The sequence below is a fragment of the Erpetoichthys calabaricus genome, chromosome 9 (genome assembly GCF_900747795.2).
Source record: "Erpetoichthys calabaricus chromosome 9, fErpCal1.3, whole genome shotgun sequence".
Classification (NCBI taxonomy): domain Eukaryota; kingdom Metazoa; phylum Chordata; class Cladistia; order Polypteriformes; family Polypteridae; genus Erpetoichthys; species Erpetoichthys calabaricus.
Genome location: NC_041402.2, coordinates 103,466,357 through 103,538,445, shown reverse-complemented (window position 1 = coordinate 103,538,445; position 72,089 = coordinate 103,466,357).

Here is a 72,089-nt window from a genome sequence, read left to right as displayed (position 1 = left end):
TCTCTTAAGCCAGAAATCATACTAAGCTTGTTGTTTAAATGGTTGTCTCAGTCCTTTATCACATGAGAATTTTATTAGCTATTCTATTTCTTTTGTGGAAAAATTGTTAGGAAAGTTTAAATCTTTAGGAGTAGGAAATAGTTGACTAATGTAGAAATATTAGAACATTTTTTTCTCATGTTGTAGTTTATGATGTAGTAAGGTAAAGAAATACAAGAGAGATCCTAAAAGTAAAGACAACTTATCCTTTAATACCGGTAACTGTGAGCAGATGAACATATAGTAACAGTTGTATCTCTACATTGTTTCCCTGCAGGTCTATGCACTTCTTATATTGTTCCACTAATTGATTCTTTCAGAGAAGAAGCCTTTTAACTGCTCCCAAATTCAGGATAGCACCACTTCTTTAACCTCATCATCAGAGGTGAACTTGCGACCACATAGAGCCTCTTTAAGTGGTCTGAAAATTTGAAAGTCGCATGGTGCTGGACCAGGGGCCTCATATATAAATGGTGCATATGCACAAAAATGTTACGTAGTCCCATTTCCATGCTCAAATCGCGGTGCATAAAACCTAAACTTGGCATAAAGCCACGCACATTTTCATGCTAGATCAGACCCTGGCGTATGCAATTTCTGCTCAGTTTTGCAAAGTGGCGTCAAGGCAGTGCTTTTGTTCCAGTGTGGTTTCCCTTTCTTTTTTAGATCCACATCCCTGATGTGGCTTTATCATATACATTGAAATTAACCGCATATTGTTTATTAGTTTAAGGCGTCTGATTGTAATTAACCTGTAACAATATAACGGTCCACGGAATGGCCAAACTATTCCAAATACCATAGCTGGTTTAGCGTTGTTACTCTCACTGCACCTTCTTCTTCTTCTTTCAGCTGCTTCTGTTAGAGGTTGCCACAGCGGATCATCTTTTTCCATACTACTCTCACTGCATCACTTGTAGTATTTATATCACTGTATCTGAGTGTGGAATCATAGCTCTACTGCAGCTGATCAGAAAGAGAATTATCAGTATACAGCATCAAGCACCCGCTGCCTCAGCCATGCTACCTATTTGAACTGCTTCCATACGGCATAACGCTTCAGAGCCTTTCCTGTACTGACCTCACGGTTCAGAAACAGTTTCATCCCAAGAACTATAAATGCAATCAATCAGTCCATCAAGTGCTCCTTGTAGAACTGTTTGTACTTATAAGTACAATTACCTCACTGTAAACTGGTGATACAGTTATAATATTGAACAACCTGCGCCACTTTATAAAATGTGTATTTACATATGATTACGATATCATTTTTAAGATGAAATGCAGCAAAATATGTTTATTACATTATACAGATAAAATCTTAACATCATTTAAATAATCTGTATTTTTAATAATTAAACATGTGAGGACACGGTGTCACAGCGCTAGCACTATGGATTGTTCCTGCCTCGCACTGTATTCTTGCTGTGGCTAGATAGATGGATAGAATAATTAAACATGTACTACGAAGATATTTCAATGTTCCTTAAAAGTTTTGAAGAATCAGAGTTCTAAGCTAACAGATGACTTAACGTCTATTACCGAGCTGATATTGTGGCGATTGGGTACTTGGAGAAAGAAAAGGAAGGACAGGAATTGGGGGTTAGCACGTTTGAAAGAGACAGTACTGCTGCAGTAAATTATTTCATTGAAGGTCGCACACAGTGCAGCAAGCATCTTGCGTGAGGCAGGAACAATCTCTGGATGGGGCACCAGTTCGCCACTATCACTGTGCCACCGTGTTCCCATGTTTAATACATCCTTTAATTGATATGATATGAATACTGAAATGATATGAAGTATACATCTCAGCATTTAAATTATTCAGAGAGCTGTAATATCACAAATGTAATGGATTCTATGTCCTGTCGGAGGAAGAAAAAGCCCGTTTAAGAAGCACATAATGATTCATACACATAGAGCACATAGAACACATACTAAACAAAACATTTAACGTGCTACTTTAGTTACGATGGGATTTGAGAAACTAGCAAATAAAACGATTTTAATATGAAGTTTATGATGTTCCACTTTAATAACAAAATAAACTACATGATTAAAGTGGAAATTTCGAGATTAAAGTTGACATTTCAAGCTTTTTTCCCAATGTGTCCCTATTTTTTTTTCTTTTCTCTGTACCCTAATAAGCTTTCATATGACACTCAGATGGTGGGCTATGACTCGCCTTTTCACGGTGAATTTGATATCTGACAACTTTCATGGTAACTTTGTGAACTTTAGCTTTTGAGTTTCTCTGACACTCTATGTCACTCGATCAATTTCCTTTTGTTGTTTATACCACTGTTTAAACCAACAAATTGTACGTTTTTCCTTGCCTCCACTTGGTATTCGCTGAAATTCTTCTATTTTCCCCTGTGCTTTTACCATTGCATTTTCACAGAATGCTGAGCTTAAGGGCTATTTATATTGATTTGCATATTCAAAGAGCCATAATTCTGGGAGGAGTTGGGGAGTGGCAGCAGGCATATATGCACGTGCGTTACTTTTCATACTGACCGGGATTTATGTAGCGCAAGAACGTGGAAGTTGCCGTATGCACAGATTTATGCATCTGGATTCTTTTGTACGTACAAACATTTCCGCTTTGTCTGTTTTAGTATTTTAGTGTGAATTCTACGCACAGCATTATGCATGAGGCCCCAGGGCTGTAAGGAGGATGTGGAAAACGTTTAAACTACAGCTGACACATGGAGACGTGCACTGTCATGGAACAGTAAGAGTGTTTTTGACAGCATTCCTCTTCTTTTATTCTGAAATGCAGGTGTTTTTCTAAGCATAGCACAGTACTTTGTATTGGTATTTTGCTGAAAACACACCATAATAGAACCCTTCATATCCCAAAACAAGTTCATCATGATTTTCTTGGAGGACAGCTGTCATTTGAATGTCTTCTGTACTGGACAAGATGAGTGTTTTCACTACATTTATTGTTTCTTGCTTTCCACTTCACAGTAATGAATCCATGTCTCATCTTTAGTGACAGTTTACTCCAAAGCACTCGGATTGTCTTTATAACATTTCAGGAATTGGCATGCAACATCCACATGCTGCTACTCGCATAGTTCAGTAAGCTGTTTGGGTACACATGTTGCACAGATGTTACGGTACCCCAAATCATAATGCATTATTGAATGTGAAGTCCCATAGCTGAAATCCAAATGTGTAGCAACAGTGGGCTATATAATCTATTGGTCTTCTCTGATGAAGGGATTCGCCAAGCTGATGTGGATTTGTATGAATGATGCTGATAGACTAACTGATTAGCTTTATTGGTTATACTTGTTCTTCCTGTTTTAAGCCTTTCTATTTATTCATAATGTTTTCAATGATTAATTCTACACTGAGCCTATATCCATCAGTAGAATTTCAACTGGTTTCACTACTTCTACCCAAAGAAATCTCACTACGGTGCATTGTTCAACAATGGTGCAATCTGGCAGTGGAATTTCCATGTTCATTTGACATTGGATTAAACTAGACCAACAGCATTGTGAACAGGTATTATGTCAGCTTCTACCTGTTCCAGTTACTGTATCATTTTCAAATTGCCTTTACTTTTTGATTTACCTTTGTATATCTCTACCTTTTCAATTTCACTTCCTGCTAAGAAAATTTGCACTTTAAAGCTTTAATTTTATTGCACACATAGAACAGAATTGAGGAGGTCTAAAATGACAGCTTAAAATACCAATTTGCCCAGCCACATCTCATCAATGAAATGGGTAAATTAAAATTCATAGTGAGTGAAAAACATCTGGACATCACAGCTCAAGCATCCTTGATAACCACCTGACTTCAGGAAAAAATATTGCTTATGTTTATTTCCCACCTACTAACAAATGAAATAAAAAAGTGAGATTTAACTCCTTGAGGTTTTTATTCTTTTTTTGATAGGCTACAATGAGCATCAGGAGAATCTTTTTTATTTAGCAAACAACACCACATTGTTTTTCTATCATAGAATGGGAAAATATGTAGATGTTTGCATAGATCAGGACAGGGCTATATCATTCACTTGCACAAGTCATCTATTTTTAGAAATATTTGATTTGTTGTTGTTTGAGTAAGCAATTTGTCACAGAACAAAATGTTTGAGTAAGCAATTTGTCACAGAATAAAATCTCTTCAAAAACTGTCAAGTTGTATTGCAAAATACTTTGAAGATTTCAGTTTTATCTGAAGCCATGCAATTTAATCTCTATGACTCTGTACCATTGAACAGTGAAATTACAAAAAGTGTGACAATGCCTGACAACCTACACAAGCTCTTACATGTGGTAGTAACTTTGTAGTTATAAAAGTAATTTAAAAGAATAAAATATCAACAAAAGTGACTCCAAAGATGTATTACCTAGTCCAGTAAAATTCAATTATATCATTGTCAGAACTGTTTTGTAGTACTATAAGGAAAAGGCACTGTACATTCTTTGCAACATCTGAAGTCAGGGAAGTCTTCCTTTACTAGAAAAGTGTTTAGTAAAGTTTTTTATTGTGACCCAATTTTGCCTGTTGTGTGTCTTCACATCTCATAATTGCAGTGAATGAGCGACCTATCATCACCTCATTCCCTTTTCGAAACTTGCCGGTGGTCATTGTCCTCCCCCTTGGAAAATCTCCACCAATTGTCAACCTTATCCATTGTAGAACAGCTGTCGATTGAACTGTTCACAGATTTTTCTCTTTGTAATTCACAACTCAGCGCAACCCAGTTATAGACATGATGTGACCCAAAGTTTAGGAAACACTATAAATCTTTACTGGGTTTTTCTCATGCTTTGCAGCAAATGCCATATGTGCTTTTATATGGCTCTTTTTAAGCAATGGCTTCTATCTTGCTACCCTCCTACAGAGTCCTGTTTTATGAAGAGCTCTTGAAATTCTGAACTCATGAACTTTCATTCCAGTTTCAGCTAAAGAGCACTGCAGACTTCTTAGAGTGACAGTTAGATTTTTAGTAACCTCTCTCACCAGTCGACATTTTGCTCTGATGCCTGCTCTAGTAAGAGTATGGGTGCTGTGATGAACCTTCCACTTTCTGAAAATGGATCCAACAATGCTTAATGGGACATTAAAACTCTTCAGTATTTTATTGAAGCCAATTCCTCCTTTGTGCATTTCAATGATTTTGTTTCTCACATCAGCAGAATGCTTCGTTGTCTTTATTTTTTCAGCGATTGTCCAAAAAAGACTATGGCCCTCACAAAGGGTGCTTTTTTTTAACCAGAGAAATATAAAGAACTCACAAATAGTACCTAATTATGTTTAGTTATGGTAAAATGACTGTCACCTTTGTGACTTTTGTAAATTATTTGTTTTTTCTCCAAAGCACAGAGGTTTAAATACTTATGCAATCATTTACTTTGGAGTTTTTCTTCTTCAGTTAAATATCTACAGAATATGGTTTATTTTGACTTTGGAAATGTATAGTTACAGCATACAAGTTCACATTAAAAATACTGAATGGATCAATATATGCATTTAAATATTTTGTCATGCAGAAAATTGTGATGACTTTCAAGGGGATGGAATACTGTTGCATGCCAGTGTAATAAAAATACTCTAAATGCCACAAAATGAACTCTCAATAACAAAAAAAACCAACATGCAGCCCAAAGGATATTGTTAATCTATATAAATAAAAGTCAATTTATGTGTGTGTGTGTGCGTATGTATGTATGTTCCAGCATCATTTCTGATAGGCTAGAATGTTTTTCTGAAACTTGGTACACATGTTTCTCATTGGTCGACTAAAAATATTGTAGGGTGAAATCAACCCTAATCTATCCCCTTCTGGGTAGGGTGGGGGGTGATCTTGTGGTCTTGTATGCAAGTTATCATCCAGTTGACACTCGGAATGCCTACCACAGGGCAAACTGTAGGTGACTGCCAGCATTCTTTATGTTTGAGCACCACCACACCCCTTTTGCTTTTGAAAATAAATAGAGTTGTCAAGGTCTGAGCATCAACTGATGATAACATACATACAAGACTGCAAGACAAGCACATTAGTGAGTCTTCATTGTTTGTTAATTTATTTTTCTTTTTAAAGTTTAGTTTTTTTTTTAATTATATTTTTCTCAATTGCAAGGTATTTCAGCTAGTTTATGATATCTTCCACATCACCATGGCAATCACCGATAGCTTTAATTTGCAAACCAAATGGTACATATCAATGTTGATTGTGTGGCATTATTATGGTATAAATGCTAAAACCCTTGTGCATGATATTCTGGAATATTTCAGTGATGTTGTTTAGTACTTTGGATTTTCACTCCAGATATTGGAAATTATGTGTAAAGGTTGGCTGTATTAAGAACATGGCAGTGATATGCCAAAGGATTGCTCCAGTTCAGAGTAATATACCTTTTGAACTGAAGAATGCTGGAGCTTTCTTTCAACTACTGACAGAATAGAAGCCTGGAGAGTTACTGGACAATTTTCTAATATTTACATGGGTGAAATCATTGTATTTTTTACCAAAATTAAGATATCACATACAACTCTCCTTTCTTAGACATCTAGTCCAGACTGAATGTGTGAAGATGGATCATTCAAAACATTTTGCAGTCATTCTCCTTCTGACTTGAAAACCTTGCAATGGTTTTTAGGGATGGCTGGCTGGCTTGTTAAATTTTTCCAAGGATTGCTGCCTCTCTTTGCAATTCCATTAGAAAGGATGTTGCATGACAGTGGACTCATGAGTACCAAGATGCTTTCTTGGAGTTCAGAAGATCATTGATGGAATCTAGTATCTTGTAACAATCTGACATCACACTTTCCTTTTAGGTTCACACAGACACCAGTTAACATGGTGAAAGGGACTGTTTTGACACAAGAAAAGGAAGAGGAACAGTGCATCACTGCATATGCAGTCTAGGGTTCCAAGTTTTTGATATTTGTCGGGGCTGTAGAAAAGTGGCAACGTTATCTGGAGTGCAGATTATTCAAGGTACATGTTGACCACCATGTGTTGTCTTGGGCCTTTAACTATCCAAAACCAGCTTCTCGTCTGACCAGGTGGATTACTTCTACAACAATTTACCTTTAAGGTATACTACCAGAAAGGATGTAGAAATATGGTTCTGGATGCACTAACAAGGGAAATCCAATATGGTGGTTGTGCCAATCTAGCTCTTAATATATAGCATTGCTCAGTCAGTGCCGGGAATGCTCTGTGGGGCATAGCCAGATGCCAGGTGTAAATTTTGTAATGTTATAACGCTACCCCATAAGAATCTTTTCAGGAAAGAGTTGAAAGGTGTGATTCCTTGGGTAGATTAAATTCCAATTTACGATGTTATATATATATATATATATATATTACAAGCTCTTTTAGAAAGATCATTTATATGTCCATTATTAATCCTCATAATATTTAACCACACCAGGTAAGGAATGAAATACTCCAGGCTGGATTTTTGCCTACTCACTGAACTGCACACACTTTATAATCTTGGCATTTGTAGAGTAGCAAAATTAATATTATGTGTATTAGTCCTGTTTAATATTACTTTAATCATTCTGTATATATATATATATATATACTGTCACACACATGCGAATGGGAGGCAGCTAAAGGGCTTGAGTAAAGGCAGTTCTGAGGCATGCTGGGATGTGGCAGAGTGCACTGACTCTTTTTCTCCCTTCCCTATAGACCATTCACGGGAGATTCCACCTGGCTCTCTTGACGTCACTTCCGGGACAGAGCCAATGGAAGAAGACCTTGCCGGCTCCGGCCCCTGTGATGTCACGTCTGGGCTCGAACCAATGGCTGAAGAACATGAGCCCGATCCTTATGATCTCACTTCCTGTCTCCCCCATTAAAAGCCTGCACCTTTTCCCTATTCCCTCAGTCTTGTTTTGGACTCGGTTGTATGCACATCAGTGCTGTATATTTTAAGAAAGCCAGGATACCAAATTATACGGGTGAATGCCCCAAACCTTTATGTGACTCTGTCTCGAGTTTGTGACATTGGCGTGGTCAGCAGGATAGAGAAGTCCCAGAAGAGAAGGGGACAGGACCTGCAATGCACCCAGGTGGGAGCGTACTGGGGCCGAGTGTTCAGGCGGGGAGGGCGAGACCCGGTGCGAGCTCCGCTTCCGGCACACTTAACTAGGCAACCTGGAGAGGCCTGGGAGCATGCAGGAGGGGCTCACAGAATTGGGCTACCCCGGCGGGGGAAGGCAAATGGGGCTTATTATGTTCTCTCGGAGGAGAGTGTCCACCCCCCTGTGAGACCAGACCCCTGATTTCCACCTAGGGGTGCCCCAGACTAGCAGGTGAGTAAGGTAAAAACCTGGAGGTTGAACCCAGAGTGGCCGATCCTCAAACAAGCCTGGTCCTTATGGGAAAGGGTAGGGCAGTGGCAACGGCCAAATGAAAATAAGCCCTCCCAGGTAATAGAGCAGGTAGTCTGCTATCTGCTCCTAAAAGAGCTTCCCCATGGCTTCACCCAGCCGGTCTGGGGTAAGCAGTTTAAGAACTTGGCAGAGCTCATAGAGCTTCTGGAGACACAAAGGATGGGCTCACAATCTTTGGGAGCAGAACCGTCCCTTTGTCGGACTCAGCCGGAGTACGTCCCAAGACCTAGCCCCCCCCCCTGTATCAGTGTCCCCAGAGTCGCGGGCGCGCAAGCCGCTTGGATGCACGGAGGAATGCGGGTGGAGCTTGAGGAAGGATTGGTGTGCTCTGGCTAATCCGTTGGCGGTCCCACATACTGGCGTGGTGATCGTCAACGGACACAAGACCACAGCCTTATTCGATTCCAGTAGCAACATTTCTATTGTTGCCTGCCGGTTTGTGCTGCCTCGACAGTGGTTGAAGATTAAGACCAGCATAGCCTGTGTCCACGGAGAAATCCGTTGGTACAGCTCCGCCGCTTGTGTCATCAGTTACGGGGGATCGGTACAAAAACTAACCGTGGCCATCTTTTAAAAACCCCCGCACCTGGTGATACTAGGGCAGGACTGGTCTAATATTAAAAGCGGTGAGACACATACCACTCCTGGGGTTAACTTGGGCCTAGTTATGGACGGGGATGAGCTGTCTCAAGCTGCCTCCATGCCGTGGAATCAGCCGGCAGAGAGAGACGAAGCGGCCGCCCTGAGTGACGTGACGACTCCCGGACCGTCGCGTGCCAAGACTTCAACCACCAGTGCTGCGGTGGAACGGGAGGAAACCACGCCCCTTGAGGTCGGCGCCGACCCTCTCTCCCTTTTGCGGTTTCAAATTAGAAAGACGCTGGCTTCATTTAAAAGGGAGCAGTGGAGTGACGTTTCCCTGAAGTATGCTAAAAATGTAGTGGTCCCAGTCAATGTCCAGCGCACTAACCAGTCAATGCCACAGGGTCCTCACTTTGTGTTGGAAAATGACCTTCTTTATTGCATAGCTGAGCATGATGGGCAGGAGAGAAGGCTACTGCTAATCCCGCAGACCTTCCGGCGGCAGGTTTGTGAGTTAGCACACGCCCACCTCCTAGGTGGCCATTTGGGCACCGAGAAAACCCTGGAGCGGATCAAGCTCTGTTGCTACTGGCCGGGAATCAATGAGGAGGTTCGTCGCTTTTGCACTTCCTGCCCGGAGTGTCAATTGCGACAAATTCCTAGAAAGGACCATGCTCCTCTCGTTCCTATTCCCCTGATTGACATTCCTTTCCATAGAATTGGGGTTGATTTAGTTGGACCTCTAGAGTCCTCAACCCGAGGACACAAGTACATCCTAGTCCTCGTGGATTATGCTACCAAATACCCCAAAGCTGTTCCGTTGTGTTCAGCCACTTCTAAAGCCATCGCACAGGAATTACTAGGTGTCTTTGCGCGCATGGGTATCCCCAAGGAAGTCTTGATGGACAAGGGGAGAGGTTTCACCTCGAAGACGTTCAAGGAGACTGCCAAGTTACTGAAAATAAAGCATTTGAGGAGTATCATCCTCAAACCGACGGTTTGGTAGAGAGATTCAATCAAGCTCTCAAATAAATGCTGCATAAGGTGGTCAGCGAGGATGGAAGGAACTGGGATCAGTTCATCCCCCTCGTCCTTTTTTCCTATCAGGAAGTCTCACAAGCCTCCACGGGGTTTTCCTCTTTTGAATTATTGTATGGGCGACAGCCCCGGGGCATATTAGATATCCTAAAAGAAGGATGGGAAGAACAGGCTCTTCCCTCTACAAACATACTGGAGTATATCGCGCAATTACGGGATAGATTTGGAAAAATTCGGCCCCTCCTTAAAAGTCACATGAAAGAGGCTCAAGCAGCACAGGTCCGATATTACAACCGCGGCACGTCTCTCCGGGAGTTCCGCCTGGGGGATCGTGTCATGGTCCTAGTGCGTACCTCCCACTCGAAGTTGCTTGCCCATTGGCAAGGCCCCTACGAAGTTAAGGAGAGGAAAGGACTCGTCAACTATTTGGTGAGTCAACCCAATCGTCGGCAAAGGGAGTGGGTTTATCATGTGAACCTGCTGAATCCCTCCTCCGGCCAGTCCCGCTCACGCTTTGCTCACACGGCTAACCTTAACTTCGGTGCGAATTTAAGTCCCAGACAGCTGGAGCTGGAAACAGTTATCCGGTCTGTCCGGGAGGTAGTCAGTGAGAACCCTGGAAGGACCTCTCTGGTTGAGCACAACATTGTGACAGAGCCCGGGGTTATTGTCCGAGAACGTCCGTATCGTCTTCCCGAGGCAAAAAGGGCTGAAGTGGAGCTTGAGATCAAGCACATGCTGAAACTAGGTGTGATTGAGGAAAGTCATAGTCCCTGGTCCAGTCCCATTGTGTTGGTCGGTAAGCCTGACGGGAGTTGGAGGTTCTGCAATGACTTCCGTCGGCTTAATCATGTCTCCCAATTCGATGCCTACCCAATGCCACGAGTGGACGACCTCCTCGAGAGGCTTGAGCAGGCTCAATATTTGACCACACTGGACATGACAAAGGGGTGCTGGCAGGTTCCTTTAATGGACTCTGCGAAGGTTAAAACCGCGTTTAGCACCCCTAGCGGACACTGGCAGTATTGTGTCCTTCCATTTGGGTTACATGGGGCTCCAGCAACCTTCCAGCATCTGGTGAACAAAGTGCTCCGGCCTCATAACTCATACAGTGCTGCCTACCTCGATGACGTGGTCATCTATTCCAGCACATGGAGGGAACACCTACAGCATGTTCGAGCGGTATTGTGGACACTTGGTGAGGCCGGGCTCTGGATTAATCCCAAGAAATGCTTCTTTGGATTGAGCGAGGCCAAATATTTAGGCTACCTGGTGGGTCGGGATACCATAAGGCCACAGTGCTCCAAAGTAAATGCCATTTTGAAATGGCCCCGTCCGCAAACCAAGTGGCAGGTCCAAGCCTTTCTCGGGTTAGCGGGGTACTACCGCCGGTTTGTGCCCCGGTTCTCGGAGAGAGCGGTGCCCTTGACTGATTTGACAAAGAAGAGGGCCCCAAACATTGTGGTATGGACTGAAAAGACAGGTGCTGCATTTAGTGACTTGAAGCAGGCCCTTACGTCCGCACCTATTTTGATGGCACCTAACTTTTCTTTACCTTTCATCCTCCAGACGTACGCTTTGGACACAGGCCTGGGGGCCGTGCTGAGCCAAAGTGTCGATGGTGTGGAACACCCCATCATGTTCCTGAGCCGGAAACTGTTGGACCGGGAGATAAGGTAAGCAGCGGTGGAAAGGAAGGCTTTGGCAATTAAATGGGCGATTACTCAACTTAGGTACTACCTGTTGGGCAGGGAATTCACCCTTGTCACGGACCATGCACCTCTACAGCGGATGGCCCTGCACAAGGAGTCGAATCCGCGGGTCACACAGTGGTTTCTTGATCTACAGCCGTACAAGTTTTCGCTCGTTCATCGCCGGGGCGCTCTCCATGCCAACACTGATGCTCTTTCTCGGGTTCACGACCTCTCGATTAGGGTCGCCCGACCCGACGGGTCTGGGCTAAGGGTGGGGCCTTGTCACACACATTCGCATGGGAGGCAGCTAAAAGGCTTGAATAAAGGCAGTTCTGAGGCATGCCGGGATGTGGCAGAGTGCACTGACTCTTTTTCTCTCTTTTTTTCTCCTAGACCATTCACAGGAGATTCCACCTGGCTCTCTTGACGTCACTTCTGGGACCAAGCCGATGGAAGGAGACCTTGCCGGCTCCAGCCCCTGTGATGTCCCATCCGGGCTCGAACCAATGGCTGAAGAACATGAGCCCGATCCTTATGATCTCACTTCCTGTCTCCCCCTTTTAAAAGCCTATACCTTTTCCCTATTCCCTCAGTCTTGTTTTGGACTCGGTTGTATGCACATCAGTGCTGTATATTTTAAGAAAGCAACTTTGCAGCCAGGATACCAAATTATATGGGTGGCTGCCCCAAACCTTTATATGACTCTGTCTCGAGTTTGTGACAATATATATATATAGTCAGTAAACGGACGCTTGAGGGCACTGTTGCCCTGTGAAACCCAACAGACAGATGCAGACACAGGTTTAAAAGCACCCAAAAGTATTTTAATGTTCTTCTTTAAAGTGCCCAAAAGCACCTCCACCACCATAAACAAGTAAACACTATAATAATCACACAATACTATAATTCTCCTCCTCTACCCCCAACTCCGGCTCCCTTGCTGGGTTTCCATCAGTTCTTTATATAGTTCTTGGCCCAGAAGTTCTTCTATTCTCCCTCCCACGTGACTTACTAGCACTTCCGGGTCAGCTGGAGAATTCAAGTTTTCAATCGGTCCGGAAGTTTTTCGGGGTTTCTGTTGTCGCAGTCCATTAGTACATCCAGGCTAAGTGAGAATTTATTTTCCCACCAACTTCCCACAACATCCCCTGGCGGCACCCACGGTACCCCACAGGGCTGTGCTGCCAAACTCCAAGTCCCATAGTGCCCTGCGGGCATCTGGGGCACCGCTGCAGTCCAGGGAAGTTGCCATCTATCATCTTGGGGGAAGCAGTGTTGGCAAGTCGCTGCCTTCCCCTATCCTTTTATTCCAGGGGCATCCCAGAATGTGCCTCCTGCTTGTGTTGCTTGTGTTGCTGATGTTCCACCGCAACAGAGGACAATCTGGCAACCTGCTCTTGCAGCGAAACGACTCGGTCAACAAACAACCCCAAATAATAGTTCGAAAGGGCTCATCCCAATGGTCACTTGCAGGGCCTCTCAAACAGCAAACAGGAGGAAAGGTACCACAGTGTCCCAGGTACTTGGATCGTCATGTGCTACCCACTGAATCATCTGTTTTAGGGTTTTATTAAATCGTTCAGTCATGCCATTCATCTGCAGATGATATACTATGGAGTGTAACTGCTTAATTCTGGAACCTTTGCATATCTGCACTTGACTCCCACTGCTACCATGTCCTATGCAGAATCACACTCACCTCCCAATGCTATTTCGTCTTCGTCTGGGTCTGTATTAAGTGTCCTGTCTGTGGAGACTGTTGGTGCATTCAACGGCGTAGAAAACTGCCAGGAGTCCTGGGTCTCCACTTGAGGATTCATCCCTTGACTGACATCGTCTCTGGCGAGCCCCACTCTATCCACTATGGGGATAGGTGCTCTACAGGTGTCCAAGACCCATGGGAAAAGGGCATTCCTTTTTCCTATTAGGAGTGGCCAGGGTGAGGTGTCGGTTATGGCAGTCCAAATCTTAAAGTTCTTCCCTTTGAATTTCAGACAGAGTAATATAGTCTCGTATGTTTTAATGTCCTCATGGATGCACAGGATGTTTATTTTGTCTGTAGCCTTATAAGGGGTCTGCCAGAGCAAGTCACAGTGAACTACACAGAGGTCGCTATCAGAGTCTAACAGTACCAAGCATTCCCATCCGTCCAACGTAATGGAGACCTTAAAATTGTGCTTCTTGAACATCTCAGGGGAAACTTGTGAGCCACATATCTGGGCCAGACCGATATTTGACCAGCCATTGTTTGTGAAGGTTGGAGGCGACACTCCTGAGTCAGATGTCCCAGTTAATAACAGTGAAAGCAGCTGTGTTTAGTCCGCAATATGGGGTTCGCACTCTGGTGTATTCTACCCGTGGCACTGGCGACCTTGAAGGTCTGTGCTGGCTGGATCGACATCGGGGTCAAGCCTGGGTAGCTCCGTTGTTTCCAGGTGGGTTGTGCAAACTTGAGTCTAGCAGCGAGTGGATGTCATTCCGTAGCATTTATTCACAAATGTTCTCGTTTATCCCCAACAGAACTGCATCAATAGCGAGCTTCTCCACAATGTGCTCGAAAGGGTCTCTGCGGATCCAGCTTTGAAACAGGTCCACTAAGTCCTGTATCTGTCCTCATACACGGCGATCTGGATCTATATGCCACAGCCAAAACTGGCGGCCCTTGTCCACCAGGCACACAGCTGTGTGGAGGAGGGTCTGTTGCTTCATGTAGTCATAATCATCAAGCCTTTCGGGAGGGAGTTTCCATACGGCTTGGAGGGCTTCTCCTGTTAAAGATTGGGCCAAAATGGCTGCCCAGGCTCCCCTGTTCCAGTGCATCAATGTTGCCATGCATTCAAAGCAGAATAGGAAACACTCTGAGGAAGCCATCTTCGGCAGCACATCTCATGGCCTCGCCAAGACAGGGGCGGCTGTCGGAGCCTCATTTTGCTCTGGGTTTTGTTGTACTTCTTGGGGATTCATTGGTGCAAGGACCCCATTCCTGGTAGCATGTGACATGTGAGTACCTGTCTTGCACCCCAAAACAGTCTGAGTGTCAGTACTTCAGCAAAACCACCTTTTATTCACCTTTAAACTGGAGCAGCATGGTTATTTGCTGTAGCGGGATCTACCACTCTCCTATACACAGACACAGTAATTAGGCAGGGTTGTGGCCTGGTTAGTGGCCAAATAATAGTGTTCCCTACATTTATAATGTCCTTTGCATCATCCATCGATGGCAAGCGCTTATAGCGCGACCGCAATCGACTCGGATCTGCTTTAAACTGCGAGCTGCTTCCTTGTTGGGAGCCCGCGGTTGCCCTAGCAATTGATATGCTGTCTTCCACAGATGCGGCGAACACACTTTGGGACGCTCTTTGACTCCCATTGGGGGGAGTCCCAAAAGAGTTTAAAAACCTTACATTATGTCTTTTACATATTTTTATACATAAATTTTAATTCAAGTTGGGAGGGAGCGAACATTATACAGTGATGCCCTGTTTTCCAAATGATCATCCTGCCCAATTAAGGGGCCAGCTGTTACAATTTTTTACACTCAGTACTCATTTCCAACCTGTGGCTACTGGTAGCTTTCCTAACACATTTTAATGTCCAAGAAAAGAAAACTTGATAAAAGGGATTTGATGCAGGACATACTACTGTGATGAGCAGAGAGGTACATATCTGTGTTCTTTGTAAAGTAAAAGTTGTTGTTTGTTGATACACTCACCGGCCACTTTATTAGGTACACCTGTTCATCTGCTTGTTAATGTCAATCTAATCTGCCAATCACATGGCAGCAACTCAATGCATTTGGGCATGTATACAGTATATTGTCAAGATGAAGTTCAAACCTTGTATCAGAATGGGGAAGAAAGGTGATTTAAGTGACTTTGGACATGGAGTGGTTGTTGGTGCCAGATGGGATGGTCTGAGTATTTCAGAAATTGCTCATCAACTAGGATTTTCACACACAACCATTTCTAGGGTTTACAGAGAATCCATCCATCCATCCATTTTCCAACCCGCTGAATCCTAACTACAGGGTCACGGGGGTCTGCTGGAGCCAATCCCAGCCAACACAGGGCACAAGGCAGGAAACAATCCTGGGCAGGGTGCCAACCCACCGCAGGACACACACAAACACACCCACACACTAGGGCCAATTTAGAATCACCAATCAATTACAGAGAATGGTCCAAAAAAGGTAAAATATCCAGTGAGCGGCAGCTCTAAGCGAAAATGCGTTGTTGATGCCAGAGGTCAGAGGAAAATGACCAGACTGGTTCAAGCTGATAGAAAGGCAATAGTAACAAAAAATAAACCACTCGTTTCAACCAAATTATGCAGAAAAGCATCTCTGAACACACAATATGTGGAACCTTGAAGCAGAAGGGCTACAGAAGCAGGAGACCACACCGGCTGCCACTCCTATCAGGTAAGAACAGGCAACTGAGGCTACAATTCACACAGGCTCACCAAAATTGGACAATAGAAGATTGGAAAAGCATTGCCTGGTTTGATGAGTCTCATTTTCTGCTGTAACATTCAGATGGTAGGGTCAGAATTTAGTCATTCCTTGTATCAATGGTTTAAGATGGTGGTGGTGATGTAATGGTGTGGGGGATTTTTTTTTGGCACATTTTGGGCTTCTCAGTACCAACTGAGTATTGTTTAAATGTCATAGCCTACCTGAGTATTGTTGCTGACCATGTCCATCCATTTTTGACTGCAGTGTACCCATATTCTGATGGCTACTTCCAGCAGTATAATGCACCATGTCACAAAGCTCAAATCATGTCAAACTGGTTTCACTGCACTCAAATGGCCCCCACAGTCACTAGATTTCAACACAATACAGCACCTTTTGGATGTTGTGGAATGGGAGATTCATATCATAGATGTACAGCCAACAAATCAGCAGCAACTCTATGATGCTATCATGTCAATATGGACCTAAATCCCTTGTGAAATTTATGGCGTAAAGAATTACAGCAGTTCTGAAGGCAAAAAGTGGTCTAGTAAGATGCATTTAAGGAAGTGGCCGGTGAATGTATATTCCAATGTTGGGCATATAAATTGTTATTTTGGGCTTTCAGTAAAATTGAGTTTTACACCACTGTTCTAAGGGTATGGGCATGTGAGGAAATTGTGATTGCTTATCATGGTAGAACATATACATAAATTTAAAGACTTAGGGTGAGTGTCAGGAAGCAAAATGCATCACAAGCTTATTGTTTATTGGAAATGCTTGACTGGTATCCCTATTCAAAATGTGTTTCTGTTTTTTATTTCTGCTTTAAACCGATGTTGCCAAATTGAGTACTGGGATTTCTGCAATCTTGTATTGGAATAAGAGGATCTATCCAGGAGTGGACAATGTTGGCCCTGGAGGGCCACAGTGGCTGCAGGTTTTTGTTCCAACCCAGTTTCTTAATGAGAAGTCAATCATGGCTGAAGAAGCACTTATTTCTGAAGTGATATTTTGATATTTTAGTGGCCTTGCTTATTATGGTTCTCCGTCCTTAACTGCTTATTTCAGTCTTAAACAGCTGCATTCACTGTTTTAATGACTCCTTATTAGCAATAAAATGCAAATGACAAAGGAGCCAGCAGTTCCTGTTTACATCTATGTGTATTCATCATGCATTATTTGGTTTAATAAAACAGAGAAAAAAAGAGAACAGGTACCATGTGACAGACTGAAAATGATCAGTTTTAGGCTTCAAATCATTTGGATAATATCCTTGGAAAAGAAAAAAAAATCCACAATATAAGAATCTAACATTGCAGACTAAAAGCCATAAAATAAATAAGGTCTGAGATTGGCAAGGATTGCTTTCTAATTAGAATGAAAACCTGCAGCCCTCCAGGACCACCATTGCCCACACCAATCTAAAACATCTTCTTATACAATACCATGGCTGTTCATTTGTCTGTCCAGGATTTTAAACCACCTGTAGCTCGCAAACCATTTCAACTATTGACCTGAAACTTGGTACACATATATTACGTGACGTCTACTATCTGCTTTCGGGGTGATGATTGACCTCAGAGTTTATTCATCTTTTCTTTTAATTTTATTTTATTGTAGAATCAACTCTTGGCAACGGTCAGCAGGGCGGCCTTGTGGCGCATACATACGGGCGGCGTTTTCATCCTTACCACTGTCATTTCCCCTACCTCTTCATATCTTAAATCATTCTTAAATCTTTAATCTGCCTCAAGTGCCAGCTTAAGTGAAAAATTAAGGAAAAGGTACTAAGTAATTGCAACACAAACACTGATTTAATCAGTTTTAATGTGAAAAGATGCCGACAAAAGAAGAGAAGACGCAGGCTGCTAGGGCGGAGAAAAGAAGAGCTGCTCAGGAAGCAGCAAGCGCATCAACTTCTGAGCAAACGAATGCTAAATGTTCAGAGAAAGAGTATGAAAACTATGAATGCTCAACTCAAGTGTATTCACTGCACATTATCTTGCAGTGCGCTGTTACTGTCTAGTTAAAGTAGAAATACAATGTCAAAAATATCGTATCTTAAATAAAACATAAACACTGTTATTCTTTAAAAAATCAGCTAAAATTATTCTCTCCCATAGGTCCCAGGTTTATTTCTAACATTTCTCATTCAATAACTGTCTTAAGCACATTACCATTACAGAACTATAAACAGCACTATTTCTATTTTTTAGCATTAACTGTGGAGATTATGGTTGCACAATAAAAATATTAGTTACTCTCAAATATTAATAATTGTTTATTTATATGAACATAAAAACACTTTAATTAGAACAGGCCATCAACCTATTGATAGCTTCTCAACACTTATTTAGCTACTTTGCCCAAAATATCATGAAGGTGAAATATGAAAATCCCAAAGAACTAATATCACGCATAACCAGAATGTATAAACTCCAAGAAAACATTTTTGCTTTTCTTAAGTAGTTTTTAAAATATTTTATCATTATTCTGGCAATGTCATTTTGTTTATTTTGTTGGTATGTCAGCCACTATTTTGTGTTGGTCGTTGCATGACTGCAGCTGTAATATTTGTAGCTGCTATGCATATTGCCAATTAAGTGATGTATTATGTACTTGTAGTTCATCCTTTTAAGACTGTCACAGTAATCATATCACTACTTTGGCTTTCCGTGTGATAAAAATTTTCAAATATGTGTGCGAAGTTTACCATTGACCAATTCCCATCTGTGCCCCATACTTGAAGACTAATTTTAAAATAAATATGGCATCCACTGCACTAATTCTCTTCAAAATTTTAAACACTTTGATTATGTGTCCACTTAACATGTGCTTACTTAAAGTGAAATGATTCCATTTCACTAGTCTTTCCTCCTAGCCCATTCCCAATAGTTCTGGAGTAAGGCTAGTCATCCTACTCCGACATTGCCTCACTAGTCTGTTGCATAGCTTTGTGTTAACATACTTGATTTTGTATCTAGCTGGGAGAGTATGCTCCCTATGAAAATGTGCATCAGAGATAACAAATCTCTCTCTGTCTCTCTCTTTTTCAGGATGAAAGCAAATTCCTTACCCGGCCGGGAGGATGGAATGAGTGGGGGCAATACCTAGCTGGGGCGCCTTATGATTCTTGTCCTGTTTGAAATACCCAAAGATGTCAGGAACCAGCATGAGAGCAATTGATCCCTCACCAATCAAGGTGGCAGTGTCCCTCAGGTAGGGTCCCAGTCTGGATACCCGCTGGGCTGCATGAGAGTTGGAGACCAGAAGTGCAGTCCTGTAGGGATCCTGGGGGAATTGTACAGGGCACTGCTGGGGGAGGATTTCCCTGGCTTTCTTGTAGCTAGGAAGTGCTTCCAACAGGCCATGTAACATCACCAGAAGTACTCCCGGGTTCACTTAAAAAGGAGCCCGCTTCCATAGCTCTTGAAGTCAAAGTCGTGAGGAAGAGGGCAACATTCAGCTGGACGAGGAAAAAAGGAAAGAATTGGAAGTTTATTGTGGTCATCTGTTGTATAATTGTGGCTTATTACAGGGAAGAGTGGGAAGAGGTGTTTTGGAAGACTGAAAACCTTTATTTTATTCATTTAACAATATATGGAGGATAGATAGCCATTGTATCAACCCAGAGTTTGGGATCAGTAGGGGCAGGAGGAGTCAAGACTCTTTGGAGGTACTGTCATACTGCCGAAAAGCCCAGGTCCCCGAAAAGAGTCAAAGAGACCCTTGCAGACTTATTCCGTGAAAGCAGAACATCTCTGGCAGGCTGTCCTTTATTTTTTTCAGCTCCCCAGGACGGCAGGTGTGAGACAGCGAGAGACCAGAATGGCACAGACATCACTAGCGAATGCAAGAACCTGAAGGCTTGACTACTTAACTCAGATACCCTGCAGTATAAGTCAGGGGTAAGCAACTTTTCTTATTCTATAATTAAAGAGTCATGGAATTCATGTCCTAGCCTCATCAATAAAATGCTGGAGACAGAGCCGACACTCCCAGCAAGGGGGCTTCCAGACTCAATTTCCCAGGTAGCCAAGCGAAACTTGACGGAGTATGCACAAAAACAGCATGTGGCCAATGACTCAACCCCAAAGAGTGAGAGGAACCAGAGTCGGCTTGCCAGAGGAAGAGTGAAAAGAGAAAGAGAGAGAGAAAGAAAGAGAAAAGAATAAGAAGAGGCATTGCTCTGTGCTGTTTATTTGTGCTTTTGTACTGTGCTGCATTAGAGGAAAAAATCTGGGAAGAGTTTCCCACATAAAAAAAGCATGTGTTGTGCTGGGACTTGTGCCTTACATCTGTTTTATGTTGGGTTTGGGTAGCTGGTGCACCCGTCATGTCCACAAGAGGCATAGTTGGCAGGATTTCTGGCCGTTTGCAAGGCAGGGACCTGTTTTAAAAAGTTCTTGTGTCAAACCCTGACATAGCAGCACAACCGCACACACATGGCAGCACAGCAGCACGCACTGAGACCAGTGCGTGGCCAATGACTCAACCTCGAAGAGAGAGAGGATCCAGTTTGCTGAGCCCAGATGAAGGCCGTCTCGATCTCCAGCACCAGTAAGGAAAATTCAGTCTATTTTTAACTATTTAGAAACCGCACTGAAGGAGATAAAGGAGATGGCCAGAGCACCATGTGGACAAACACCTCTGGAGAATAGAAATTGGACTCCCGGTATATGCTGATTTGGTCATACAGGTAAGTAAGTCCTGTATGGTGCACAAAAAGAAAACACAGTGCAAACCATATCCTGATAAATCTGAGGAAAATCCAACCACACGTTTCAACAGTGGGGCTGGTTATAAATAAAAAATGTTGTCAGTCAGAACTGGTAGTCTGGGAGGTATATGACCAGAGTGAAGGGATCACTATAAAAATATATATATATATATATATATATATATATATATATATATATATATATATATATATATATATATATATATATATATATATATACACACACATATATAAAACACTGGTAAGTCTAAGATGAAGTAAGACAAATGACACTAACCCTAAAAAAGAAGTATTTAGCCTATTTTACTATTGGCTTACATTCCAGACAATAATATTTCGAAGGAAGCTCCTGGCAAAGCATTATGTGGGTTTCTAACCAATCACTTCTGCCCACTTCTAGAATGTGGGAGTTATTTTCCTAGGCACAGGTAAGAGATGTCTTCAATCCATCCATCCATCCATAGGTAAGCTTAAATTTTCAGGGCAGTTTCCAGAGCTTTTATACTTTTCACATAATCTCTTGTTCCAAAATAATAACATGCAATTTCCAAACATGGGATTCAATCTTTGTTAACGTAGTTCAATTTTAAATAGCACACTGTAATGGCAGACCAGCTTTCTTTTAATAGCCTACCTGAGCTGCACCATTTGTCTCTCCCTTTTTTTTTTTTTTTGCCTTCTTCCTGTCACCTTGCTTATGTTGCTTACATACATCAGCTGTGCTTTTTCATGGCCTGTTACCAGCCTAAAGTAAAATCTATATAATAAAAGCCCAGCGCGGTGTCCGGGTCCGGGTTCCTTTTGGTTGTATAGCCGCCCCATAGAAAAGCCCCAGTCCTTCCCCTCTCAGAATTTCTGCTTACCCCCCTCCGTTCTTTCCCCTTTGCTTTTATTTTTCCTGTTCCCGAAAATCTTTTGAAAAGAAAAGTAAAGAAATAGACAGAGCGTCACATTAACGTCTTCTCCCCTCTGCCTATTAAATAATAAATGAAATCGATTATAAATTATTAACACAAAGTAAATGAAATAAAAAAATCACGAAAGAAACAGAAACCACAACCTACCCTTACAGCGTCCACCGCGCTTCTGGCGTTAGAGCCAAAAACGTGGTGTATTCAGGTTATGAGGTGTGATGCTAATTAACGCCCGTACTACAACAGATTATATTGTTGATATACTATTAACTATTTACAGGGATCAACTCTTTTGGGGAAGTTCATAACAAAAAAAAAAATAAAATTATAAATAACATTTACACTTTGCTACATGTGCACTTGAGTATTTCGAGCCCCGCGTCTGAGTCGGATGGTTCCCCTGGTCACCAATTCGTGTCTTTCAAGCCGCGATTTTCTATTTTCTCCCTTCCAGCCCACTATGCCTTTCCGTCTTAAGCTACCCATGTGCACTTGTACGGAGGAGACCTTATCGAACAATGCCGAAACTAAAGGCAACTGAACCTGCTCCTGCGAGTGAGGACACATTACAGCGTGATCACGAAGCAAAGAGGCAAAGGCGTGCCAGTCGCTCGCAAGAAACGGACACTCAGCATTCACACAGATTAGCTCAACGACGCGTCTCTGCCGCACAACGAAAGGCAACTGAAACCCCTACAGAGAGAGAAGACAGATTACGCCGTGATCGCAAAAGAAAGAGGCAAAAGCGTGCCAATGAGACACCCGACGAGAGGTCCTTACGATTGCAAAACAACCGTAATAGACAAACTCCTACAGAGAGAGAGGACACATCACGCCGTGATCGCAAAAGAAAGAGGCAAAAGCATGCCAAGGAGACACCCGACGACAGGTCCTTACGATTGCAAAACAACCGTAATATACAGAAACGTACGGTCTCCCAAGAAACTCCGAGTGAATGCTCTCACCGTTCTCGCTCGCAACAAACTGACACTCACCACTCACAGACATTACCGCAACAACGCGTCTCCACTCCTCTTCCTTACAACCATTTACACAATGTATACGATTCTGATTAGTCTGTGTCCCACACTTCGTGAATCATGGGTTTTGTTTTGAAATTTTGTTTCCCATGCAAAAATCAAATGCAAGGACCCAGTTCACGACTGGCAGCCGCGTATAAACAGGGAGTCCTTCAACTGTGGTCATCCAACGCGCAGCGTAGCGCGCGACAAGTCGTTATTAATGTAATAAAACTCACAGATCACACTTCAGACCTTTGGCAGCAATTTATGGCAATGTCTACAAAGCAGGAGGTACTCGACAGTACAGAATGCTCATCAAGGATGCTTATGAAAATTTGTAGTGTAATGCCACTCTAATTCTTGTTTTAATCTTTTAATAGGTACAAGTATGTCCATCCATCCATCCATCTCTTCCGCTTATCCGAGATCGGGTCACAGGGACAGCAACTTGAGCAGAAATGCCAAGACTTCCCTCTCCCCGGCCACTTCTACTAGCTCTTCTGGGGGAATCCCAAGGCGTTCCCAAGATAGCCAAGAGACATAGTCCCTCCAGTGTGTCCTGGGTCTTCCCCGGGGCCTCCTCCCGGTTAGACGTACCCGGAACACCTCACCAGGGAGGCATCCAGGAGGCATCCTGATCAGATGCCTGAGCCACCTCATCTGACTCCTCTCAATGCGGAGGAGCAGTGGCTCTACTCTGAGCTCCTCCCGGATGACTGAGTTTCTCACCCTATATTTAAAGGAAAGCCCAGACACCCTGTGGAGGAAACTCATTTCAGCCGCTTGTATTCGCGATCTCGTTCTTTCGGTCACTACCCACAGCTCATGACCATAGGTGAGGGTAGGAACGTAGATTGACTGGTCAATTTAGAGCTTTTCCTTATGGCTCAGTTCCTTTTTCACCACAACAGACCGATGCAGAGCCTGCATCACTGCGGATGCTGCACCGATCCACCTGTCGATCTCACGCTCCATTCTTCCCTCACTTGTGAACAAGTCCCCAAGATACTTGAACTCCTCCACTTGCAACAGGATCTTGCTCCCAACCCTGAGAGGGCACCCCACCCTTTTCTGGCTGAGGACCATGGTCTCGGATTTGGAGGTGCTGATTTCCATCCCAGCCGCTTCAAACTCGGCTGCGAACCGATCCAGAGAGAGCTGAAGATCACGGCCTGATGAAGCAAACAGGACAATATCATCTGCAAAAAGCAGTGACCCAATCCTGAGCACACCAAACTGGACCCCCTCAACACCTTGGCTGCGCCTAGAAATTCTGTCCATAAAAGTTATGAACAGAATTGGTGACAAAGGTCAACCCTGGCGGAGTCCAACTCTCACCGGAAACAGGTTTTGACTTACTGGCAGCAATGCAGACCAAGCTCTGACACCAGTTGTACAGGGACCGAACAGCCCTTATCAGGGGGTCCGGTACCCCATATTCTCAGAGCACCCCCCACAGGATTCCTGGAGGGACAAGGTCGAACGCCTTTTCCAAGTCCACAAAACACATGTAGACTGGTTGGGCAAACTCCCATGCACCTTCCAGGACCCTGCCAAGGGTGTAGAGCTGGTCCACTGTTCCGCGACTAGGACAAAAAGCACACTGTTCCTCCTGAATCTGAGGTTCGACTATCTGACGGACCCTCCTCTCCAGGACCCCCGAATAGACTTTTCCAGGGAGGCTGAGAAGTGTAATCCCTCTGTAGTTGGAACACACCCTCTGGTCCCCTTTCTTAAAGAGGGGGGACCACCACCCCAGTCTACCAATCCAGAGGCACTGTCCCTGATGTCCATGCGATGTTGCAGAGGTGTGTCAATCAAGACAGTCCTACAACATCCAGAGCCTTGAGGAACTCCTGGCATATCTCATCCACCCCCGGGGCTCTGCCACCAAGGAGTTTTTTGACCACCTCGGTGACCTCAGTCCCAGAGATGGGAGAGCCCGTCTCCGAGTCCCCAGGCTCTGCTTCCTCATTGGAAGGCATGTTAGTGGGATTGAGGAGGTCTTCGAAGTACTCCCCCCACTGATCCACAACATCCCGAGTTGAGGTCAGCAGCGCACCATCCCCACCATACATAGTGTTGACACTGCACCGCTTTCCCCTCCTGAGACGCCAGATGGTGGACCAGAATCTCCTCAAACCTGTCCAAAAGTCGTTCTCCATGGCTTCCCCAAACTCCTCCCACGCTCGAGTTTTTGCCTCAGCAACCACTGAAGCCACATTCCACTTGGCCTGCCGGTACCTATTAGCTGCCTCCGGTGTCCCACAGGACATAAAGATCCTGTAGGACTCCTTCTTCAGCTTGATGGCATCCCTCACAGCCGGCGTCCACCAACGGGTTCGGGGATTGCCGCCACGACAGCTCCGGTCAGCCGCTTCAACAATAATAATAATAATAATAATGCATTTTATTTATAGGAGCACTTTACATTAGCAGTAAATCTCAAAGTGCAACATAAAAAGATTAAACAAAGGTAAGGCAAGATGAAAACAGCTCTGCCCCTCTCTTCACCCGAGTGTCCAAGACATGTGGCTGCAAGTCCGACGACATGACCACGAAGTGAGGCCTAGGGTATCTTGGTGCCAGGTGCACATATGGACACACCTATGCTTGAACATGGTGTTCGTTATGGACAACAAGAGGGGCTCCGCCCCCTGCTCGCTTCGCTCACCTACCCACGGCGTTGGGTATCCTGAAATACATTAGTCGAGCTCGTTCGTCTTGGAGCCGTGCCGCAGCATTTCAGATGCGCGTTGTAGGCACCTGCGTTCATTGATTTTATCCAGGCGGGTTCGTGTTTGTATATCCGTCAGTCGAGTTCGTTCATTTTGAACCCGTGCCTGCTTTGCTTCCGCAGTTTCAGACGCGCGTTGTAGGCGCCTGTGTTCATTGATCTTATCCAGGTGGGCTCGTGTTTGTATCGTTGAGCTGTATTGTGTTTGAATATGGTGTAAAGCGTTCAACGGTTTGTACAATCCCAAGCAGCACATTATACCTAACTTCACTCCGCAGTAGTGCCACTCACAATATGGCAGTGACGCCTGCGCCTTCACTCCGTACCATCTTTGTGGACCTGTGGGGCCTCCGTAGCCTCTTCCGTTTGAATCTGGGCTGCAGCGCAGAATCCTCTTTTTTGCGTGGCTGTGTCGGTAGTCGTTAGCTATTGGGCGCGTTGTTGCTTCATTTCTCATTCACGTGAGTTGAGCTCTTTCGTTTTTGGGCCGTGGCTCCTTCGTGCGTGGTGGATATGACTTCACTTGCGGTTTATGAGACGTGTGCTGTACGCGCCTGCGCAGTACGTCTCATGGTCCCATCGCCGTGTACCTGCGTCCATGCCATCCGGTTTACCATTCTCGGTTAGTAATATGGATCTGTGACGAGCACAGAAGTCCAATAACAAAACACCACTCGGGTTCAGATCAGGTACAAGTATGAGTTAATAAATATTTACAAAGTGAAAACATCTACAACTACAATTAGTAACACAATTGGATGTATAGTTCCCTTTAACAAACAGTAAGCAGATGGTGACCATTGGGAGAAAAAATCCTAAATGTGGAGAATCCATAATTTCTTCTGCAAGTGCAATATCTTTTTATTTATCAGTTTTGATTCATTCTATCAAGTGTCACACTAGGAGTGAGCTGAGTGAACCAAGTGGAGGTGATTACCCGCCGGGCCAGGGGGTGGTGGGGTGCTCTAAACCTATTTCTGTTATCTCTGCAGACCAAATATGGGAAAACCTGCCTGATTTAATGTCACTTCCTGTTCCGGCACCCAGACTGACAGCACTTCCTGTTCTGGTGCCCAGACTGACGTCACTTCCTGTTCCGGTCAAATGACATCACTTCCGGTTTGCAGCCTATAAAATTTCCATCATGCCAAACTAGTTCAGTTCAATCTGGGAACTCAACCCAAGAACATCCTCTTGTTTCTTTAAACCTTTTGCAGCCAGGGACAATATATGGGTGGCTGCCCCAAACCTTTTTCAGTGTGTTGAGACTCATTCTTTCACACAGGTCTCTAGTATTTTGTAGTACTACACTGAACATATGTTCTTTTTCTTTAGCACGCATAAAAAAAGTTTTTTATTTCGGTAATTCTATATCAAAAGGAAATCGTAAATGGAAGAATGAAATAGCTTCTGCTTCCCAATATATATCCTCCTAAGTTGTCAAAGCACAAGTTTTTCCATAGTAGTCATCTCTTCCATTAGTTTAATATTTGAGACAGTATAACATTTTTAGTGGGTACCACCATTCCAAGTTATATTTTATATAGTCACAGCACATGCAGTTGTAGTATTTGTCTGAAACACTTCAGTGAAGTTTACAGCTATTTGGCACCAATAACAGTCTTCAGCTGATGCAGGTAAACACAGATGAGGCAATGTGCCTACCCTTGACATACAGTATAACCCTTCTTGACAGTTATAAAAAATGGCAGATTCCACAGTATTATTTTACATAAAATTTTCTATCTACTGTTGGTGCCCACCGTCCTCCTTCTAATATGACAGGGAGAACTTGAAATGGACACCAAATATTGTCTTCTTCTGTTTTAGTCGTCATGTGGAATACAGCATTGCAATGCGATTCTTCACATTTAAATGATTTTGGCTTAATTCTCTTTTCAAGTATTTAGGATCTTTTAGTCCTCAATCTCTCTTAAAGTTCAAATATTGCCATATTGCTATGATCTGTTTAAATAAACAAGTTATTTCTATATGTATGGCCCACTGTACATTAAAATCAGTCCATAGTGATTCATTTAACTATTAAGGGTTTTCCAAAGAAAAAGTAATACCAAATGTTTGTCTTACAAATGTGAACCTCGATGAGCCAGTTTGCAAATTATGTGCTTGTGTTACAACAAAAGATGACATTTTGTTATATATTTCTTCTATATTAGCAGTATTTATAGACCCTAAACAACCTACTCCTAGACCAGTTCCTATGGTTCCCCAAAGGTATCGTTTTGGCTTTCGTTATACTTCTGCCTTATGAAGAGGCCATAAGGATTTTAGGTTTTTACAATTAAAAACTTATCTTTGTTGTGTGGTTCCATATTTTCTCCTCTTGGAAAATCAAATAGATTTACATTAGATCCACTTACATTAATATTGGGGGCTCTGATCAGTATTTTGTTTTCTATTCTGGATTTTTTTACAACCTATAATTTGCCTATGTAGGGTTGCATTAAATAGATAACTTTTCCCTCTTTTAGTTTTATGAATTTCCCATAGCATTTCTGAAACCATTACATTGGTTTCTATATTGTTTTTAATCAAACTAGGGGGCTTCGCCCCCTGCTCGCTTCTCTTGCCAACCCCCATGTTTAGTTTTCCGGACACACTTTTAAGATTTTTTTTCTTTGAATTGTTGCTATTTCATTAGTTTCACTTTTATTTCAGAACTTCTGTAAAAACAATATTTGGAATCTTTCGAGTCCAAATATGTTAAATCTTTTAAATGAGGTCAGTGAAACATGTGTTTAATGACTTTGTCAGGTTAGAGGTAATGAAAACTGGAATTCAAAAGACCCCAAAAAAACATAGGCGCGAAACACATGCAGAGCAAGATACAGAATATGAAAGCAGAAAAAAACGACAGTGTCAAAAAAAAAAAGTAAACATCGCATTAGCACAAAAAAAGAGAAATTATTACTCGGAGAAATAACTTAAAGGCAAATAGAGATCGAATATATGGACATAGGTGATATGTCAGAAGTATGTAAATATTGTAAGGCTTTGAAGTTTAAATCAGAGAATTTCGAAAACGTGTTTTACCTCACATGCATTTATTGGTTACTTTGCAAAAAAAATTATTAACTGATGATGATGTAGATCGCTTTGTCTGTGCTGAAATTTCAAACAGAGAAACCTATCCTGAATTATCTCTAACCTGCTCTGCTGGTGTTTGTCCGTTTTGTTTGATAACCTCTTTATGACTTTACACTTTGTTTTCTACTCTGTCTTTTATCTCTGACCTCGCTTTGTCCAGCTTTTTTTTCAATAACACCTGGTCAGTGATGATTATTTTCCTCTTTTTGAGTATTAATTTCCGTTTGTTTGCGCTACTGCGATCTTTACTTTCTTTTTTTAAACTTTCTAATTTTCCTACTTTCACATTCTTTAACTTTCTCCACATTTGAATCACACCTACATTTTTTTTTTGAGCCTTTCGAATGCTCTGCTTTCATAATCTGCTCTGCATGTGTATAGCGGCAACGTTTGTGAACGTCTTTATGAAGTTCTACTTTGTCTGTTACTCTGTCTTTTAATTCTGAGCCTGATTGGACGTGCTTTGTTTCATTTCCACTTGTTACGGGCTGATAATCCCTTGCCTTATTTTCTGAATTTGCACCTAGATTATTTTTTCTTTTTACTTTCCAGCGCTCTTGAGTCTCTTTTCTCCACGCTGATTTCTTCTTCGCTTATTTGTCGACGTTTCACTTATAACGTATGCCCTTACATGCTTTATATGCGCTGAGACCCTGCATCTGTGTGTGCTCAAATCCTTCACAAGACTGAATGTTCTGGTGCCCCATTGTCCTATTTGATAGATTATAAGTAGGGCATGCCTTGCAAGAATCTCATGTTCTACATCATCACGAGACGGTCCTGGGTCAATCTCTTGGCACAATGTCTCATGTTTACGGTCCCCGCGAGATGCACCGTGGCAAATCTCTTTGGTCTCGCGGGTCTTTTAAATGTCTTCCGAGAAGATCACGTATTGTAGCCTTGCTTTTGCTTTCCAGGACAGGATTTCTTTTTATAATAGAGAGAAATATCACCACTTCATTGTCAGGTGTGAACACTACAGTCATTTTCTACCTCAATTGTTAAACAAGATGTTCTGTTACAGGTTTGTTTACAGTTCATTACACCCATCCAAACAGATGCATTATTATGAACAGTCACAATTATTTCAGTGTTCTCTAAAGTCATAAAAGGCAAAGGCAACAGTTTATGGGATTCAAACGTCGAAGGAAATGGAACCATAGGATTTTTGTCTCTTAGTTGTAAGGTACAGTTCTTGGTAACAGTGAAATTCAATGTCACATGTTCTGTTCCTGGATTATCAACAAACCAAAATACTTTGCTTCTCTGGGTGCTTCAGCTCCAACCAGGCTGTAAACTACAGTCACTCAACATATGAGGATAATCTGTGTAGGGTAAAACAGAGTGGCATCAGAAAGCCTGTTATTAGAACTATTTTGTTATCTCCTGACCCTGAAGCTATTTTTATTCCAGGCCTAGACTTTCTCCCTGGGGTTGACACCCACAGTTTCCCTCCCATTTTCTCCCTTAAACTGTTGAATGCTTACTACAACAGGTGTAACTCCTGCTATCTGAAATGTACACAAAAGTTCTCTGTCAGCTATTTTAAATTTCTGATCAGTTTGATTCTCTATTAATATTTGTCTATCTAATGACCTATTAACAGATGTATTCTTCAGAAGCATTATAACAATTATTCTGACCTCCCATTCCCTTGACCACTGAAATTTTATTCACAAATGTATCATTTCTGATGAATCTGCCTTTATGTCAGTTGGTTTAGGTGCCCTGATCACTACTCCTGTAGAAGTTAATTCATTCTTTGTCAGTGGGCTAATAGCACTCTGTTGGAGGGCACCCACTGGTGGATCTCCTCATAAGTTTTGATGTCTTGAAAAAGGTGTGGACCTTTTAAACAAGGATTGTTTTAAAACTTTGCTCCAGAACTTGAAGTGGTTGTGCCATGATAAATTTATAATTTGATCTTTCTAAATTGCATTCATCCTCTCAATAAGTTCTGCTGCTTGTGGATACTATGGAATGTGCAAAGTCCACTGAATTCCTTCTCCTTGAGCTCTCTCTTGTACATATCTCCCAGTGAAGTGGCTTTGTTCGTCTCCTTGAATTTATTCAGGAACTTCATATGCCTGGATTAAATGATTTAGTCCATTAAGTGTGGCCTTTTGCCCAGCTTTTGTTGATGGTTGTGCTTGTAGTAGTCCAGAATAAATATTTATTGTAGTCTAAACACCAAATCTGCCCTGGTCCTGTTCCTCTCTTATGTGTTCCAATTGCCTTTTTATAAGGGCCATTGTTTCACTTCTGTACTTCTGTACAATCTTTTTAGCTACTGGAATACATCTCTGACAACACAATTGATATATTTTTTTCTGTTCCCACATGTCTACATGTTTCATGAGCCCACTGTACCAGTGACACCAATTAATGCTCAATTAAATTTATCTCAGCATGGTAACACAGCTCATCTTATTTAAATGTCTCTTCCAGTTTGATTTTAGAAACAGCATGTATCAAATTGGTTTATTGGTTGTAAAGTGTTTCAAGAGATACTAGTGGGGCATGTGCATCTACATGTTCAATGAGAGTCTTTCTTCTTGTGCCCTTTCTCCAGAGCTGCTCCTAAAGCTCTGTTTCACCCTTTTTTACTCTTCCATGAATATTCCAAGCAGCACTTTTCCAAACAGTTATAAAAGCACTGAGTCCTTGGAAAGCTGCCCAACTATCTATATACACAACAATAAGGGATGTTTGATTTAATAGCCACAGCAATTAGTTTAGCCCATTGGACTGATTTTCCTTCCCCTCGTTGCTGAAGGATGGCTACAGTGTGGGGCTAGTAAGCTACTGCTCTCCAAAGCCCTTTCCCTCCTTCAATGGAGGCTGACCCATCTGTGAACCAGCTGTTCTCTTTTTGTGCTTGAGTCAAGTGATTACATTTTGCTGCCACTTTAAAAGATGAAATTTCTGCAGGTGGAACAGCGGTTATTTCTTCTGGGTCCTCATATATTACAACTCCTGCCATGCACCCCTGCAATGTGTTCTAAGTGTGTTCTTGCTTGATGATACAATTGCCATTTCTATAAAGTCTGTTTTTTGGCAAAGTCTGCTCTCACTCCCAGACCATTGTCCCTAACCCACCTAGCTATAGGAGAGTGTGCAGCTTTACCATCACAGGACCCGTCTGTCTTTATCTGTGTGTAAAAGTGTCCAATATGCTACAAGGAGTTGCTTTTCAAGTGGTGTATATTTAGTATGTGATTTGGTTAACAGTCATACTGATATGCTTTTGTCACAAGCTCTATGTAGCAATGTTATTCTGCTCTGTGGCTTCCAATTAAAATGGCAGATTAGGTTTTAAAGGACCCAGACCTTGGTGTTGTGCTAAAACGTCTTTAGCTGCCTCAAAAGCAGCCTCTTGTTCTTCTATCCTTTCAAACTCTACCTTTGTCTTCACAACATCATGTATAGGCCTTAAAATCAATCCTAAAAGTGGGACAAAGCTTCTCCAGCAACCCATTAGACCAACAAATGACTGGTCTTGTTTTTTATTACTTGATTCTGGTAATTTCTGTAGAGCAATAACTTTTTGTAGAACTTGTTTCCCAGGTCTAATCCATAAGTAGTATAATGCATGCGGCTTCTGTCAAAATGATTGATGAGTTAAACCCCGCCCCTTTTGGATTGACGTCATAAACTCCCGCCCCCTTCCACTTTTCCCGGCCGGAAGTCCGTCACTTCCGTGACCCTCGCCCATCCTGTTTTTTACCCCAGGAAACGGCCAAGATCCGTTTGGCGGATGTCCGGTCCTTCCTGGAACCCTCCCATCCTGTTTTTAAACCAGGAAACACCTGTCCCTTCCTTGAACCCTCCCACCCTGTTTTTACCCCAGGAAACATCTGTCCCTTCCTTGAACCCTCCCATCTTGTTTTTACCCCAGGAAATGGCCAAGATTTTATTTGATGGATGGGTGCCCCTCCTTGAACCCACCCCCACCTCTCCCGAGGACAAGTTCAGGCATGTTAAGGAAGAATCCTCGACATGTAGGGGCAAGTCTGTAGCAGACCCTGTCGTCCACACCTCTTGGTGGTCGCAGGCCTTCTGACTTAGAGTTTCCTGCCCACGGTCGGTTAACCCTGAGGACGCCCCCTTCCGCTTCCCCGCCCCTAGAGGAAGAGACCACCCACACACACACACACAGGATGGCCATCATAGTCATTTTGACTCTAACTCCAGCCTCAGGCCAGTCCTTGATCATTTCTCCCCGAGGAGAGACAACCACACAAATGTTTCAGCCTGTCCATTCTGCCTTATAGCCATTCCTGACTCTAGTGCTTTGGGTAAGAAAATCTCTGTGTCTATTATTTAAAATGTCTATCTAATCTTTTATCAATCGCCTCCACACACACACACACACACACACACACCCCAACATGTTAAGGAAGGGCCCCTACCATCCAAGCCTCTTGGGGGCCATTCCTGTCTCTAGTGCTTTGGGTAAGAAACTCTATTTATTTAAAATATCTATCTAATCCTTTATCTAAGTCAAAAATGATTTCTTCACCTCACAGACAGTCTCTAAGCTGAAAAAGCCTTTACTTCACCCCTGCCGGGTGCTGTCCGGCTGTCTGTCTCGGAGCAGGCTGCCTGTAGTTTCCAAATACAAGCTGCAGGGTGAAGCTAGTTCGAAACACAGAGCCTCTTGGAGCAGACCGCTGCGCGTGCACGCAGAGAGCAGGCAAACTTTCTGACCGCGCAGCCCCAAGAAACTGACATCCCCCAGGATGCGTCCTTCGTGCAGAGTGCTTTAGCCCCTACCCCCAAGGCTACGAGCCTCAGGCGCTGCGTTCTCAGCGCATACGTATCAGGAGCTAAACCCCACGAGATGTAAAAGTTTTTTAATGATAACGAGATCGATATAAGATCTGTAAAATAATAGGCAACAGGATCCTTTTAAAGAACGTTTGAGACGTATAAATTCAAACCCGGAGTTATATATTTAAAAAAAAAAAAAAATCCCAGCCAAGTGAAACAGTCTTAAGCCTTTGGGAGCTCACAAGCTCCTGTTAGGTACCCTGATCTTTAAGCCCGTATCAGATCGTTCGGGGCAGTGTGAAAATGTTCTCATTTTGTGATATTAAAAGATTTCGAATGCTTACAAAGATCACTTTTAAAATACGGATGTAAACCCGAACAATACACGAATGTCCACGGTCATCAGTTCTGACAACCTGAAGCTAAGGGGGTGGGGGTTTAGCTATTAGGCAGGCTCAATCCTTATGCAGACACAAAAGATGTTCACACATAATTACTTTTAACATAAGGTTCAGTTTGAAACACACTTAAAGTGAGGCCAGACATTTGCTAAAATAAATCTACGAATAACAGAGGTTCCTTTTTAAAAAATATAGGACTTTTCGGGGTCCGGCCAAAGGTTTAAATGTAAGTAATTGTTTCAGACTATTCTGCACAGACAGTCAATATAACGGTAAGACCTACTCATGCTTATTATAAGTGTTAAACGAGTATGTTTTAAAACGGAGGGATGAATCCTTATATTTTATACTTAATATTTCCAAGTTGACTCTCCGGTAATTCCCTTTTAAAACTATTTGTTTACAGTGTGCAGGAATTATCAGCATGTTAATTACACACAGCGCATGTGTAGGAGCGTGCTCGTGTGTGTATAAATTGTAGCATTTTATATTTCTATCTCTCTATCTACGTGTACGACGACGATTAATGTTCATAGGACTGAAGCAAGCAATATTAGTTTTTTCTCTTACTGAAACGGGCTTTACAATCAGTTAAGTTTTGTCTCGGCGTCTGAAATTCAAACAGGTTCTCTCCTCTGAGAATATTCAGGCCTGGTTTAAAAGAGCAGGCCGGGTGTGTAATAGCTCGGACATAAGGCGTCAGTATTCTGAACTATGTACTCGGTTATTTTTTGTACGGAGCCGCCTGTTTTAAAAGTCTGATAACGAAACATTTATGCTTCATAAAAATTCTCATTTGGACAGCCGCCTGGAGACAGATTGACTGAACCCTGAACACGGACCCAAGAATTTATATCTTAATACACAGGGGCTCTGAGATCAGGCTGTCTGTTTTTATTTAAGTCTTTAGATTTTAAAAAGTTTGCTTGCGAGTGTATTCATATTTATACCCGTGATCCTATTAAACTAGTAATGAAAGGAATGGAGGCGTTTAATTGGGGTCCGAGAAAACCCTACTTTCTGATTTAACGGTAATTTTCTATCGCAGAGTTTTTAAACGGTGCAACGAGCCTTCTTCAGCAGAGGGTTGAGTGCGTGTGTTACTGGGGAATGTTTTACCAGGCACAGAGTATCCAATATATTAACACGGTACTAGTCAGGATTTCACTTTGTTTTTTAAATCTGGTACCTCCTTTTTCCATCTTGTGCATTGTTCAGTAAACCTTATTTTGGTGGATCAGAACATTTTTTGATGGATCAGAACATTTTTTGGTGGATCAGAACATTTTGCTTACACCCCAATCATTATTCTCTTTAGGTTTTTAACTATTATACCTACATTTTATAAGTTTCAGCAGTCCTTGTTTCTGTGACAGTAACTTAATCATATGGTGTAAAAATCCAGACTACTCACTTTTTAAAAGCTCTGAATTTACCAATTCAATCAATATGTCAGCTTTGGATCCATTTCACCAAGGCAATTGGGGGATTCCACTTTGTAGATTTTAGTTTGAAGGGACAGCATTTCTCAACCTTTAAAACTGTGTTATGAAAACTTGGGCCGCAAATATGTAATCGTGTCCACCTAACGTTTTCTTTTTTTTTTTTGAAAGGAGCTCCTAATACCAATTTGTTCTTTTTAAGTAATGATATAACATAGAGGCACGTTAATATACCTACTTAACTTTTAGCGACATTTATCTAACTCTATATTTATTTTTCTAGCATCAGAATGTAGTTTCAGTTAATTTGTTATGGTTTCAATAGATGTATTTTTCATATTTTCGATTCTTGTTTTCTTTTTGTTACGTCGAGCCCCCCTAGGGGGGACAGCCCCACAGTTTGGGAACCACTGTGAAGGGAATGATTTGTAAAACACTCTGCTTCACTTCAAGTTAAAGTAGATTTGCTTGGTTATTCAGCTGTCCATTTTTGTTATAAATTGTATTTAGTCTCTCTTTATTTACTAAATGTTTTATATGTTGAATAGAAAACAGTTATCTTGTTCAGGTTTTAACTTAAAACAGCATTTTCATCATCAGGCTATGAACACTTTGATACTCAGGGGGGCTTTGTATAAAACAAAGTTTTAGAAATTCTGTTACTGCTTGGTAATAGCCTTCCATTTTACCGCAGTTATAAGCCCCTGAAAAATAAGAATGGTTATAGTACGTTATATAAGCCTATACACTACAGGGCTGATTAGGTTTATTTTGGACATGTTAGGCAAATCAGGAAGGAAAATGTTTTAGTGAATAGTTACATAATATCTATTACCAGTAACGGCGTACTGCACGATAACGTGCAGTGAATACACTTGACTTGAGCATTCATAGTATTCCTCCTCTTTCTCTGGACGTGTAGCATTCATTTGCTCAGAGGATGAGGGGTTTGCTGCTTCCTGAGCAGCTCTTTTTTTTTTCTCCACCCTAGCGGCCCCCTGCTTCTCACGCATGCGCAGCACGGCCGCCCTGCTGCGCGGTGCCGAGAGTTGATTCAACAATAAAAAGAGTAATAAAATCATCACCCGAAAGCGGATAGTAGCCGTCACGTAGTACATGTGTAACAAATTTCAAATCAATAGGTTTGCGAGCTACAGGTGATTCAAAATCCTGGACAGACAAACGAACAGCTACGTTAGCTTATTATAGAAGAAGATATGTGTTAGCACAAGGATTACAAGTTTACTAAAACTGTGAGGTTTATTCTTTCTTTTAGGTAGTCCAAGTTACATAGGACATCTAGCCTTGAAAACGGCTTTTTCCCCCATCTGTTTGTGAAAAAAAAAGAAAACATCCTTTGTTTGAGTCGCATTCAGGGTGAAGGGGATGAAAGTTTGAACTGTGATTCCAAGAGTCAAGAAGTGGTTGCATTCTTCTTGATTATGAGTCAAAGGCCCCGGGTTTTGTGCGGTGATCATGGTCAAGGGCAGAGTTAAGCTAGACATTATTATTATTATTATTCCAAAATGAAACATTGACTCGCCCATATCCACATCAAGTATCACAAATACAAGACAGTAAAAAACTAAATTTACAAACAATAAGTCGCAGAGGAAATTAAAAAACATATTAAGAACGGATCAACAGGGGATCAACCCAAACTCACAGCACACTGCAACTGAACCTACGTGTTTTGCAGTATATTATTAGCTAAACGGTCATCTATTTAGCCCGTTCCTCGGAGTTGCAATGAGTTGGGCAAAACATTATTTAACATCTGAGAGTATGAGGCTAATTAACATTAGACTGGTATTGTTAGGGCCTTATCCGGCACTAAAAGTTGGGTTTGTGTTCCTCCAGAGTCAGGAAGAACATGAAAAAGTGGATTTATAAAGGAGTTATTACAATTTGAAAAATTGTCATAAGGTATAAAAAACATTGATATGGGGACAAAACCAGCAAGAAAAGAAACCTTTTTGAAATAAATAATAAGCTTTTTTGACGTGAACAGTCTGGAATAGTCTGAAGATGTCTTAAAGAGTTAATTTTTAAATAAAGCTTGCAAAAGTAATAATAAAACTAAATAAAAACATAGAAGTACCATTTAATGATATCAATTAGTGTTAAGTATATTATCAAGCACTGGGCGCTGTTTATAAGGTTTATTTAATTTAGTTATAAGCAAAATGGTTGGATGCATTTTGCTTTGAAATTAACCATAGTTTGATACAGCTTTAAGAATGAGAATGCAAGACAAACCTATACATTAGAACACTCTAGACGAGAACAGGCCATTCAGCCCAACAAAGCTCGCCAGTACTATCCACTTATTTGCACTTAATAACAAATGTTGCCGTTTCAATTAGGGATATCTTGGATCTGTGTTTTATTTTAACCTTTTGACAAGAAACCCCTGGTCAGCGAAATATACCGCATATATTGAAAATGAACCGTGCCGACATGCTAACTAAATAGATATAAGATATTTTAGAATATGGACCTGGGACTCTACCCAGATGATTCTGACAAATTAAGGGGTCTCCACTTAATTGCCAGACTTTCTGCGGGTGCTATGGATCTTGCAATGGAGAATGCAAAAGATTCTATAATCTTTAAGGGGCATGTGTCCACAGTGTTAACCAACCATAGTACGTGATGTTCAAAATTCAACTAGTGTTTTTCAGAAGAGATAGGACAAGTGCGGCGTGTGTTCTGTATTCTCTTTTCTGTATTAACTATTCACAATGACCAGACTCCCGAGACCTTAGGTTTTTTTTTATGTAGAAGTACATTTCACAAACATGAATAAGAGACAATCCATCAAACCGCTCTTGACCCAAAACAGGACCAAGTGGGGGGGGGGGGACCGACATCCCTTAAAATGCTTTTGACACAAAGAAGGGCCAATCAGGCGGGTGGGGTGGGACACTCTTTTCAAAGAGTCTTTGACCACCCGCAAGCGGACAGGATTTGCCAGGCTATAAAACAACTTTTTCAACGATGTGTTTTGAACGGTTAACAATCAGCACCACTAAGGCTATGCTCCTGATCAGGCATGATGGTCTACAGGCCAGACGGGCCCCTACGATGGCCTGTTTTGACGTGAGGCTATCGTGCCCGACTCCGAGGACTCTTCGCCTAACAGCTAGCCTCCAGACCAGCCTTCTTGGCCGTTCCTTCTTATGTCTTCAACTGACCAGATCTAGGAGCCTGAGCCTCCGTTACCTGCCCCTGGTGATATGTCTGGGTCGGATAGTTTCCTGGAGAACCGCGCAGTACCTGACATTTTTGTACCTGCTAATGATGTTTCGGGGAGCCTAGCAGGGGCTGAGGAGATAGCCATTCAGGCCAGGCCGTGTACAACCTGGTAGAGGCTCCGGCCTCTTGGAAAATATCAACCAAGGATGCGGATTATGCGGGCATGAACCTTGGAAAATATCAACCAAGGATGCGGATTATGCGGGTATGACCCTTGAAAAAACTGACGGCCCCTGGGTGAAACATTTCAAAAGGCCAGAGTTGGATGGCGGCTCTGCCGGATATAATAATGGATCAGTACCTAAAAGTACCTGTCAAGGATCTTGAATAGACCGATCCGGCCAGACACGGACTACGTGTCTGTTTGAGACTGACCGGTTCAGCAGCTGCTGTCTGTTTTCCGCAAACCGTGGCTCAGGAGCCTGGTCATCAAGACTCTGGACTGTTTCAACATCTTTCGGCCGTTTCACCAGATTCATGCCTTTGTACAAAATGCTGCTAACGAACTGAAAAATGAACATTCTATTAAGGAGTCGATTGTACAACGTACAAGACTTTCAAAACACGGACGAAGCCTTTTACTCAAAAATACGGTAAATAGCCGATGCTTTCTCTAAACAACATTTTTTCTGTACCGGATAGATCTGATGGACCTTTAGGGTTTTACGGGGTAAATGACATGGAAAATCAGATGAAGTGTCTGAACAGAATGTACTGGTGATATCACAGGCTTTTAAACAGGCTGTTCTGTTGTAATATTGTTTTGAAGTGGTTGGTAAAACCTCTCTGAATTTTAGTATTGTTTTTGAAAATGACCAATAAAGTAACATTTGATTTTTAAACCTTAACCCTAATTTCTTTCACCGTCGAGGATGGAGTGTCGTTGAAAAAGTTGTTTTATAGCCCGGCAAATCCTGTCCGCTTGCGGGCGGCCAAAGACTCTTTGAAAAGAGTGTCCTACCCCACCTGCCTGATTCGCCCTTCTTTGTGTCAAAAGCATTTTGAGGGATGTCGGTCCCACCCCCCTGCTTGGTCCTGTTTTGGGTCAAGAGCGGTGTGATGGATTGTCTCTTATTCATGTTTGTGAAATGTACTTCTACATAAAAAAAAACCTAAGGTCTCGGGAGTCTGGTCATTGTGAATAGTTAATACAGAAAAGAGAATACAGAACACACACCGCACTTGTCCTATCTCTTCTGAAAAACACTAGTTGAATTTTGAACATCACGTACTATGGTTGGTTAACACTGTGGACACATGCCCCTTAAAGATTATAGAATCTTTTGCATTCTCCATTGCAAGATCCATAGCACCCGCAGAAAGTCTGGCAATTAAGTGGAGACCCCTTAATTTGTCAGAATCATCTGGGTAGAGCCCCAGGTGACATATTCTAAAATATCTTATATCTATTTAGTTAGCATGTCGGCACGGTTCATTTTCAATATATGCGGTATATTTCGCTGACCAGGGGTTTCTTGTCAAAAGGTTAAAATAAAACACAGATCCAAGATATCCCTAATTGAAACGGCAACATTTGTTATTAAGTGCAAATAAGTGGATAGTACTGGCAAGCTTTGTTGGGCTGAATGGCCTGTTCTCGTCTAGAGTGTTCTAATGTATAGGTTTGTCTTGCATTCTCATTCTTAAAGCTGTATCAAACTATGGTTAATTTCAAAGCAAAATGCATCCAACCATTTTGCTTATAACTAAATTAAATAAACCTTATAAACAGCGCCCAGTGCTTGATAATATACTTAACACTAATTGATATCATTAAATGGTACTTCTATGTTTTTATTTAGTTTTAATATTACTTTTGCAAGCTTTATTTAAAAATTAACTCTTTAAGACATCTTCAGACTATTCCAGACTGTTCACGTCAAAAAAGCTTATTATTTATTTCAAAAAGGTTTCTTTTCATGCTGGTTTTGTCCCCATATCAATGTTTTTTATACCTTATGACAATTTTTCAAATTGTAATAACTCCTTTATAACTCCACTTTTTCATGTTCTTCCTGACTCTGGAGGAACACAAACCCAACTTTTAGTGCCGGATAAGGTCCTAACAATACCAGTCTAATGTTAATTAGCCTCATACTGTCAGATGTTAAATAATGTTTTGCCCAACTCATTGCAGCTCCGAGGAACGGGCTAAATAGATGACCGTTTAGCTAATAATATACGGCAAAACACGTAGGTTCAGTTGCAGTGTGCTGTGAGTTTGGGTTGATCCCCTGTTGATCCGTTCTTAATATGTTTTTTAATTTCCTCTGCGACTTATTGTTTGTAAATTTAGTTTTTTACTGTCTTGTATTTGTGATACTTGATGTGGATATGGGCGAGTCAATGTTTCATTTTGGAATAATAATAATAATAATAATGTCTAGCTTAACTCTGCCCTTGACCATGATCACCGCACAAAACCCGGGGCCTTTGACTCGTAATCAAGAAGAATGCAACCACTTCTTGACTCTTGGAATCACAGTTCAAACTTACATCCCCTTCACCCTGAATGCGACTCAAACAAAGGATGTTTTTTTGTAATCCTTGTGCTAACACATATCTTCTTCTATAATAATCTAACGTGGCTGTTCGTTTGTCTGTCCAGGATTTTAAATCACCTGTAGCTCGCAAACCTATTGATTTGAAATTTGTTACACATGTACTACGTGACGGCTACTATCCGCTTTCGGGTGATGATTTTATTACTCTTTTTATTGTTGAATCAACTCTCGGCACCGCGCAGCAGGGCGGCCGTGCTGCGCATGCGTGAGAAGCAGGGGGCCGCTAGGGTGGAGAAAAAAAAAAGAGCTGCTCAGGAAGCAGCAAACCCCTCATCCTCTGAGCAAACGAATGCTACACGTCCAGAGAAAGAGGAGGAATACTATGAATGCTCAAGTCAAGTGTATTCACTGCACGTTATCGTGCAGTACGCCGTTACTGGTAATAGATATTATGTAACTATTCACTAAAACATTTTCCTTCCTGATTTGCCTAACATGTCCAAAATAAACCTAATCAGCCCTGTAGTGTATAGGATTATATAACGTACTATAACCATTCTTATTTTTCAGGGGCTTATAACTGCGGTAAAATGGAAGGCTATTACCAAGCAGTAACAGAATTTCAAAAACTTTGTTTTATACAAAGCCCCCCTGAGTATCAAAGTGTTCATAGCCTGATGATGAAAATGCTGTTTTAAGTTAAAACCTGAACAAGATAACTGTTTTCTATTCAACATATAAAACATTTAGTAAATAAAGTGAGACTAAATACAATTTATAACAAAAATGGACAGCTGAATAACCGAGCAAATCTACTTTAACTTGAAGTGAAGCAGAGTGTTTTACAAATCATTCCCTACACAGTGGTTCCCAAACTGTGGGGCTGTCCCCCCTAGGGGGGCTCGACGTAACAAAAAGAAAACAAGAATTGAAAATATGAAAAATACATCTATTGAAACCATAACAAATTAACTCAAACTACATTCTGATGCAAGAAAAATAAATACAGAGTTAGATAAATGTCGCTAAAAGTTAAGTAGGTATAATAAAACGTGCCTCTATGTTATATCATTACTTAAAAAGAACAAATTGGTATTAGGGGCTCCTTTCAAAAAAAAAAAAGAAAACGTTAGGGGGACACGATTACGTATTTGCGGCCCAAGTTTTCATAACACAGTTTTAAAGGTTGAGAAATGCTGTCCCTTCAAACTAAAATCTACAAAGAGGAATCCCCCAATTGCCTTGGTGAAATGGATCCAAAGCTGACATATTGATTGAATTGGTAAATTCAGAGGTTTTAAAAAGTGAGTAGTCTGGATTTTTACACCATATGATTAAGTTACTGTCACAGAAACAAGGACTGCTGAAACTTATAAAATGTAGGTATAATAGTTAAAAACCTAAAGAGAATAATGATTGGGGTGTAAGCAAAATGTTCTGATCCACCAAAAAATGTTCTGATCCACCAAAAAATGTTCTGATCCACCAAAATAAGGTTTACTGAACAATGCACAAGATGGAAAAAGGAGGTACCAGATTTAAAAAACAAAGTGAAATCCTGACTAGTACCGTGTTAATATATTGGATACTCTGTGCCTGGTAAAACATTCCCCAGTAACACACGCACTCAACCCTCTGCTGAAGAAGGCTCGTTGCACCGTTTAAAAACTCTGCGATAGAAAATTACCGTTAAATCAGAAAGGAGGGTTTTCTCGGACCCCAATTAAACGCGTCCATTCCTTTCATTACTAGTTTAATAGGATCACGGGTATAAATATGAATACACTCGCAAGCAAACTTTTTAAAATCTAAAGACTTAAATAAAAACAGACAGCCTGATCTCAGAGCCCCTGTGTATTAAGATATAAATTCTTGGGTCCGTGTTCAGGGTTCAGTCAATCTGTCTCCAGCCGGCTGTCCAAATGAGAATTTTTATGAAGCATAAAAGTTTCGTTAACAGACTTTTAAAACAGGCGGCTCCGTACAAAAAATAACCGAGTACATAGTTCAGAATACTGACGTCTTATGTCCGAGCTATTACACACCCGGCCTGCTCTTTTAAACCAGGCCTGAATATTCTCAGAGGAGAGAACCTGTTTGAATTTCAGACGCCGAGACAAAACCTAACTGATTGTAAAGCCCGTTTCGGTAAGAGAAAAAACTAATATTGCTTGCTTCAGTCCTATGAACATTAATCGTCGTCGTACACGTAGATAGAGAGATAGAAATATAAAATGCTACAATTTATACACACACAAGCACGCTCCTACACATGCGCTGTGTGTAATTAACATGCTGATAATTCCTGCACACTGTAAACAAATATTTTTAAAAGGGAATTACCGGAGAGTCAACTTGGAAATATTAAGTATAAAATATAAGGATTCATCCCTCCGTTTTAAAACATACTCGTTTAACACTTATAATAAGCATGAGTAGGTCTTACCGTTATATTGACTGTCTGTGCAGAATAGTCTGAAACAATTACTTACATTTAAACCTTTGGCCGGACCCCGAAAAGTCCTATATTTTTTAAAAAGGAACCTCTGTTATTCGTAGATTTATTTTAGCAAATGTCTGGCCTCACTTTAAGTGTGTTTCAAACTGAACCTTATGTTAAAAGTAATTATGTGTGAACATCTTTTGTGTCTGCATAAGGATTGAGCCTGCCTAATAGCTAAACCCCCACCCCCTTAGCTTCAGGTTGTCAGAGCTGATGACCGTGGACATCCGTGTATTGTTCTGGTTTACATCCGTATTTTAAAAGTCATCTTTGTAAGCATTCGAAATCTTTTAATATCACAAAGTGAGACCATTTTCACACTGCCCCGAACGATCTGATACGGGCTTAAAGATCAGGGTACCCAACAGGAGCTTGTGAGCTCCCAAAGGCTTAAGACTGTTTCACTTGGCTGGGATTTTTTTTTTTTTTAAATATATAACTCCGGGTTTGAATTTATACGTCTCAAACGTTCTTTAAAAGGATCCTGTTGCCTATTATTTTACAGATCTTATATCGATCTCGTTAGCATTAAAAAACTTTTACATCTCGTGGGGTTTAGCTCCTGATACACATGCGCTGAGAACGCAGCGCCTGAGGCTCGTAGCCTTGGGGGTAGGGGCTAAAGCACTCTGCGCGAAGGACGCATCCTGGGGGATGTCAGTTTTCTTGGGGCTGCGCGGTCAGAAAGTTTGCCTGCTCTCTGCGTGCACGCGCAGCGGTCTGCTCCAAGAGGCTCTGTGTTTCGAACTAGCTTCACCCTGCAGCTTGTATTTGGAAACTACAGGCAGCCTGCTCCAAGACAGACAGCCGGACAGCACCCGGCAGGGGTGAAGTAAAGGCTTTTTCAGCTTAGAGATTGTCTGTGAGGTGAAGAAATCATTTTTGACTTAGATAAAGGATTAGATAGATATTTTAAATAAATAGAGTTTCTTACCCAAAGCACTAGAGACAGGAATGGCCCCCAAGAGGCTTGGATGGTAGGGGCCCTTCCTTAACATGTTGGAGTGTGTGTGTGTGTGTGGAGGCGATCGATAAAAGGTTAGATAGACATTTTAAATAATAGACATAGAGATTTTCTTACCCAAAGCACTAGAGTCAGGAATGGCTATAAGGCAGAATGGACAGGCTGAAACATTTGTGTGGTTGTCTCTCCTCGGGGAGAAATGATCAAGGACTGGCCTGGGGCTGGAGTTAGAGTCAAAATGACTATGATGGCCATCCTGTGTGTGTGTGTGTGGGTGGTCTCTTCCTCTAGGGGCGGGGAAGCGGAAGGGGGCATCCTCAGGGTTAACCGACCGTGGGCAGGAAACTCTAAGTCAGAAGGTCTACGACCACCAAGAGGTGTGGACGACAGGGTCTGCTACAGACTTGCCCCTACATGTCGAGGATTCTTCCTTAACATGCCTGAACTTGTCCTCGGGAGAGGTGGGGGTGGGTTCAAGGAGGGGCACCCATCCATCAAATAAAATCTTGGATATTTCCTGGGGTAAAAAAAGGATGGGAGGGTTCAAGGAAGGGACAGATGTTTCCTGGGGTAAAAACAGGATGGGAGGGTTCAAGGAAGGGACAGGTGTTTCCTGGTTTAAAAACAGGATGGGAGGGTTCCAGGAAGGACCGGACATCCGCCAAACAGATCTTGGCCGTTTCCTGGGGTAAAAAACAGGATGGGCGAGGGTCACGGAAGTGACGGACTTCCGGCCGGGAAAAGCGGAAGGGGGCGGGAGTTTATGACGTCAATCCAAAAGGGGCGGGGCTTAACTCATCAATCATTTTGACAGAAGCCGCATGCATTATACTACTTCCATATCATTCCTGGAAATGCGCGTTCTCAGGCAATTCCTTGAACATTTTTTTTGTTCACAGCCCATCCTCTATTCTCCATGTGTGCATACTTCATAGACAACGCTTATGTTATGCCTTGAGATAATCGGACCTAACGGAAGCATGTAAATTGAAAAGAGCAGCAGACCCAGGATAGATCCTTGTGGAACACCATATAGAATATCATGTGTCTTTGAAGTATAATAACCAGAACTAACGAAGAATTTTCTACCTGCCAGGTAGGACTCAAACCAATTTAAGACACTGCCAGAGAGGCCCACTCATTGACTATGGCGATTTCTAAGAATATTGTGGTCAATGGTATCAAATGTGGTACTCAGATCTAAGAGGATGAGAACAGATAAATGGCGTCTGTGTGTATTTACCCACAAGTCATTTACTACTTTAATGAATGAAGTTTCTGTACTGTGATTTGTTATAAAACCCGACTGAAACTTATCAAGAACAGCAGGTTTATTGTGGTGGTCATTTAGCTGCATAATGACTGCCACCTCTAGGATTTTACTTAAGAAAGGCAAGTTAAAAATTGGTCTAAAATTTTCAAAATCAGATGAATCAAAATTATTTTCCTTGAGCAGGGGTTTAATTACAGCAGTCTTAGGACAGTCTGGGAAGATCCCCATATGTAATGACGAGTTTACTATGTCAAGAATACTATCAATTAGCACGCCAGACACTTTTTTGAAAAAACTTGTTGGTATTGGATCAAGGACACAGCTGTAGGGTCTCAGTTGAGAAATTATTTTATATAAATAAGATAAATCTATCCTGGTGAAGGAATTTAATTTGTTTAAAATGGAGCACTGGGGTTTAAGAAGATCAGTATTGGGAAGATGTACTATATTATTTGTAATATTAATTTTGTGATTAAAAAATATAGGAAAAGCCTCATGAGTTTCACTAGAAGTTTTTTGGAAGCATTTTAATGAGTGACCTAGGTTTAACAGACAATCAATTGTAGAGAATAAGGCTCTGGGATTAAAAGCATTGTTATTTATAATTTTAGAGAAATAGCAGTGCCTCTCAAGACAGACTATGTTGTTGTATTCTGTTATTTTAGCCTTCAGTATCTCATAGTGGACAATCAGTTTAATTTTTCTCCATTTACGCTCAGCTCTCTGGCATGTGCTCTTTAGATCAGACACTCTTTAAGTCTTCCATGGTATAATAGTGCTAGAAGATTTTTTTAACTGTCTTTTCAGGTGCGAATATGTCAGCAGCAGCTCTCACTTTAGTGTTAAAATTTTCTACCTTACTATTTACATTATCCTCGCTATTGTAGTAAGCATTACAAATGGACTGGTTGCTTAGAATGTTTGCAAACTTTGAAGCTGCTGATGAATCAAAGAAGCATTTTTTAACAATATGCTTCTCGTTAATTTTTTCTTTCATTATTTCTATATTAAATAGTAAGAGAAAATGGTCTGATAAACCAATATCAACTATCTGCTTCACATCAACTTTTAGTCCTTTAGTAATTACTAAATCCAAAGCTTTGTGTATAGGCTGACTAATGTGCTGTCTCAAATGAAAAGAGTCCAGGAGGTTCATGAATTCTTTTACTTTCGGATCACACTGATTATCGATATGAAAGTTAAAGCTACCAACTATTAGGAACATGTCCTAGTTTGTAATTATAATTGACACCAAGTCAATGCTAGAGACTGAGAAACTCCATGAATAACAACTGCAAGATATTGAATGGACTTGAAGTTGCCAAAGCCGACACCTATGCACTTTAACAGGCTAGAGTAAATGTTTACTAAACTGCCGTCTTTCTTACCTTCTGATCCACATGAGCTAAGCTGTAATACAGAGGCGCAGATTCGAATAAAACAGCCGCACCATGAGAGCTAAGCCACGTACGTTTCACTTAATACAATAAAGTCGATTTCCCTATCATTAATAAGATCGTTGATGGAAAACGTCTTGTCAGTTAATGCTCTAACATTTAATAAAGCCATATTTAATGTCTTGGAAGAGCAGAACTGAATTGTAGGAGTGTTATGGGTATTTGAGATTAAGTTATTCATATTAGCACAGCTCTGTGCATATTTTTTATTTAATCTATAGCCTGTTTTTATAGTTTTAATACATTGTTCATCTTGGGGTGTAATCGTAATTAAATTATTTGTATTTATGCCTTACTGTCTAGATTTTTTACAAACATTGAGGTTAGTTATTAGAGTATTAATGCAGTGCACTTTTGAGGAAGATTTTGCTATAGAATTATCATGTCCTCGCAAAGCATTACGGAAAGGCTTAGGAGTAATAACAGAAAGTCAAGAAAGACGAATTACCTTAGCGATGTTTTTGGAGAGGACCCGGGCACCGAATCTATTAGGATGCAGACCATCCTGCTTGAAGAAACGTGGCCTCTCTCCCAGAAGAGGTCCAAGTTGTCTATGAACCTGATGTTCTGTCCCTTGCAGAAGCATTTCAGCCAGATGTTTAATGCCAGCAGACGACCGTAATACTTGTTTGATGTTCTAACCTGAGGTAAGGGACCCGAGATGAAGATTCTTGCAGCCGGAGTCCTCTCCTCCGTGGTTTTAATTAGTGCTGTGAAGTCCGCCTTGAGAATCTTCCACTGTTGGTATCTCACGTTGTTTACCCCGGCATGTATTACAATGGCTCCCACTGCCCTGTCCTTGTGCCTCTCAAAGACTGTCTGCGCTCTTCTCATAACATCTTGAATACGAGCACCGGGAAAACAAGAGACAAAAGATTTCTGATTAGGGCATGAGATATTTAGGTTTCGTACGATCGAATCTCCAACCACAACTACATCACCCGGGATTGAAGGCAAACTGGGGGAGTGGAGAGGGTCGAACCGGTTCTGGGTGGATATGCTTGACTGTGCTGATGGAGTTAATCTAGCCTTAAACCCCTGCCTGCATAGCTGAAACAGGCCGTGTTCCTCATCGTTGATGTCGTTGCTCCAACGACGAGGCGCGGGGGTGAAACTCACTTGGCCTTGAAAGTGAGCGGCACGGTGTGGAGTTGATGTTACTGAACTGCGATTTGCAGAGACAATTTCAGATGTCGGGAAGGATTTTTCCAGTAGACGAGCATTCAAATCCCTCAGGTGCCTCCATCCGGGCAGAAGTTTCTGGATCTGGATATCGAGAGACTGAAGTTCTTCAACAATGCGATCAACACGATCCATCTCACCATCGGCCATTGTCTGCTTCCGCTTCGTGCCCTAGGAAAGAATGAGAGATAGAGGTTAGTCTAGTGTAGTCTATTGTTGTTCTCCAAGAGCCATCTGCTTTTCTTTCTGGCTACACAGGAAAATTGAAAGAGCTAACTGCGAGTCAAATAATTTCTACCCACCATAGTTCTTCCACTTTCTCTCCTATTTCTTGAAGTCTCCCTGGCAAATAGCACAGTTTCGGGTCTAGAGCCGTTTCAGGTACTAAGATCTCTAAAGATGACTATTTGGCTTTCCCCCTTACTATCTTATATTACAGCTCTAAATATTACATTATGAATCTCAAATAAGAATGTTGCAAACTCTGTTTGCACTGTTCTGTCTGTGAGAATTTCTATTCCTAATATATATTCATGTAATTCTGAAATCATTTCACTATCTCTAAAAGGAAATAACTGTCCTAGGGCTAACTGTAATATAGTAACGTTAACTTCTATATCTGATGCCCCATAACCAATTTCATTTATAGCTGGCCCAGAGTATTTTTGTGGATTCCCGTGAATCAGTGTTACTTCAGCCCTAGAATCATTTAGTGTCATGACTCTCTGTGTTTTTCTCCCTTTATTCCAGAAAATTCTTAGTAAGGGCATGAGACTCTTGCATGATTGAACAGTACATCCTTGTTCCTTGTATGTCATCATTTCCCCATATCTGGATATAGCCCATTTCTTAGCTCCAGCTGTGTTTTTTCTTCCTCAGTAGGTGGTGCTGTTGATTTGACTCATTCTTTATTTCTTTTTGTTTTTAGAGTTTTTCAACTTTGAAAACGTTCTGTAGCTATTCTTAAGCTACCCCTGCTCTTAGTAGATCAGTGTTTCCCAAACTCGGTCCTGTGGCTGCAGGTTTTTGTTCCAACCAGCTTCTGTTTTTAATTGAACTCCTGGGCTAATTAAGTGAACTGATATTTCCCAAGTTCTGTGTTTAGGGAACAATATAGAAATTAGAAAACTAAGTTTGCTAAAAAAAAAAAAAAAAAAATTAAAATGTACCAAGCAGTTATATAGGAATAATGTATTTTTTTTCTTTTTAACAGTATTTTCATCTTGATTTTCATTCTACTTTTCTAGATCTACTAATTGTTTAATTAATCCATTATTTACTCATTAGTGGGTTGGTTGCTAAAGTACTTGCAGCCTTTGATTATTTAGTGTTGTTTGCCTGCGTGTCTGCTCTGCTCGTTTTAAATTGTCATTATTAAGATACAACAAATGGGGAAAAACTGCACAGAGAAAGGGCAAAGTATAATGAAATCAACAAAAGAGTTAAGCATTTAAATCTATAGCAAAAGCAGAAATATTTCTAAATGTCTTATAAATGTAAAAATCATGCTGCAATGCTTTTCTGAATGTCGAATAAAAAAAAAAAAAAAATACCAGCTAATTAAATGAGATCAGTACTATCAGGTGTTGTCACTGATTAGGAATCCGGTTGGAACAAAAACCTGCAGCCACAGGGGTTCACCAGGACCGAGTTTGGGAAACACTGTAGTAGATCATAAAACACTGTTGCACAATTTTATTTTGTTTTCTCATTTTCTATTGCTCTTGCTGGTTTTTGTGCAGTATTTAATTTCAAAGTAGCATCTAACTCATCTAAATGAGCTAAAATTACTGTTACCTCACACACTGTATTTTGGTTAATTCCTGTTCACAAGGATAACGGAACCCCTTTAAGATAATTTGGTACATTTTTTATCAATCAGCTATACATTACAGCAGTGTAAATGATTCACCATCAGGACCCATAAAAGGTCTGCCTTAGCCAGCATTTTTAACAGCTGAATATACTCCTTTTTCTCTTATTTGCTGTATAGTCTCCTCAGCAGTGTACTACACTGAACTTATAACTTATATCCTCCCTATCTGGTTCATCGGGCCACATAAATTTTACAGGATTTACAAGCTATACTCAAATGGATAGAATCTAAATTATTTATTTACCCCCCATTTCTTAATTTAAGTTTTGTGGTTATAGAGCCTAAATGTTTAATTTCCATGTCCGTTACATGAACAGTATTGCTGTCTTCATCCCACATTTATAATATCTGCTACATCAGGCTCTTCTCCAGCTTTTGTCTGTACTGTTTATCAATTTCAATTAACTCATCTTGGATATAATCTGTTATAATTCAAGTCATTCTTTTTTGCTGTCTCAGTTGTGTTTTTGCTTTATTCTGGACAACTGGTCTAGTGTCAAAAGTCACTTTCTCTAAATTGTACCATTTCTCTGTAATTTTTGTTTTTTTTCTCCCTATTCATCATCATCCTCATTATCAGTGTATACACCTCGCCGTCCCAAGGTTATTATTGCCTTTACCTTTAAATGGGAAAATTTTCCCTTTTTTGTGTTATTTTAGGCTGCACTAAACAAACTAGTGTAGTACATTTGCTTTCCCATTCGTCCGCTCAGTTTCATTTTCAAAGTATTCTTGAGTAATCACTTGTTTCTCTTTTAATTTGTCTATTTTTTAATTGTACACATTACCGTACTCATACCTTGGACCTTCAGGTCCAACTCACGTAACGTGGTTAACAATAGCCACCCTAACTCTGTGGCAGCTTTTTGAGCCTTTTTCTTCCAGCTCTCAAATCCCAGCTGTCAGGGCAGCATATTTACTAAATAACTTGGAGGTCCATGAGCTTGTGCGCAACTACCCTGGTATCTGTCCAGTCCCAATCCCCAGATGCACTTTTATTTAAATAAACATTACATTATGATTAGTAATGTGGATAGAAATGCAGCTACCAGCCTGCTTGCAGTAGTAATTGTATCCAGCAGGGAATAACCACTCCCTGTGAATATGTTAATAAACACTGCAACCTTTACTAAAGCAAATATATTTATAAATTAAAACACTATATCTTCCCTAGTTATACACCAGTAAGATGAAGAAAGGAAAATAACATTAAAGAAAGGATTCATTTAGCTTCTTTTAATATCAGCTTACAGTCCAGCTAATGATGTTTTCTAAATGTCCATAAGTGAGCTTAAGTTTTTAGTGCAATTGTCAAAGTTTTTATACTTTTCTCAGAGTCTTTGTTTCCAAAATAAGAATATGCAATTTTCCTAAATGGGATTCAGTTTTTGCTAGTGTAGTTCAATTTTAAATAGCACATAAAACTGTGGATTAAAAACTGACCATCACCAAACAAGAGGCTCACCAGCTCTTTTTTAATAGCCTGTCTGAGCTGCTCCATTTGTCTCTTCTTATCTCTGTTTTGTCTTTTTCCTGTCATCTTGCTTATGTTGCTTAAATGTTTCAGCTGTTTCTATTCATGACTTCATTTACCCTTCTTAAGTAAAATAATGTAATGTGGAAAAAAAACGTAAAGATCACAGTAGCATGTATGTGTATAGTGACAAGTTCACAGTGACTCGTAAGTCCTTCTCATAAGGTGATACCATCAAGTTTCAAACATGCTTCAATATAATAATAATTAACTTAAGTATAACAATTCATATAAATTTAAACGAACACAAGACTGATTTGTGGTCTTACACTGATTTTCCAAGAGGCCTCACAATATCCAGCAGCCTTAAAATTACTCAGTGTTTCCGTGGCATCTATCACCATTTTCTTCAGATTGTTTTGCCCACTGATGGAGTAAGACATTTTTCAGTAATAGGATTTGACCGCCACCTTATCGTGGTACAGGGGTTTGCATGTCCCAGTGATCCTAGGAGCTCTGTTGTCCAGGGCTTTATGCCCCTGGTAGGGCCACCCAAGGCAAACTGGTGCTAGGTGATGTGGAATGTGAAAGTGACGTGGAATGTCACCTTTCTGAAGGGGAAGGAGCCTGAGCTAGTGCACGAGGTCGAGAGGTTCCGGCTAGATATAGTCGGACTCACCTCGACGCACAGCTTGGACTCTGGAACCAATCTCCTTGAGAGGGGCTGGACTCTCTACCACTCTGGAGTTGCTCCCGGTGAGAGGTGCCGAGCAGGTGTGGGTATACTATTGCCCCCCGACTTGGAGCCTGTTCATTGGGGTTTACCCCGGTGGACGAGAGGGTAGCCTCCCTCCGCCTTCGGGTGGGGGGACGGGTCCTAACTGTTGTTTGTGCGTATGCACCGAACAACAGTTCGGAGTACCCACCCTTTTTGGTGTCCCTGGAGGGGGTGCTAGAGGGCAAACCTTCTGGGGACTCCCTCGTACTGCTGGGAGACTTCAATGCTCACGTGGGCAATGACAGTGAGACCTGGAAGGGCGTGATTGGGAGGAATGGCCCCCCCGATCTGAACCTGAGTGGTGTTTTGTTATTGGACTTCTGTGCTCATCACGGATTGTCCATAACAAACACCATGTTCAAGCATAGGGGTGTTCATATGTGCACTTGGCACCAGGACACCCTAGGCCTCAGTTCGATGATCGACTTTGTGGTCGTGTCGTTGGACTTGTGGCCACATGTCTTGGACAATCGGGTGAAGAGAGGGGTGGAGCTGTCAACTGATCTCCACCTGGTGGTGAGCTGGCTCCGATGGTGGGGGAGGATGCCGGTCAGGCCTGGCAGGCCCAAACATGTTGTGAGGGTCTGCTGGGAACATCTGACAAAGCCCCTTGTCAGAAGTAGCTTCAACTCCCACCTCCGGCAGAACTTTGACCACATCCCGAGGGAGGTGAGGGACATTGAGTCCGAATGGGCCATGTTCCGTGCCTCTATTGTTGAGGCGGCTGACCGGAGCTGTGGCCGTAAGGTGGTCGGTGCCTGTCGTGGCGGCAATCCCCGAACCTGTTGGTGGACACCGGCGGTGAGGGATGCCGTCCAGCTGAAGAAGGAGTCCTACCGGTCCCTTTTGTCCTGTGGGACCCTGGAGGCAGCTTATATATCGGAATGTCTGACACCTTATATTCCAAATCGTAACCTCAGATCCTCAACTGAGTGTCTCCTTAGAATTCCAAGAGCAAAACTTAAAAGAAGTGGTGAGGCGGCCTTCTGCTGTTATGCACCTAAAATCTGGAATAGCCTGCCAGTAGGAATTCGCCAGGCTAATACAGTGGAGCACTTTAAAAAACTACTGAAAACACATTATTTTAACATGGCCTTCTCATAACTTCACTGTAATTTAATCCTGATACTCTGTATATCTAATTCATTATAATAACTATTCATTCAAAATCTGTACTAACCCCTACTCTCTCTTCTGTTTCCTTTTCCGGTGTCCTGTTGGTGGTGGCGTGCGCCACCACCATCTACCCAAAGCACCATGATGTTCCAACAATGATGGATGGATTAAAAGCCAGAAATCTGTATGACCATCAGCATCAAGTGACTCCGTGAAAAACCCGAACTACAAAGAGGACTATTTCATTTATGTTAGGTAGAATGCCCAAAGGGGACTGGGCGGTCTCGTGGCCTGGAACCCCTACAGATTTTATTTTTTTCTCCAGCCTTCTGGAGTTTTTTTTTTGTTTTTTTCTGTCCACCCTGGCCATCGGACCTTACTCCTTTCTATGTTAATTAATGTTGTCTTATTTTAATTTCTTATTTTGTCTTTTATTTTTCTTCTCTCCATTATGTAAAGCACTTTGAGCTACTTTTTGTATGAAAATGTGCTATATAAATAAATGTTGTTGTTGTTGTTGTTGTTTTGCGCACCATCCCCACCATATACAGTGTTGACACTGCACTGCTTCCCCTTCCTGAGACGCCGGATGGTGGACCAGAATCTCCTCGAAGCCGTCCGAAAGTCGTTCTCCATGGCCTCCCCGAACTCCTCCCACGCCCGAGTTTTTGCCTCAGCAACCACCAAAGCCGCATTCCGCTTGGCCTGCCGGTACCTATCAGCTGCCTCCAGGGTCCCACAGGACAAAAGGGACCGGTAGGACTCCTTCTTCAGCTTGACGGCATCCTTCACCGCCGGTGTCCACCAACGGGTTCAGGGATTGCCGCCACGACAGGCACCGACCACCTTACGGCCACAGCTCCGGTCAGCTGCCTCAACAATAGAGGCACGGAACATGGCCCATTCGGACTCAATGTCCCCCACCTCCCTCGGGATGTGGTCGAAGTTCTGCCGGAGGTGGGAGTTGAAGCTACTTCTGACAGGGGGCTCTGCCAGACGTTCCCAGCAGACCCTCACAACACGTTTGGGCCTACCACGCCTGACCGGCATCCTCCCCCACCATCGAAGCCAACTCACCACCAGGTGGTGATCAGTTGACAGCTCCGCCCCTCTCTTCACCCGAGTGTCCAAGACATGTGGCCGCAAGTCCGACGACACGACCACAAAGTCGATCATCGAACTGAGGCCTAGGGTGTCCTGGTGCCAAGTGCACATATGAACACCCCTATGCTTGAACATGGTGTTCGTTATGGACAATCCGTGACGAGCACAGAAGTCCAATAACAAAACACCGCTCGGGTTCAGATCGGGGGGGCCATTCCTCCCAATCACACCCTTCCAGGTCTCACTGTCATTGCCCACGTGAGCATTGAAGTCTCCCAGCAGAACAAGGGAGTCCCCAGAAGGTATGCCCTCTAGCACCCCCTCCAGGGACTCCAAAAAGGGTGGGTACTCCGAACTGCTGTTTGGTGCATACGCACAAACAACAGTTCGGACCCGTCCCCCCACCCGAAGGCGAAGGGAGGCTACCCTCTTGTCTACTGGGGTAAACCCCAATGTACAGGCTCCAAGTCGGGGGGCAATAAGTATACCCACACCCGCTCGGCGCCTCTCACCGGGGGCAGCTCCAGAGTGGTACAGAGTCCAGCCCCTCTCAAGGAGATTGGTTCCAGAGTCCAAGCTGTGCGTCGAGGTGAGTCCGACTATATCTAGCCGGAACCTCTCAACTTCGCGCACTAGCTCAGGCTCCTTCCCCTTCAGAGAGGTGACATTCCACGTCCCAAGAGCCAGCTTCTGTAGCCGAGGATCAGACCGCCAAGGTCCCCGCCTTCGGCCACCACCCAACTCACACTGCACCCGACCTCCTTGGCCCCTCCCATAGGTGGTGAGCCCATGGGAAGGGGGACGCACGTTGCCTCTTCGGGCTGTGCCCGGCCGAGCCCCATGGGTGCAGGCCCGGCCACCAGGCGCTCGCCATCGAGCCCCACCTCCAGGCCTGGCTACAGAGTGGGGCCCCGGTGACCCGCGTCCGAGCAAGGGAAAACGCCCTCCAAAATTGTTTTCCATCATAGGAGGTTTGTTTAACATGGCATGTTCAATTAAAATCACCAGTCACAATGTGTACATCGTTGGGATAAGCCTGTTGATGCTTGTTGATCACATTGTGTAAGCAGGTAAGAGCTGAGTCACTGCAGTAAGCTTCCTTATTAGATAGAAAGGTCTGCATAAAAGTGTTATTGCTTCCAAATCAGGAGAGAAGTGTGCATATATAATCTTACTGTTTGTACACCAGTCATTGCTTATCTGCACACAAATACCCACACCGTTTTTCTTGCTGGAGTCTTTGTTCCTGCCAAAGTGGTAGATTGTATGGCCCGTCAGCTTCCCAACATTGTCCAGGGTAAGTAGGTGCAGCCAGGTTTCCATAATGATCCACTAACAGCATTCATGAACACAGAAGTTTGCAGCCATCAGTAATTCCAGATAGTCTAATTTGTGGACGATGGATCTTGTTTTTGAGAGGAAGACACTCAGTATTGGGGGCTTATGCAGCTGCTTCTTTAGTCTAGCCACACTTCTGCTTGTGCTCCCGATGCTCTTGGACCCAATAATAATCCAAGCCCCCGGAGACCTTGTTATATCCTGTGATATTTTGTGAATCTGCTGGTGCCTACTTGTAATGTCCATATGACATTGTAATTGAATTTTAAGTAAGTCAATACGACTATACTGATCCATCTTAGGACACCTCACATATACAGACACACACATTAACACAACCAGGCTCCGAAACAGAGAGCTGAGAGCTGCTGCGTCTGTGTGCGTCACCATTTGAAAGAAGTATCAATGTAAAGGGTAAAATTCCCGGCTGCTTAGGCCCATGACAGAGAGCAAGTCTAGAACTTACCTAAAATTACAGTGACAGGGAAATATTTAGTTATTATATTGTTCAGATAATACAGTTATGTTAAGTTGTTTTAACATAATTAATGAGTACATACTTTTTACTTTACAATTAAACAGTGACACTTAAGTAATTAATTCTTCTTACATTTGTTTCTAGGTAAGTGACTTTTTTAACATTTATAGGTAAGATATGTTAAGTGGCAGGAGAAGTGAGTTGGTGTAGAAGCAGATTACATGTGCCATCTCTCCCACAGTTTCACCTTATGTGTATTGTGGTTTTGCTTGCAGGGACAGCAGTTGGATGAGTAAAACAGGAAAATATCTAACATAATTTCAAAAGATTTCTGGTGTCAGAATTAATTTAAATAAAAGTGTGCTCTTTCCAGTTAATTCTTAGGCACACAATATTAGATTGGACACCTTCCCTTTTATCATTGCAGATCAGTTTAAATATCTAAAACATAAACATAAGGCTCTTTATCAACAAAATTTCGCCGTCTGTATGGAAAAAATTAAGCAAGACTTGCATAGATGGTCAACCCTTCATCTCACTTTAGCTGGAAGAATTAACGTTGTTAAGGTGAATATCCTCCCTAAGCTTCTCTTCTTATTTCAAAACATTCCAATATACAATTACACTCCAAATTTAACTTTCCAGCAACATGTTCTTTCACTGCCTTCAAATTAGAAACTTTGTTAAACAGAACCAGCCCAATTTTCTTCACCTCCCATCTCCCTCTATGCTGGAAAAAAAATTTCTCAGTTTCGAAGACTTAGACAGTATTTCTGGAATATATAAAACCATTTTACAATCCCTCCCTTTCAAAGATCCAAGAGGACAGTGGGAAAAGGATCTCTCACTCAACATCTCAGAAAAGGAGAGGAAGGTAGCAATGCAGAGAATTCACTCGAGCTCTATATGCGCAAAGCATACAATTATTCAATTCAAAATTATATATTAAGCACATCTGTCTAGTTTAAAATTGTCCAAAATGTTTCCAGGGCAAGATCCAACCTGTGAACGCTGCAATCAAGTTCCAGCCGCACTGGGTCACATGTTTTGGGCCTGCACCAAATTAACATCATTCTGGACCAAAATTTTTAAATGCCTTTCAGACAGCCTTGACGTCACACTCCCTCCTAACCCATTAACAGCTGTGTTTGGTGTACTCCCAGGTGGGCTTAAAGTGGAGAAGGACAAACAAACTGTGATTACCTTTACTACACTATTGGCACGTAGACTTATCTTGCTAAACTGAAAGAATCCTAACTCTCCTCTTTTAAGTCAGTGGGTAACTGATGTTATATATTATTTGAAATTGGAAAAAATCAAATTCTCACTTAGAGGATCTGTGCAGAAATGTTTCAAAACCTGGCAGAATCTAATCAATGACATTTTAGAATAAGCTTTTAAAGCACTGAGGAAGCAGATTCTCTCCCCATTTCTTTTTCTTCTCCACTTATCTTTATTCACTTATTAATTCATCTATTTACTCATTTTTGCTAGCTTTAAGTTTTATTCTGCTGCCCATGCTCTCTTTCTCAGGGGTGGGGGTTGATTTGCTTTCAATCCATCCATCCATCCATCCATCCATTTTCCAACCCGCTGAATCCGAACACAGGGTCACGGGGGTCTGCTGGAGCCAATCCCAGCCAACACAGGGCACAAGGCAGGGAACCAATCCTGGGCAGGGTGCCAACCCACCGCAGGACACACACACACAAACACACCCACACACCAAGCACACACTAGGGCCAATTTAGAATCACCAATCCACCTAACCAGCATGTCTTTGGACTGTGGGAGGAAACCGGAGCGCCCGGAGGAAACCCACGCAGACACGGGGAGAACATGCAAACTCCACGCAGGGAGGACCCGGGAAGCGAACCCGGGTCCCCAGGTCTCCCAACTGCGAGGCAGCAGCGCTACCCACTGCGCCACCGTGCCGCCCGCTTTCAATCCTATTTTTGTAAAATTGATCTATTTGTATGGAATGTTATGTGATTTCAATAAAATCAATAAAATTATTTTTAAAAAAAACAAAAAAAAACAGGAAAATATATAAGTTGAAGTGACCTTTCTCAAAGTAAAACTGAAAATGTAAACTAATCAATAAAAGGTGCACAGAATGTTTCTGTGCTCTAAGACATATGAGCTTGTAAATTCACCAATGCCTTATAATGGGAAATTTTGAAATTTCATAATTCTGAGCAGCAGTCCGCTAGGACCAGAGGTGTTTTATGCAGACAGTCGGATATACAGAAAGACACGGCAGTTGAAGCAGGTCCCTTTTCCATTATATGTGAATGCACCTAGTAAAAGGGAAGAACAGTCAGTATAGCATAATAAACATAAATCAGAAGTAGTGCATGAAAAAATAGTATTTCATAAGCAGGTTATATAAGTTAAAAACAAACCACAGTGACACTTTGATTAATTGAACTTCATGGCTATCTGCATATTTTAATGTTTATTACCGCAGTTGACTAACAGCACATACCCATTGTGTGGGGAAGGGCTTATTGTTTGTTTGTTTTTACTGTTTTATTTCCAGATGGAATTCCTTATGCACCAGCATTATTTACGAAAGACTTGTAAGTTTCTGTTCTATCTATTTCTTCACCATTGGTTGTGGTGGGTGACAAAATGGAACTAGTGAATAGCGTATAGTGCATGAAATGTCATGACTTTTTACATTTCTTCTTAGTAACTGTAATATTCAATCTTCCTATCAGTTAAAACTAATACTTTTAAGTGAATTTCTAAAAACTGATTGTTCCAAGAGGGCGGCAGGGTGGCGCAGTGAGTAGCGCTACTGCCTCGCAGTTAGGAGACCCGGGTTCGCGTGGAGCTTGAATGTTCTCCCCGTGTCTGCGTGGGTTTCCTCCAGGTACAGTACTCCGGTTTTCTGCAACAGTCCAAAGACATGTGGTTCCAAATTGTCCCTAGATTCCAAATTGTGCTTAGTGTGTGTGTGCGTGTGCGTGTGTGTGTGCGCGTGTGCGCGCACCCTGCGGTGGGCTGGTGCCCTGCCCGGTGTTTGTTTCCAGTGTTGGCTGGGATTGGCTCCAGCGGACCCCCATGACCCTGTAGTTAGGATATAGCGGGTTGGATAATGGATGGATGATTGTTCCAAATCAATGGATGTTACTGGTGTGCTTTGAGGAACTCCAAGATAGGCCTAGATGTATAAAGAAAACCTTTAAATACACATTCATAAGGGAGTGTGTAGTTTTATACTGTTGACAATGGTAGATAAGGATCATGTGGAAAATTCTGTCAAGTCCTGCTATTTTGCTTATTATGGGACGAATTCCTAAATCATATTTTACAATAACTGTCTCCAGAAGGTAATCTATGTCAACACATTCATAAATTCTATTCAAATCTATTCTAGTTAAAACTGAACTGTGACATCATCAATAGTCCCCAGCCCCCCAAGCCATTTCTATTGCAACAATCATTTGGAGCATTGGGTGGGTGTGTTTTCAAAATACTTGAAACAAAGTGAGTGGTATAAGAAAGAACCAAGTGCTTTTTAAGAAAGAAAGAAAGAAAGGACTATTTTACACAATAGTATGATTCACTGCTGTGTTCTCTGTTTCCTTGTTTCAGGTATATAAATTGTACTTTTCATTTACTGCTATTGCAATTAATTTAGAACTATTAGTAATGTCATTTAATTTTTTGATTTGTTGTTTCTATTAGGTGTTTTTAGCCAAGACACTGTAAGTCAAAGCCCAAAATTTCAGCATGTTGTAGAAGGAGATTCTTTCCAGATAACGTGTACCTACACAACAAGTAACTTCTATTCAATGCATTGGTATCTTCAGACTAGCAAACAAGGTTTACAATTTAAAAATGGACTTACTGAATCCAACATCAAGTTTGGTACATTTTCTGAAGAATGTAAACCTTCTCTGAATGCCTCATCAAAATTTGGGTCTCTAACTACCAAACCATCTCTTTCTGATTCTGGCATTTATTACTGTGCAATCGAGCTGCACCATGCTACAGTAACTTTCTTGTTTTATCAAAAACCTCAGAATAAGCTTAAAGCATTCTGTCTTTTAAAGGCAAGCAGGTGCAACTGTTTACATGCACCCTTCATGACGTAAATGATACAAAAATAATATATTAAAACACTATATGTATATGATATATATATGCATGTATAAAGTAAAAATGAATATATTTTATTAACTTAGTAGATAATTGGCCAAAATAGCAATGCTTATCACAGAAGGTTTTTAATTTTAGAATCGATAATAAGATTAATTTGACTATTTCTTTTTCATATTTAAAATAGGTGAACCTTACTTTTGTATGTTGTCAATTGTACAAAACAGCTTGATATTGTATTTTGTATTATTTAATGACCTTAATCTAAAGTATAAAAGAGCTTGATATTGTATTTTGTATTATTTAATGACCTTAATCTAAAGTGTAACAACAACTAACATTTCCTAGACTGCTGTTTTAAAAATCTGAATAAAAGTTTGTGCTGCTGATTATGCATATAGTATGAATAGAAGTAATCTGTAGGAATTTAATATGATGTTTGGAAGTCTTCTGGCTGATATACATTCTCTTTCTATCTAATATTCAAGTAAGTTCATATGAAGATGCATATACTTACAGATATCCTTGGTTAGTCTTGCTGACTGTAATAAAAGAGAATATGCATCCTGTTTCTTTAATTGCAGATCCCAGTAGGAGGAATTTTCTATCCTCAGATGTGACTCTAGAGTTGCTGCAGAAGCTATCCCAATATAGCATATAAATAATGCTCTGTATTAGTGTCACTAACTTGATACATAGGCATATGGAGAAAATGCACACTCTAAAAAGAGAACCAGAACTTGAAGCTTCCACTCTAGAGCAAAGAGACAGTATAAGTAACCACTGTTTGACAATGCTGCCCTATAATATACTTGAATATAAGAATGTCAAAAAGACAATGGAACAAACAAGCAAAAGAATCATTTAATGCAAACTTCACCTTCAGATTCTTAATTTAATCAAACTAACACAAGAGTTCTTCATCTGGTATTACAATATTTAAAAATTACTTTAAAATACATAGAATAATGTGACTTTGTAGGTTGTAATTTCAAAGTTTTAATTTTTAATAGATTCATAATTATATTACAGTTTGAATATTCAAAACTGAATTTTATAATATCCCCATTATGTGCTACATTACTCTAGACGTTGCTCTGCAATATTGTGTGATTTTACGATAGCTTTCATCTATTGCCGCATCATTTCTAGGAGCAGCCCATTTATGTTTATGGCTGGATAGCTACTGCACTAATGTTACAAATGAAATGTAGAAACTTCAGCAAACTGAGAAAAGGGTAACGTTTTTCTTTAAAAATTCAAATTGCTGTACAACCACAAGTCTTCATTTATTTGTATTGCACATTTTCATACAAGACATTGTAGGAGATGGTTGGCAGTTTATCCCGGCCAGGATGCCCCAGTAACAGAAGGATGGGGGAGGCAGCTTATCAGGGACATTGCCTCCCCCAGGACGATAGATGGCAGCTTCCCTGGACTGCAGCGGTGCCCCGGATGCCCGCAGGACACTATGGGACTTGGAGTTTGGCAACACAGCCCTGCTGGGTGCCGTGGGTGCCGCCAGGAGACGCCACAGGGAGACTGGGGAGTCTCTACTATTTACAGAGCCCGGTAGTAATCCAAAGTCATGGGGCCGGAAGCACAGAAGTACTTCCGGGCTGAAGAAAAATACAATTCTCCATCTGACCTGGAAGTATTGACAAGTCACGTGGATGGAAGGACAGAAGCACTTCTGGGTCAAGGACTATATAAAGAGCTGGTAGAGGACCAGCGAGCGAGCCAGAGTCGGGAGGAGGTGGACAACGCTTGTTGGGAGGTGTGGAGGAGAAACGAATACTGTGTGTTTTGATAGTACTTTAATTGTGTTTATTGTGGTAGTGTTGTTTTGAAGGCACTGACCAAGAAGAAAGAATACTTCTTGGTGCTTTTACCCTGTGTCAGTGTCTGTCTATGGGGTTTAACGAGGCAACAGCACCCCCAAGCATTCACAACATGTAGCAGAAATGGATTTACAAGATGTTAAAGAAAAACAATATATGAATGAATAAATAAGAAAATACCAAAAATAAATATTAAGAAGTCAGTGCACACATAAAACAAATAAATCAGTAACAGATAAAGTATAATCTTTATGGATTCAGTGGCTAAATGCATTAGTTAACTCTCTAATTATTGTAACAATAAGCCTGATGCTTTGGGCAGGTTGCAAGGGAGGACAGAAAACTAAAAACTATAACCCGCAAGAGTCTGTAAAAAAGTAAATCTGCTAAAAATCCAAGGCCAAATGACTGCCTAGCTCCAGTGGGCATTCTACCAAACCTAAATGTGTGGTTATTTATTGTTTTTATGCTTTATTCTAGAAGATTCAATGCAGTAAGTCTCATTGACAGTTGGAGAATCCACATCCTTCCAACATCAGAGGTGAGTGCAAAGTACTTTGATCAAATGGTGGTGACGCAAAATACCATATTAGAAAACTACAAAAGAAATCAAAGACGAGGTAGAAAAGGTGACTGACACATACTGTGATAATGTCTAAACCCTAGAATATGGGTAAAGACAGTTCTTACATTATTTTAAAATGCTGCAATGCAATGCAGGGAAATGTGCACTTAACTCTATGGAATAACCTTTTGTGCACAGTGGTCCAGCACCAGCTCTATCATCTTTGCTGCCCAAGGTGAAATTATAAATGAAGCCCCCCCCTCATCCCAAAGGCCAAATGTATGACACCTTTGACCTGTCCAGAGAGGATGTCATACCCCTTCATACAATCCTGACACATCTGGATAATAAAAAGTGTTATGCCACAATACTGTTTATAGACTACAACTCAACATTTCACAATGTTTGACCAGCAAAGCTGACCACCAAACTCCTCAACTAAGGACTCAGGGTCACCTTCTGCAATTGGATTTTGAAATTCCTAACCAAAAGATCTTAGCTTGTGCAGATTTACAATATCACATTCTCCACGTTGACCCTCAGCACAGACACTCAGAGAGTAGTGTGCTGAGACCCCTTCTGTACTCCTGGTTTGCAGATAACTGGCTAGACTTAGCTCCAACTTCAGCTCCAAGGAGGTAGTCAGAGATTTTCAGGAAGCAGAAAGGAGACCAACCTAACATCTTCATCAGAGGGGATGCTGTATAGAGAGTGAGCAGCTTTTAAATTCCTTTTCTATCACTGTCACTGATGAAATGAAGTAGGCACAACATATTTTGGCTCTTATCAGGATGGCTCATTAGCAATTCTACTCAGACATTTGACAGCAGCTCACTTTCCTCTGTCTGTTCACACAAACCTCTACAAGTGCACAGTGGAAGTCCATACTCACTCCCTGCAACATATCCTCATACAGCACCTGCCTGGTTGAAAACACTACAGACTGTGGTTGGGGCAGTGTAGTGTATTGCCAGCTCTCAACTGCCTGTATATTTTGGGCATATATTTTGAAGCTAAACATGTTTGGACCTGGCTACTACTTGGATGGGAGACCATCTAGGAAAAGCTTGGGTTAGTGTTGGTGAGACCAGCAGGGGGCGCTTACCCTGTGGTCTGAATGTGGATCCCAATGCCCCAGTGCAGTGATGGGGACACTGTGCTGTGAAAATGGCACTGTCATAAAAGATCCCTTGGCATCCTTTTGTAAAGAGTAAGATGGATTCCAATGTCCAGGCTAAATTACCCATCACGGCCTAGTCATACTGGCCGCCTATTTATCCTCTTCTCTAACTGGTGTGAAGGATTGCCGGCTTTCTACTCCGGCCCTCATCCCCAGGCCGCCAGGAGGAGCTCTCCCAGCAGCGTGGACGGGCCCCGAGTTCCAGCAGGGCCTCATGGACTATGTAGTTTTTATACACAGCCCTGCTGGATACCTTGGGGGCCACCGGGAGTCGCTGTAAGGGGGCTCGTGGACTCTTATGTGCCCTATAACCCGGGAGTACGTCACGGTCACGTGACAGGAAGGAACGACGTGCTCCCGGGGTGAAGAAAAGGACTGTTTACCCTGACCCAGAAGGGAAAAGGAACTGTGGACTGGTTGGTCAGGAACACCTCCGGGTCAGGGTGTATAAAAGGATTGTGGGAAAGCCCAGACACTGAGCTGAGCTGGGAGGTAGGGTGGCAAGTGTCTGGGCGAGGAGGAGAGAGTATTGTTTATAGTGATTATTGAGAGTATATGAGTAGTGTGGTGTGGAGAGTGCTTTGTGCACGGGAGTACAAAATAAAGAAGTATTGTACTTTTATCCAGTGTCTGGAGTGGTACCTAAGGGTTCAAGAGGTGGCTCCACGCCTCAACTGCGACACTGGCTATCTCTCTCACCACCTAATAGCTAATGTGTGGTGAATGTATTGGTGCAAAAATGTCTGCCATTGCATCATCAGGTTGTGGTGGTTGAAGTAGCTCCCCACTCACTGAAGCGCTTTGGGTAGTAAGAAAAGTGCAATATAAATGTCAAGAATTAATTATTATTATTATTATTATTATTATTATTATTATTATTATATGCAACATTTGTAGATTCAATCCACCCAGTTTGGTCTGGGCATAATTACAGGACTCATGCAATCCAGAGCTCAGTTGTTAGAGGGGTATGTGGACAAAAGCTAATGCCCTGAACACATTTTTTACAATAAATTTTCCCTCCAAATGCTACCATATTCCAATGATCAGTTTCCCCACACCATTCCTACTACATCAACAACACCTACCATGTCTACTGGAATAGCCAGTTACAAGTCCACCCCTGACCATTAGTGTGGGCTATCCATAACTTTAGACCAAGTAAAGAGAAAATGAGAAAGCTAGTCACAGGAAAAGCCATGAGACCAGATGGAATTAGTCATCGAGTTCTTAAGGCCTATGCTGACCAACTGTGTTATATAATTTGACACCTGTTCAGTCTGTCTGTAAGGCTCCAGAAAGTGTTGCTGCTGTGGAAAATATCCTGCATTGTTCCTATTCTAAAGAAGGCAGGCACCTCATCACCTAATGACTACAGTCCCGTGGCACTTAACATCTCACATCATGACGACATTTGAGAGGCTGGTTTGAACTATATGACTCCTTTTGTGGTAGAAAACTTAGACCCTCTGCAGTATGCCTATTAGACAAAGATATAGGAAATGAGTTCCTTGTATGCTACACTCAAAAAGTATTCTGAGAAGTAACTCTCTTTTGCATTTTATCAATCAAGTAAATGCATAAGACATTACCGTATGTGTAGTACATGGACTAAAACTGATTTTCTCCTGAGACTTAATTCTTTAATAATCTCAAGCTGCTTTGGGCATTTACTCATCCATTGTAACACAACACAAGAGATCACTCACTTAATCATTACTTTGTGTGTCCAATGGCACTTGTATTTTGGGGGGTGATATTATATACTACTAGCAAAATACCCGCGCTTCGCAGCGGAGAAGTAGTGTGTTAAAGAGGTTATGTAAACATATATATACATAAACATATATACTTATATACATATCTACATATATACATATCTACATATATACATATATATATATATACATATAGACATCCACATATATATACATATATCAACATATATATACACATACATATACACACATACATACATACAGACATATATATATATATAAATATATATATATACACATACAGACACATATATATATATACATATAGCAAAATACCCGCGCTTCGCAGCGGAGAAGTAGTGTGTTAAAGAGGTTATGTAAACATATATATATACATGTACATATATGCATATATATACATATCTACATATAGCAAAATACCCGCGCTTTGCAGCGGAGAAGTAGTGTGTTAAAGAGGTTATGTAACCATATATATACATAAACATATATACATATATATACATATCTACATATACACATATCTACATATACATATATATACATATACACATCCACATATACATATATATATATATATATACATATACAAATTTACATATCTACATATATATATATACTGTATATAGATATAAATATAGACATACATATATACATACATACATACATTCACATATATATATATATATATATATATATATATATATATATATATATATATATATATATATATATATATATATATATATATATATATACTGAATATATACATATCTACTTATTGGCTCCTGTATTTAGGATATAGCGGGTTGGATAATGGATGGATGGACATCTGTATGCATAGCCCTATTTGCCCGTTTTCGTTTTTTTTCTTTCTTCAGTAATATTTCAGTAAACCCGGAGCTTGTCAGTTCAAATCCTGGTACTGACACCACTGTGTGACCCTGAGGAAGTCACTTCACCTGCCTGTGCTGCAAAAAAGAAAAGTAATGTAAGAAATTGTACCTCAGATGTTGCAAGTTGCTGGAATAAAGGCATAAGTAAAATAGATAAATATGTATTATAAACATAGGAACTATTAATTTATTTTCAGTTAAGTCATCTGCAGCAAACTTTTATAAATGAGGGTTTCTCATTTTTAGATAGTGCAAACTGTTTCTTCTTCATTGACATTTTCTCTTGGAGAGATTTTTTCATTTCATTGAAAATTAAAGCAGCAGCTGCCAAAATATGTAGCTTTCTTATTAATTTTTCAACATTGTGTAAAATAAATTTATAAAGTAACATAAAAGGTTTAAATACTGGTTATCCTTTTACACTAAAATATTACTAAAGAGAAACAAAAAAAGTAAAATGGATATGTTCTTTTTCTTTAAGGAGATTAAATATCACTGAAGAAAGAAAAAAAAAAATAAAACAGCCAAATGGGGCTATGCATACGAACTTAAAAGGTTTAAATAAAACAGAAATATATATTTTATTTTTACTTGCTTAACTTGTGGAGGGTGTATCTTGTAGCAAAGCCCTAACTTTTTTCGTGAAAGCCCGTTTCAGTCAATAAGTCTTAAAAAAAGGTGTAAAGATATTGACAATAAGCTAAGCAAACCCAGGAAGACATGGAATCGTTTAAATCAAGTATCATTACATCTTCCTTTCTTAAAGAGAAGTAAGGCAGTACTTATAAGCTTACATATTTATATATAGACATACATACATATATATATATATATCTATATCCGAAGCCGTGCAAGGACACTCTTGAGAATGCAACATATAGTTGTACAGAAGAAAAGCAATCTTGTCTCAAATGAATGGCAACCTTTTGTAGGTCTATGAACTTAATTTAAACTTTAGGTTTACACGGTGCTTTCTTTCTGAAGTGCCTGCACTCATGAATATGTCTGTATGTGTCAGTCGGTCAAATCCACGCGCTTCGCACCGGCGAAGTACCGCTTTTAAATTTTTATTAAGAAGAAAAGAAAATCTTTTTAAATTGAGGGAAAATATACTAATAACAGTTTGTTAAGGATCTGTTTTTTTGTGAAGCTGCCTTCACTCGAGTGATCACTTCGAGCTGACTTGTTGGCCAACTATAAGCGTTACCTGGTAGGTAACCACCCATACAATCAGATTGTGAATCAGACTACGAATGCCATGAATGTAATTACCCCGATCTACATGTTGTCAAATAAACGAACCACACGCCGTGGCGCAATTTTAGGGGCTTCACCTGTAGCGCTGACGTCCGAGGTTCGATTCCCGTAAGGGAGTGAAGTGAGTGTCTGGTTACCTACCAGGTAACGCTTATGGTTGGCCAGCAAGTGAGGTAACATCAGCCACGGTGCCTTCAGTTGTGAGAAGCAGATCATAGAATGGTTGAAAATAGTTTACTGTCAAATAATGCAAAGAGTACGCAACACGTCTTTCCCCCTTATTCTTGGCTCATCAGGCGTACACACTCACTGCACTCGCTTACGGTAATCGAACCTCGGACGTCAGCGCTAGAGGGGCTTCGCAGCGGTGAAGTATTGCTTTTAAATTTTAATTAAGAAGAAAAGAAAACCTTTTTAAATTAAGTCTTAAAAAGAGGTGTAAAGATATTGACAATAAGCTACGCAAACCCACCAAGAAATGCAATCGTTTAAATCAAGGCGCGAGTCGAAAAACACCATCCCATAATATTAGTTAACGATTAACACATTTCTATATGTATTGTAAGCATACAATACAACTGATAATATGTTGCGCTTATTTATCTGGTGTACCGACATTTTTGTGCGTTTAACGTCTGAAATCTAATGTGGTTTGTGCCCTTCAGAATGAAAACAGTTTGCATTTACCTTTTTAATAAAAGACGAGCTTTTAAGCCTGAGAAATCACCCCGTAAATGCACACGTTTAATTGCAGATGTGTTAATATGTATGCTTACACAGTATTAAAAGACACTCAAAAATTAACGTCATTTACCTTCGTTCCCGCGTTTGACTTGTGCTGTAAATCTCTTCCTTGTTTTTAGTTCACGTGATTACGTAGGAGGCGTGATGACGCGATACGTGACTCCGCCTCCTCCATTAGAGTATAGGGACAAAAAACAGGTTCCAGTTATGACCATTACACGTAGAATTTTGAAATGAAACCTGCCTAACTTTTGTAAGTAAGCTGTAAGGAATGAGCCTGCCAAATTTCAGCCTTCCACCTACACGGGAAGTTCGAGAATTAGTGATGAGTCAGTCAGTCAGTCAGTCAGTCAGTTAGTCAGTGAGTCAGTGAGGGCTTTGCCTTTTATTAATATGTATAGATAATATAGAGAGATAAACATCAGTTATTTGTGAAGCAGTGGTATTCAATGCTACAAATATTAAAGCTATTAGTTAAATTAAAATAAATATATTTTATTTACAAAATGAGTAAACACAAATATAATATATAATATAATAATAGGTCAATTTTTTGGTGGTGGTTTCTTTTTACAAACAGAATATCAGCATTAAAAAGTAAGTAAGTTATATGTTTAGTTATAGTTACTTAGAAATATAAAAATACAAATCACTGGAATTCAGAACTATTATTTACTTTATCTTAGTCAACTTAGAAACATGTTTATTGGGCTAGTTCACTGGGATCGTTCAAAACTGGAGAAAATGTATACTAAATGCCATTTTCATAAGATCAGAAAATTGCTAATTATTATTTGTTTAAAGGATGCTTTAATCTAAAGCTATTTGCAAAACATTAAAATAAACAAAAGACTTTTGAGTGATTAGCAGGAAAGTAGAAAGTCAACATACAGTATGCTAGAGAGTTAAACTTCAAAGCAGAGCATAAGATGTTTAGCAGTACAGTTAGTCCCAAGACTACACAAAATGAAGTACTCGAACAAAATGTCATTTGGCAGACAATAGACAGGATCAATTTCATTGTAAATCTGGGTTAGAACAGAAAGCTGAAGAACCTGAACTGAACAAAATAATTGGCAATAAGTGTGTCATGAAGATGTGTTCCACTTTAGAGTTCCCTCTCTGTATCATGATTTTCTTCATTCTCTGCCATCATGACTTGAATTTCAAACACAGTTTTTTGACCACTGGTAGCAGAGCAGGAGAATTCTGGCAACCATCTAATCACATTTCTACAGAAAGGCATTTTTGATTGATCTGGAAAACACTTCACATACCCTAGGACTCAGATTGGTGAGATTGTTTTGTTTTCCACTACACAAATGATTCCAGTCATTTTTTGCATTCACTTTAGGTTGAGGATTTAGGACAACTTCATCATTTATTACCATCTTCTAAGTTATCCTTCCAACCTACACTTTTTGTGTGTTTGGTGTATGATTTTTTAGTATGTATTGTGTGTGATTTTTTTCGGTGAGACAAGGTAAGTAAACGTTCTTGTGTATGTAAATGTTATTTTGTAACGGTCGTCTGGAATATATGTGTATCCCTGTGAGTTTGTACCTTTTCCTATGTTATTAGTGGAATGCCTTAATTTGTAAGGCTGGCCCATTGTACAGGGGGAGAGAGAAAAAAAAAGAAAAAGGACAGAGCCAGGAGAGAGGTGAACGCCATCACAGAAAAAGGCAAGAGGGAAAGGATTGACACCTCATAGACAACGTCAGGTGAACCTAGGTTCATTTCCAGACAAATTATTTTTACTTTCGGGTGAAAGGTGTTCGGGAGAGGACCTGATGGGCCAGCACAAGGAACAGTTAATCTGTACGTTTCCTGGAATAGGAGGTATGGTCTGCACCTCATTCCCCAACGCAGACTGAGCTCAACGATTCTGTACAGATAAGATTTAAAGGACTATAAATCCATTTTTTTGTTTTGTTTCTCTTGCTCAAATCTCTGTATTAGTAGTGTATGTTTTTAAGCATTTTGTGCCATGATTTGTGTGGGGAGGAGGAGTGCTGCAGCGCGATATTATGTATGTAAGATTTTGTTACAGTAAGCGTGTGTATTGTCTTACAATAATAATTTTTTACTTGACCCTGCTTTCACTGGTGTGTCTCTATACTTGAGGTGGTGTAGTAGGAAAGTAGTGTTGGTCACTTGTGCCCCGGATTATTTATTTTCTTTTTCCTTTGCTGCCACTATAGGAGGGCAGCGCGTATTATAATCGTGCCAGTTCTAAGAGCGGTACAATTTTTTATCTAGTAATTCACTGTATACTTTGGGACATTTTCTATTATGTATGTTTATATTCACCTTCTACAATATATTCACCGTTTACTTTTATATTTTGTTATTTACTGTGTTCAAATCATTGACTGGGAGAATGAGATTAGGAAACCTGTTGTTGGTAGAGTACAGTTTTGACTTGGACTAGTCTGAGCTTTTTCCACGTCTCTGGCCAGGAAGTGTAGCAGTCAGCCATGGCGTTTTGAGCCCATTATTACAATTTGATTTAACCTGCTTCACCCCCATTACCACAGTGTCATAAGAAAGTCATTAGGAGAGGAATATTTCAAAAATATACAATATTCTCATTTACACTACATAATTATATACATACATACATATCTACATTGACTTTCGATGCTGCCATGAGTGGCTGCCTGTAACAGCATCTCACATGTTTGTTCTCTTTCTTGTTGTTTGCTGCATTTTCTTTTTTCTTTGGATAATATGAATAACCAAAAATGTGAGGAAGGACTTGCATTCACTTACATGCGGCAGCAATTGCTGGACCTGCTCGCTTTGTCTCCCAGAACACCAGAGCTAATCGCTGGGCTGAGAGCAGAGTAGACACCATGGAAAGAGAGCAGGAACTCGACACCGCAACAAGAGAATGAAGAGACAGCCCATACTTGCCTTCTGTTATCATGAGTGATGTAAGATCACTGACAAATAAAATGGATAAGCTCTCAACACTGATCAGGAGCCAAACAGAATACAAATTCAGCAGTCACATGTGAGAGAAGTGGCTTACAGCTAAACCAATGGACTGTTATTTTACGCTGGATGCATTTAAAATTGTGTGGGCAGACAGCAGCAGGAGCAAAAGTGGCAAGTGGAAAG